At 37.0% G+C, this 72,089-nt stretch overlaps 1 protein-coding gene across 2 annotated transcripts; it reads right to left on the reverse strand.

The window, feature by feature from the left end:
• Window positions 1–5,227: 5,227 nt before the first annotated feature.
• PRR16 (proline rich 16) lies at window positions 5,228–58,743 on the reverse strand. Of its 2 annotated transcripts, none has more exons than XR_004254383.1 (2): window positions 57,872–58,743; window positions 5,228–6,364 (listed from the first exon to the last, which is right to left on the reverse strand). XR_004254383.1 is itself a non-coding variant. In XM_032206756.1 (2 exons), the coding sequence occupies exon 1, from the start codon at window positions 58,696–58,698 to the stop codon at window positions 58,006–58,008; it is 693 nt and encodes a 230-aa protein (XP_032062647.1). In that variant the 5' UTR covers window positions 58,699–58,743; the 3' UTR covers window positions 5,228–6,364; window position 58,005. The 2 variants fall into 2 exon arrangements, 1 of the variants encoding a protein (XP_032062647.1); XM_032206756.1 differs by having other exon boundaries at window positions 58,005–58,743.
• Between the last annotated feature and the right edge of the window lie 13,346 nt (window positions 58,744–72,089).

Consider the following 72,089-nt stretch of genomic DNA (forward strand, 5'->3'; position numbering starts at 1 on the left):
TCAAGATAAGTGAAATATTACGTTAAATAAAATGTCACTTGTTATGTTTACCTTCACTTAATTTCATTTGCTATTTTAATAAACAGTCCAATCACACATATTTACCACCTTTAATAACTTAGTACGATCAGCAAATTTATGAAATAACTATTTATTACATTTCCAGCATGTTCACATGCCCACATACATTTTGAGGAACATAGATCCCAGTACATGCTCCACGAGACTTCATTGGTGGCTTCTTTCTGCTGTGAAAACTGACCGTGAAAACCACCCTTCCCTCTGATACTTTAGCTAGTTTTTTTAAGATTGCAAGAACTTTCTTAGCCACTGCTAAGACAGCCTTAAACATTCTTTTCTGAGTGTTTGGTGACTCTGATACTGTTAACCACCTTCTGATCCTTTTTTAAAGATCTGTTTTTATAGTTCCTACTAATTTGCCCATTACAGTCTTATTGGTCTATTTTCTTCTCTTAACCTCTCATAGATTCATTTTAAAGTTAGCAACATTATTTACAATCTCACATCTCAAAAAAAACATCAAAGGTTTTAAACATGAATTTCACACACCACAGCTACCATTTTAAATATTTCACCCCTGAGTACTTTTAAAAATCCTGGGTGGGTGCCATCTGTTTTTGATATTTTCTACATTTTGTTTTCTACCACCACTGAATGACTTCAGATGAGTTCCATCATGGAGAAAAAGTCCTGTGTGACAGTCTCTCCAAATCCTCCTACAGGGAAAGCAGAAGTAAAAGATTAAAACAATTTTGTTGTTATAACTCTTCTCAGTGTTTCTCTTTCCCTTGAATATCTTTTGGCATGACAGACTCTCCGCCAGACTCCCTGCTGCTTATAATTTAGAAAAAGCATTTCTTAACTTTCAAGTTTCTTGCAACTATTTTGGTTAACTCTCTTGTGTATCTTTAGGTTAATACTCTCATGTATCTTGCAATTATTTTGATATGCCTTGCTCTGGATTTTATTTTAATATTTAGTATTAACAAATTTACAGTCCTTTCTATTCTCTTCATAAGTCTTCAAGTTCCTGAAGGATGCCTTCTTGCCTTTATCAGTCTCTGATATCATGCTGCCTAGCCTTGCAGGCTCCTTCTTGCCCTTTCTCAAGCCTTTCTTACTAAGCAGGAAATATTTGTTCTCTGCCTTCAATGAAATATCTTAATTAGCATCTGTGCCATCTGCCATGACATAACTCTTAATGATTTCTTCCAGATTCTTCCTTAGCAGGAGTCCTTGTTTGTATGTAACTCTATTTTCTGAAGTTGAACACAACTACTGAGAGATTTACTGGCTTCTGCAGTCCTGCAAGGATATTGAATCTAGAGAGAACTTCAGCTAAAATATTTTGCACCACATCCACCTAGCTTTTGCTGCTTTGTTCATGGGATCCTTAACTATCCAATCCATTAAAAAAATCAATAAGATAGTCTCTGCAGCTTTCTAGGAAAACTTATATTTTCTTTAGTGTATTTGTTACTCTCTTCAGTCTAATTTTCTTTGTAAGACTCAATCTTCTCCTTACAACATGTTTCTATAATTTCTCCCCAGTAGGTGTACCCCCCACATGCCCTGCTTCACTTACTGCCTTTTTTCCACTCTTAGATTCACTTTTGATCTCAATTTAAAAGTGAACTTTTCTTTACAGCCTCCTGCATTCTTGAGGTCTCTTTTGTTTCTCTTCAGGACACACTTTCTCCTTGCAGCATTTTTGCAGTTATATGTGAAAATATTCCCCCTCAGTTACTCTATAAAACAGAAACAGTCTCTGAAGAGATCCTAGTCTGCTGCAACATTGCTGTCAAACACCTGCTGAGCACATCTGTTAAATAAGTCACTCTTAAACCCACAAAAGAGCAATGGTACTTAATACCAGACAACATAAACTGAGCTTTATCTCTCAGTCACTCCATAATTTCAGTTATGAGGTTTACACTCACAGTGTCTTTCCTGATACCTTTGAAAGTTTGCCTAGGGCTCTCCTGCCTCCTATTCTTCTGTCAGAGGCACCCAGAGGACTTCTGTCCCCTGTCTCCTCCTCACTGCTGGTATGCTTCCTGTGCAGCTGTCTCTGGTTGGCTTCTGGGTCTACCAGGTGCATGAGTAACCCATGTGTGGAAACAGACACCTACCTTCAATAGGAGCACCAGGGTAGCATCATACCTTTCCATCCCCAGACACCATAACTGGCACAGCTAAACTATCCTGTGGACAGGATTATTTGAAAAGTCATTGGAGAGCTTCAGTGTGGACTGAGAATGTATTCCCTAGTAGTAACAAATCTGTCCCTTGGGAATATTCTTGCCATGTGACACTTGGGGCAACTGCTTAAATGAGAGGGCACTTTAAAATCATCCTGATCATCAGCAGACTTATGCAGTCTTTTGCTTCAGCTTTATGAAACAGCTACTTTAACATCTCTGTTTCTCTCATGAAATTGACAATGGTCCTTGTGTATAAAAAAGTTCATTAACTGAATTTTCTGTCTTCTGGACACACCCAGAATTGTGTCAGCTTTTTGTTTCATAAGCTTCATCATTTCAAGCACATTGGTTTCTTAGCTTTTCAGATGCCAAATAAAGAAACGTCACTGTATTGTACAAGCAGTTCTGCAGATATTATATACATGATGCTAAACAAAACAAAACAAAACAAAACATAAAACAACAACAACAAAAGATCCTGGTACTTAAAATGTGTCTTTATAAAATTACCTTCATTGAAAACATTCTGCTGTTTTTGTCAAAATGTTTAGCCTAAGATAATGGGAAAAATAACATTTTTGGCTTTCATGGCATCAGTATGCAGAATTAGATAACTGTCTCCTCTGGTTTAAAAATATATGAAAAAAAAAAAATACTTCAGTTCTAATTATTTGCAAACACTGAAGAAAATCGGATAAAAAAATAATAATCTGAAATCCCACTAACATTTTATTTTCCTGTGTTGAACTGTTATCTCAGAGGAACATCTGCATAATATGTAGACATCAGCTCAATGTATATCACAATACCGAATACCTACCTCGAGACTTAAAAATTTAATTCTAAAATGTCAAGGAATCTAGGTTTACCTCAGCCCCACTGCTGGCAAAATAAGACACAATATGTGTATTCTCATGTGCATGTGTATATGCACTGAAATTTGCTGTCCAGCAGGAAACCCCCAGTTAACTTGGAGTTGTAAACTACAGTTGTAAACTACTAAAATCATGGATGTAAAACATGATTTGCAGTGTCTTCTGACAACTATATATGCTTCAGTCCACATCTCATATATTTATCATTTTTGCATTGCACACATAGTATAAAACCTGTCTGAGGTTACTATTTTTCATCTGTTGCTTTTTTCTGAAGAAAATTTTACACTGTTTCGGGTGATGTGTGTAAAAACATTTTCACACAGGAGCTGATCTAGAACTTAGCACAGCAGAAAAGTATTAGCAAGTAGTAATTAATTATTTCATGAGACTTTTATTGGGCTATTTTCAAATATAGATGAATGCATTCTGTTCACAAAAAAAAAAATAATAATAAAAATAAAAAAGAGATTTTCCAAATATTATTAGATGATAATGAAAGTGCTCAAATTATCATTCTGAAATTTTCTTACTATTTTGATAATGTCCCTTCATTAAACAACTCTGAATATTAGTCTGAAGGAGTAAGATCCCCAGTTTTAAAACACAGGCTATCCAAAGAGTGTACATAATGAAACCCATGCAAGCTGTGCATCCAAATACATGACTCTGATGACAAATAAGTAAAGTCATATTTAAATGCTTTTAAGCAAACCGTAAGATAAAATATGTGGGAAAAACAAACAAACAAACAAACAAAAAACACCAATCATCATTCTTTAGCAGATACAAAGGTTTCATTTATCAACTGCACCAGTGGAAATTGACCTCCAGCTTTCCGTGAAAAAGAGAGTCAAACCATGAGATGATTCCGAGTTTTGTCCAGTAAGGTAGACTAATATTCTCTTAATTAATTCATTTGTTTAATTCACAAAAAACTGTAAATCTATTTATGGCTTCAGAGTCACAAGCAAAGACAGCACTCAAGTCTTTTTCCAAAGTATACAACATGAGCATCTCCTGCAATAACAGGACTTGGGGCACTTACTTCAGCAGAGCTGGCATTCATCAGCAGGTAGGGATGCGCATGCGTGCACACACACAAACACACGCATACACTTGTTAGTACACTAGAGCAGAGCAATACATTTTTAAAACATCTGCCTATTACAAGGATAACCCACAGGTGAAAAATGGCTTGGATTTTCCATTTGTTGTTGTTTTTGAAAGAACGTTTTTCTCTTAGTGAGCACTTAATAGGTTTCAAAAAGCAATGGAATTAAAGAAAAAACAAAACAACAATAACAACAACAAAAAACCTCTTCAGCTTTATAAATCAGATACACAAGACTTGATTTAAGATGAATGCTTTAAGTGAATAGGGAATCACGTTTTACTTTTCTCTTAAAATTACACACAGGCTAACGGACTAAGGAAAAAGGAAAATATTTTTATTCAAAAGAGTGCTAGCATTGAAATCTTCAACAACTTGATAACAAATCACTGCAGTAGATGAATAAAAATAACTGTTCTTAACTGTAAACTGTAGACTGTTCTAAGGAACAACCTCTTATCCTATAACTTCTCATTTTTTTGTGATCAAATGGCATCATCTTCATGGCCTTTTCAGTATACTAACATATACAAACAAACAAATAAAAAAAAATCAACAACAAAAATAGTTTTTGAATAATATGAGAAAGTTGATAAAAGATTTCTGTGTAATTTGGGAAACTACTATTATTAGACTACATTCCTTTCATTTAAACATCCAAATTTTACTTGCTAAAACTTACTGATAATAAAAAATTTATCCCATTATATATTTAGATTTCTTCATGTGGATATTAAAATAAACTATGTTCTGAAATTAAGAGTTAAAATACCTCCTCTTGTTTACCATACATATTTGCCGGTATAAATATACTTCATCATTTTACAAATTACAATATTTATATTAAAGCTTTTGGTCAGCAAATCATTACAGCTTAACATGAATGAATGATTTCTGTGTTCTGGTTCTGTCTTTAAATCATATTTTGAAGATAATGAAAATCAGCCAAAATAAGTGACTGCAAATAATATAAACAAGACATTTATTTAGAAAAATAAACTGAGAATGTTGCTTGTCTGTTCAATTTCTCCATGAAGTATAGACAAATGGTTAGAAAAAAATTATGTCAAATACATATTACAAATGACTTCTTTTCTTTAACAGTAACTGGGACTATAATATCAGTGTTCAACAGGAACGGTTTGGGTGTATACTTCAATAGATTAAATTTCTTGGCTGCTAATATGATAAAAAATGGATGGTATTAAAAAAGATTATATCCCCTTTTTAAACACACCTTATAATGTTGATGCTTTTTCATATATATACATATATATATATGTATGTATATGTATGTATTTATTTAAACCTAAGAAAGGACCATAGTCCTTTCAGTGAAGAGATCCCCATAGTGAAAGCGCGCACAAATGTTTTTCTTCAGTTCTAACTTTTATATTCCTTTTGAAGCCCCAGCAAAATATAGCTTGTTGTGGTCAAAAATCTCCTGGGGCTGTCTGTGCAAACAGTGGCACACGTCATTACCCTGAATGGAGGTGACAGTGCAAATACTAGAAGTGCATTGAGATGCAATCTCTAACAGCTGAACTTCTTCAAAGTTGGATGGAGGACAGGAGACGGCATCCTTTTAAGCAATTTAACATCACTGATGCCCTGTTCCTGTATGGCTTTGAATATGTACAAGGGATGACAGAGATCTTCTTTCCCCATAGACAGTAACATTCCTCTGTTGCAGTAAATGCATTCATATCCTGCTATCACCTAAGTGCTTCATTTCTCCTTTTGGCTACATATTGAAATATTTTTGGATGCTGGCTTGACCCATGAAAAACTCATCGTTTGTTACTCTGGTTGCTCAGCACAGAACTCAAGTGTCAGGCTTGGAGAGCAGTTTCTGAAATGGGGCAAGATTTTTAGTCCTCTTTATTCTTCTTTTCCACTAACTGGAATTTAAGGCTGTGGCTTTTGCCAGGACTCAGCTTGCAGCCCTCTGATCTGAGACAGTTGACTCAATACAGATTACACTCGTGATTCATTGTGCTCTGACTTGAAGGGCTTTCCCATGCTCCATGGAAGGTCAGGCTCCTGATTACTTTTCAGATCTGGCGTGCAAGAAGTCACAATGATGAATTTGATATGCAAGAAATTAACTGACGTGCCTCCAGATAGATATTCCTTCAAGCCTGAAGGTGCTGTGAAAAAGAAAAGAAGACAAGGACGAAGTTATAAAAATGTTACTTTGAATGGATAAAGTTAGTAGTAAACAAAGCAGAAGTTTGAACAATCATTCCATTCTTCATGTAAACAAGAGTTGAAAGAATTTTGGTATTCCGAACCTTGAGCTTTTATAGTTGTACTTTATTACTGATACATGCTTTAGTTCTCTGCCAGGGCAAATGGGCTTAGTTCACTGGTATCTTTGGAATCACATTAGATTATGACACTTGAGAAACTGATCATTACTGTCCGAGCTCCTAGGTTGTATACAGGTCTTAAAGTGATGAGTTCTTAGGTGCTAATCTCCCTAAAACACCAACTCAGTTTAACAATATGCCTACAGGCATAAAATGAAATGAACTCAAGATTTTAATAAGCAAAGAGCAAAATATTGATGTATTTGAGGAACTTCTAGAATTGAAGCTTAATTGAACCTGAAAATCTGGATTATAGTCCCTGTTCTCAAATTAAATAGGAAGCACATCTCATCAGGAGCTTCTTAACCTGACAGACAAGTTTCCTAATCACTAAAATACTATGCAGTATTTTGTATTGGATCTTAAATGTTTCCTTTTGTGACACAGTTGTAATTTGCATAAAGCACTAAAATAGTCCTTGAGGCAGTATAAGAGAATAATGCTCCAACTCAGTGCTGAGATTCCCTGTCTTGTTTACTTACTTTATTTATTAGACAAGATAAAGCAGCATGTGAAAATGAGAACACGGAATACTTACCTTCTGATAGCTAGGGCATTAGCTTGGGTTACCATTATAAACTAACATTTCCTGAAAAAGAGAATAAGAACTTCCTCTTCCAGTGTTGGTAATTTACAGCTAGAGCTGCCCTACTGCAAGAAGAGAAATTACTTCTTTGCCATTAGTCTTATAAATCTAGCCCTTCATTAACATTTCCTCTTCTTCATAGTGACTGGACAGTTTCCTTTGTTCAGCATGGGAGAAAAAAAAAAAAAAAAAAGAGAGAGAGAGAAAAATGATGAGGAGAGGAGACTCGAGGAGAGGAGACTCGAGGAGAGGAGAGGAGACTCGAGGAGAGGAGACTTGAGGAGAGGAGACTCGAGGAGAGGAGACTCGAGGAGACTCGAGGAGAGGAGAGGAGACTCGAGGAGACTCGAGGAGAGGAGACTCGAGGAGAGGAGAGAAGACTCGAGGAGAGGAGAGGAGACTCGAGGAGAGGAGACTCGAGGAGAGGAGAGGAGAGGAGACTCGAGGAGAGGAGACTCGAGGAGAGGAGAGGAGACTCGAGGAGAGGAGACTCGAGGAGAGGAGAGGAGACTCGAGGAGAGGAGAGGAGACTCGAGGAGACTCGAGGAGAGGAGACTCGAGGAGAGGAGACTCGAGGAGAGGAGACTCGAGGAGACTCGAGGAGAGGAGACTCGAGGAGAGGAGACTCGAGGAGACTCGAGGAGAGGAGACTCGAGGAGAGGAGAGGAGAGGAGACTCGAGGAGAGGAGAGGAGAGGAGACTCGAGGAGAGGAGACTCGAGGAGAGGAGAGGAGAGGAGAGGAGAGGAGAGGAGAGGAGGGGAGAGGAGAGGAGAGGAGAGGAGAGGAGAGGAGAGGAGAGGAGAGGAGAGGAGAGGAGAGGAGAGGAGAGGAGAGGAGAGGAGAGGAGAGGAGAGGAGAGGAGAGGAGAGGAGAGGAGAGGAGAGGAGAGGAGAGGAGAGGAGAGGAGAGGAGAGGAGAGGAGAGGAGAGGAGAGGAGAGGAGGAGAAGGAGTGTGAAGTTGGTGTCATATGAAACTTTTTTTTTTTTTCCCAAAACTAAAGTAAAATATAATTTGTTTAGAAAAAAGTCACTTTAAAGATTGCAACAACTACCCTATTTAGCCCAACAATCTAATAGACATGGTAGAACACATTTGTGGCAAAACTGGATACAGGGGTGGAATTTTTTACTAATCAACTATTTTTGGTTTGGCTTACAGAAATCAGAAAGGTGAATATCCTATATATCTATTAGAAGTGTATTTTTTAACTGAGGACATTCTTCATATCACTGAAAACAAACAAAACATTTTCAGTTGTCACAATTTTTGTCTTCAATTACAACTCGGGAGAATGATTCATTAAAATATATATATATATATATAAATGATGGTATTGCCCTAGAATTCTGCTTAATGCTCACGGAAAAGGATAGATATTGTACAACAACTTCACAAAAGTAAAAGTAATAATAATCAAAAAAGAAATATATTCTGCAAATATTGTAATAAGTTAAACAAATATGTTCAGCAAGGACGAGTGCTGGATCCTGCACTTGGGGCACAACAACCCCATGCAATGCTGCAGGCTGGGGGAAGAGTGTCTGGAAAGAAAAAAAGGATCTGGAGGTATTGCTTGATAGCCAGCTGAATATGAGTCAGCAGTGTATTTGGGTGGCCAAGAAGCATCCTGGCTTGTATCAGATATGGTGTGGCCACCAGGACTATGGAAGTGATTATCCTGTACTCAGCACTGATGAAGTTACACCTCAAATGCCATACTCAGTTTTGGGCCCCTCACTGCAAGATGGACTTCAAAGTGCTGGAGCGTGTACAAAGAAGGGCAACAAAGCTGGTGAAGGGTCTAGAAAACTTCTTGTGAAGAGCAGCTGAGGGATCTGGGGTTGTTTAGCTTTGAGAAAAGAAGGAGACCATATTGTACTTTGCAATTACCTTAAAAGGATGCTATACAGAGATGGGGATTGGGCTCTTCTTCCAAGCACCAAGTGATAAGACAAGGGAAAACGGCATCAAGTTGTACCAGGGGAGGTTTAGGCTGGATATTAAATTTCTTCACAGAAAGTGTTGTGTGGCATTGGAATAGGCTACCCTCCCTGTAGAGTTGAGTCACCCTCCCTGTAGACCTTCAAGAAATGTGTAGATATAGGATTTAGTGTAATGGATTAATTGTGGGCTTATCAGTACCAGGTTAAAGGCTGGACTAGATGATCTTAGAGGTCTCTTCCAACCTGAATGATTCTATGTTTCTATCTATAAATAGTGCTTATTCTCTGTCAGTAAACAGTTGTTCCTCAAATTTATTCTGAATGCAGAATATTTAAAAATACAATGTTGAATAGCTACCCTCATGAAAAGCAATAAATTATTTTTATTTTTCTCTGGCTTGAATATATGTTCATATGAACATATCCAGTATCATGACTACAAAAACAGTAAATAGTGTAGCAGCTACACTTGGATTCCTCTACCATCTCTCTAATTCAATCATCAACCCACACAAAATGATTTATTCCCAGTTGTATGACCATGACATCCACCTTTATTTCATCAATGTTCTGCCAAAGAAGAAAAATCTTCCTTTTGTTTCTTAATGATATCTCTGCTAAAAAGCACAAATTGCATTGCTGTGAAAAATGTGATATACCTCTTCACATTTGCTGTTAACTGGAGAAAGTATGCTGGCAGTCAGAGCACCAGTTAATCTGTTATTTGTATATAGAGTATGAGAAATATTACTAGTAAAAAAATAATAAAAAGTCACCTGATAATAAATCCTCCTAAACTTATTGCACATATTTTCTAGATGCTATTAAATAGTAGCAGTATCTATTTCATATCTATTTCAGCTACTCAGTTACACCTGAAAGATACAGAAATACTTACATTCAGATATAGACTACTTTATTGTTTTGTTTTGTTTTGTTTTGTTTTGTTTTGTTTTGTTTTTTTTCCCCTGTGTTTTCTTAGTCCTTTCAAATCAGATGTATTACTGTGCAACTTCTGTCAATTAAAGAAGGAATTATTGAAAGGCAAGGTGATGTTTTGGAGACCTTTTTTTTGGCTGCTGATGTCCAAGAAATGTTCACCATCCCTATATTTTTAGGAATAAATTTAAACCATGGATTTCAGAAGATAAGCATTTTCTGTCAGAAGCCAGAACATTTCAGATAAAAGTGACTACAGTAATTCTGTCAAGTGCAAGAACAATGTTTTTACCAAGCATTTTACTTCTCCGACGATGTTTTGGCTACATAAAGCCATATGGAACATACATGTAAACAGCGCGGAATGTTAACAAATCCACCACAATTAGAATTCTTCTAATTCTTCCTATTTTTTTCTCAGAACCTTCAATATACCAATTTCTGTGTGATAGCCTTATCCTACTGTTTCAGTCTGTAAATACTTTATTTGCCAATGAGAAAACAAGAATTCCCAATTGCTTATTGGAGTTGTTTTTCTTTCTTAAAGATTTGAAGGAGATTGTAAATGGTGTGCAAATTTAAAATATCTAAAAATATATATTTTTAATCTTTTAGTTTACACATCACAGTTTATTTATATTTTGACAGCATGTACTAGTTTCTACAGTAATATTATTCTTATCATCTTGTTAATCTTTCCTAATGTGATTAAGTTAATCATCAAATCCTCTGTTGTTCTACCCCTAGAGCTTTCTCTAAAAGGAGTCCTATATATAGCTCTCTAAATCTACTCCTAAATAGAGGTCTTCAAATTATGTCAGAGCATATGATGAAAATATTTATGAAATGCACTTTTTGAACTGAATGCATACTGCTTAAATAACATGTTTGTAGAAGTCTGTTTCCTATGAACTAAGGACCAAATTGCTGTATTGTTTTTCTTAAAATGTCCCAAACAGTTCAGATTTGAAAGAAGAAAGTTGTAGGACTTACAACAGGAAATTAATGCTTTTTTCTTGGTACTACGTGTTACCAACACAGCTGAAATCTAGGCAACTAAAGTTACCAGTGTATCTTGACACAGTAGAAGTCAATGTTTTACATTAGGAATTATCATTCTTAAAAATATAAAAATGTTGATGCCAAAATGTTAAAAAGAAAGGAGTGGAAAACTGGTAAAACTCCTAATGACGTATTCTGGGAATATTTGGAATAAGTTTTAAATTTCCTCTGACTTTTTTTGTTTTCTGAGATATCTCTGTTCTGCATCTTTGACTATTTGAAACATTTTTATCACATCATTTTTCTATATACGACCCTTTTTATTTTCATTAAACTTTTTTGGTCACTCATCCTCTTACATGTTGGAAAATTGCAACAATATTTTAAAACATCTCTTATGATAGAATTGGTCATGCCATGGGAGAACACATGGCTGGGAAGCCTATTTCTCTTTTCATCAGTTGGATATGTTATGAAACATCTTTCATAAGGCAAGTACTCACTAAAGAATGCTGGAAGAGTGGTTTTTCTTCATTTTGGATACATATTTACTAGAAACCAGAACAGCTATCATCTCAAACCATTAGCTTTAGGACTATATTTTATCTTGCATTTGACTATCATGCTCAGAAAAAGCAAGAAATTATCCACAGAAAGGAAATCAGCTTCTCTGTGCTAGTACACAATACAAAATCTGAGCTATCTTTCTCTGCAAAGGACAAGGCATGTATCTTGATACCATATTGAGCAAGTAATTAAATAAAAATACTAAGCATGTAGTAGCTTTGTATTTGCAATATTTTGCAAGAGAATTTCAGATCCAATGTCTGCTGTTGGAAAGGTTCTGTCAATGCTGGACCTTTTACTTTATGGGTAATATAAATACTTCTCCACCACTGCCCTGCGTTCACTGAAGGTATCTTCATGCTCCCTATTTGTTGGCAGACACTCAAAGAGTTGGAAGATCTGATAGGTTAGAAAGTTCCTGCACCCCTAAACACCCCAGCATGTGTCAGGGTTTTTTTCATTCTGTAAAAAATAGTATTTAATATGGTTTACTCAGTCAATTCCTGAAGCTGAATCTATAACAGAAAACAGACACATTTATCACAAATTCATGTGAACCTACACTCACTGAATAAAAACAAACAAACAAATCAAACCAAATCAACCAACCAACCAACCAAACAAAAAACTTCTTTGAGTATATGGCATGATTTACACACCAGTGGAAGAAGTCTTTTTTTCCCTCAGCGAAAAGGATTTTATTCACAGAACAAGTGAAAGTTCACACAGAATAGTTAAATGCTTTAAATGATTTGTACCTGGTATTATTTAATACCTTCAGGGCTTTATGTTTAATTTTCAGAACTTAGATGTGTTTTTTTGTTTGCTTTTTGTTTGTTTGTTTGTTTTTGTTTGTTTTGTGTTTTTTTTGTTTGTTTGTTTGTTTGTTTGTTTTGTTTTGTTTTGTTTTGTTTTTTGTTTTTTTTTGGTTGGTTAGTTGTTTTGTTTTATTCTACATTACATGTGTTAAAGTGACACATAATAATTTGAAAACAATTCTGCCCAGAATATATCTTCCAGTTGACTGGTATAACCTTTTCTCATTCAGCCTGGAGCTAGGAAGGAAGGATGATAAGTGAACTGGCAGGTTTCCACTTGTTCATTTAGGACAAAAAAAAAAAAAAAACGGAAAGGGAAAGGGAAAGGGAAAGGGAAAGGGAAAGGGAAAGGGAAAGGGAAAGGGAAAGGGAAAGGGAAAGGGAAAGGGAAAGGGAAAGGGAAAGGGAAAGGGAAAGGGAAAGGGAAAGGGAAAGGGAAAGGGAAAGGGAAAGGGAAAGGGAAAGGGAAAGGGAAAGGGAAAGGGAAAGGGAAAGAGAAGGAGAAGAAGAAGGAGAAGGAGAAGGAGAAGGAGAAGGAGAAGGAGAAGGAGAAGGAGAAGGAGAAGGAGAAGGAGAAGGAGAAGGAGAAGGAGAAGGAGAAGGAGAAGGAGAAGGAGAAGGAGAAGGAGAAGGAGAAGGAGAAGGAGAAGGAGAAGGAGAAGGAGAAGGAGAAGGAGAAGGAGAAGGAGAAGGAGAAGGAGAAGGAGAAGGAGAAGGAGAAGGAGAAGGAGAAGGAGAAAGAAAGAGAAAGAGAAAGAGAAAGAGAAAGAGAAAGAGAAAGAGAAAGAGAAAGAGAAAGAGAAAGAGAAAGAGAAAGAGAAAGAGAAAGAGAAAGAGAAAGAGAAAGAGAAAGAGAAAGAGAAAGAAAGAGAAAGAGAAAGAGAAAGAGAAAGAGAAAGAGAAAGAGAAAGAGAAAGAGAAAGAGAAAGAGAAAGAGAAAGAGAAAGAGAAAGAGAAAGAGAAAGAGAAAGAGAAAGAGAAAGAGAAAGAGAAAGAGAAAGAGAAAGAGAAAGAGAAAGAGAAAGAGAAAGAGAAAGAGAAAGAGAAAGAGAAAGAGAAAGAGAAAGAGAAAGAGAAAGAGAAAGAGAAAGAGAAAGAGAAAGAGAAAGAGAAAGAGAAAGAGAAAGAGAAAGAGAAAGAGAAAGAGAAAGAGAAAGAGAAAGAGAAAGAGAAAGAGAAAGAGAAAAAGAGAAAGAAAAAGAAAAAGAAAGAAAAAGAAAAAGAAAAAGAAAAAGAAAAAGAAAAAGAAAAAGAAAAAGAAAAAGAAAAAGAAAAAGAAAAAGAAAAAGAAAAAGAAAAAGAAAAAGAAAAAGAAAAAGAAAAAGAAAAAGGTGAAAGAAGTCATGTAGCACATAATGCAACTATCAATACTTCTGCTTTTCCTTGACATTTATTGATCCTTCTATTTCAAATTACTCAAGCAGTCCACTAGTCCTATAGGATTAGGCCTACTTTGCAAGCCAAGAATACCTAAAAGACATCAAAAAGTATCTGTAAATGTTTTGGCACAGCCTTTCTGCAGGTTTGCCTACTGAGGGATGAAATAATTCATGATTCTAACTGACAACATGCTGTTTTCTAGCAAATGTTTGATGGGATTTACTTGTTTCTTTGTCACTTGGCACAAACATTTTGCCACAGAAGAGTAAAAACAGATTTCACTGCCAGTAGAGATGTGGAGATTACCAAAACTGTCCTTTTCTCATGAAACATGCTAATATGACTTGTAGGTCACAGCAATTCTGTGGTATACTAGTTGTCTAATATACTAATTATATATTATATATTATATATTGTATATTGTATAATGTAGAAATACACTAATATACTAAAATAACTAACTACTAATATGCTGTAATACTCACGTTTTCATTACTAAAGAAGAAGGTTTTGTGTTATGGTTCTGAAGAGTGGGAAATACAGTTTTTGTCACTAGGAATGCTTAGCTGCTAAAAATTATTGAGTAGATCACAGCTGAATCTTGGTCAGAAATCAATCAGTGAAAGAAAGGCCCAGAGGCCATACAGCAATAGGAAGGTGTGTACTGCAAGTCACTCTGCACTCCAGAAACCTCTCAGAAGACTTCTGCATCACTGGCTCAAGACCTTTTCCATCACAAGTCACAGCAGAAAGGGTAGCATCTACCATCTGAGACTTCATAGGTTGGAAAAAATAAAAATAAAAATAAAAATAAAAATAAATAAATAAAAATAAAAATAAAAATAAAAATAAAAATAAAAATAAAAATTAAAATTAAAATTGAAATTGAAATTAAAATTAAAAAAAATGAAAGTACCACACACTCATTTACCAAGATTCACCCAGCTCCTTTCTAGGGTTCCCAAAGGGAAATAAAAATAAAATAAAAATCCTCTTTACCAGGAGGAAATTAGGTGGACACAAAGTAAGATATTTAGAAAATAAAACAATATATTCTTAGATAGGAAGATGAAAAGAAAACAAAAATTAAACGTGGCTAAACATCAGTAAATTTCCTAGCACATTCATATTATTTTAACTTTCAGCAACAGTATATATGAAAGAGATCAGCCTGACATGATATTTACATTGAAGAAAGACGGAAGAACCTCCTTACGGAAAGTGCTACTTATTTTCTGGAGAAGTACAAATTCTATTACAAATTATCCTTTTTTCAACTGGGGTAGAGTTCATTTTCTTCATAGTAGCTGGTATCATGTTGTGTTCTGGATTTAGGAGGAAAATAATGTTGGTAACATACCAATGTTTTAGTTGTTACGGAGCAGTGCTTAAACAGAGTAAGAGGTTTTTCAGCTTCTCATAACACCCGTCGAGGAGGCTGGGGGTGCACAAGAAGCTTGGAGGGGATACAACAAAATACAGTGTACAAATGTAACCCTTGATACAGCACTGATTTGTGAAGAGTTACATACACTATTAGAACACACTTGCTTATAGTTTAGAAAAAGACATACAGAATACAAGAAGCTAAAATTTTTGCAAATATATAAGAAGTTTACAAGCTTGCATTTAAGCAGCCAAGGTTTTTTTTTCAGCAGTTTCTTCAAATAACTCTATATAAAGATGCTGCTCTTGTGCTTCCTCTCTTAAAGCACACTTATGGTCTGTCTTACTCCCACATATCTACCACTCCAACTGTAACAAACCATATGTGACTGATGTTTAAGAAGCAGAAATATCAGAGACAATCACAATTAATGTTTTCCTTAGGTGTTCAAAATGATGTCTTTGAATTTATTTTGAGTTGGAGTTTTATTTTTTATGTTGGTGTGACAAAACATCACATCTGAAAGAAAACAGAAAATGGGGCTTTTCTTGGAAAAAAATGAAGATCAACAGTTCAGCTTCTTGTTCTGCAGGTCCGCCACAGATCACCTTAATTCCATAGTCTGTTTAACCATTTTGAGCTGAATACCCAGAAGTCTAGACTTGGATGAAACAATATTTTTTTATAAATTTAGAGATAACGTTTTTCTCCTCATCCACCTCTAACAATTTACAATTTTATATACAACTGGATAGGACAGTCAAACATAAGCTCAGCAGAAAGGCTGAGCTTAGCCTTTAAGAAATTTTATTTCTCTCAATCATTAGCACAGATAGACTTATCAATACATGTAAAAAAAAATATAGTAAGGAATTACTTCAGGTACATAGGTAGCAGAATACAATGAGTTCCAACAGGAAAATGGAATGATTTCACAGGCAACAGACTACCCCAGTTTCAGATCTCTTTTCTTGTAACAGGAAAAATTCAAAACCAAAATACATCTCCACTTTAGATACTTCATAATGTCAATCAAATATACTCAAAGACATGGATAATAATGAACATTAGGTCATGTGATTTTTTTTCCTTTTTTTTTTTTTTTTTTTTTTTTTTTTTAATTCAACAGCATCATTTGCTAATCTTGATAGTTTTGCCAGCACAGATTGGCTTTTTGAGTGAACCTGGTTGGCCACCCCTGATTCAACACAAATATCCATGCTCATCTGGCATAACAAAATAGATACTCTGGTCAATAAAAGAAGCCCAAAATTCGAATGCATACATACCATTAAGCTCTAATGCTTATTCTTTTGAAAAAAAGTGCAAAATATGCAAGGCAGTGCTTTTGTATATTAAGCACAGACCTCATACACAGTGTTTGTCTGGCCAATAAAACACCACAAATTATTGGGCCAGCTGTTATTTGGGCAGTTCACAAAAAAAGATTAAGTCATTTTGAAGGACTTCCTCAAAGTTGAAAACAGGAATAAAACCTCTGGATATATTTATTTAACTCAGTTAATAAAACATATAAGAAAATCTGCTGCAAAACTGTGATACCAAAGTGGTGGTACATGCTCTGGGCTATGTGGATTGTAATTATGTTTGAAATGTTAAACCTACTTTGTTCCCACTGAGTTCGCTAAGGTCCTCTCCAAAGTTTTGTTGTTGTTGTTGTTGTTGTTGTTGTTTTTGTTTGTTTGTTTGTTTTGTTTTGTTTTGTTTTGTTTTTGTTTGTTTGTTTTTTTGTTTGTTTTCCAAGTCATAGTTCAAACTAAAAGAGTTTGTAGCAAAATAAGTCACAGATGGTCCTCTGTACATCTGAAACATCTCTTCAAGCATTTCCTCCTCTACACATAACAGAAGGCCAAAATCACTGTAAATTCATTTTTCAAGTAGGATGGGCTTTCAATCTGTCTTGGTACACAGCAAAGACACTTGGCTTTGCTTTCTGAAATTGATGCAGCCAAAAATGGTTTGCTCTTCCTGAGGCAGTCAAAATTATTAGAAGTAATTAATGATAAATACGGATTCCCAAATCTTGTTAAGTCTATGCTTACAAAAACAAAAACAAAAGTTATAAGAATAAATTTCAGATTTGTTTAATTTACTGTATTTAGTAGCTTTTTTTTTTTTTTTTTTAATCCTATCTTATGGTCTCTTAACATTCACTTTCTATATTTGAAACTAAGTAAATTCTCACTTGTATAATCCCCCACACAAATGGCCTAACACAGACCTGTTTGCTGCCATTACCTTACATGGAAAGGTGATCTTTTAAGAGTCACTGGAAATTATTGTTTTGACACTTCTGCAAATGCTTTGAGAGATGTCTGTGTGTCCCCAACAATTTTCAGTGTCCCTCTTACAGTATAATGAAGAGGTAAGAATGGTAAGAATCAGCAGTAATACAAGAAATAAAACTGAAAAAGATGTGAGACACCCAGAAGCTCTGTTGGTCACCTGTGGCAGAGCCCAGAAGATCCTGGAGGACATTGTCTATCTTATCTATCAGAAAGGAAAAGAAAAATCACTGAAAAGTTGATGCTTTTTGACTTCTCAGATTTATACTCTTTTCCTGCATTCATTCCTTCATTTTAATACTAAAATTTCAGAAAAAAATAGAAATAAGTATTAGTTTAGAGAGTACAATCCATCTAAGGCAATGACCAGCAGTTCAAAAGATAATCTCACTTACATTGTGTTAGCTTTCACAAGCAACAGAATCACCCAACATATATGACATTTTTGTATTAAACATGACAAAGGAACAAATTAAATGTCTTTGGTGAAAAACAGCAATTGAGTCACTACACCAAAACTAGACAAAGGAATTTACACAGTGGGTTTTCAGCTGCCCTGACAGTGCGGTAAGCCATACAGAAAGGAAAAATAAATAAATAAATAAATAAATGCAGTAACAAACAAACAAACAAAAACTAAATTCAGTGATGAGATTAATATTTTTTTAAAATTAACCCTCATTAACCCTCTGGAAGTCTTTTGTAGAGAACAGACATGATTTTAGACATAAGTGAGCCTTGTGAAGACAACATGTACTCTCTGTGTAAACACTGTTAACAAAGCAATGCATACAGGAGCAAAAAGAGGAAGTATAAACACCTGAATCCATAATTTGGATTGCAAATTCAAATAGTTGAAAATCAGCTCTACTCCAGTCACAATGCACCCTGTTTTATTTCTTTTCTGGAGTAAAGAATTCTGCTTTGGATTAACGGAGAGGTGAAGTACTTCATTCGGAATTCTTACTTAAAAAAATAATTTTTTAGAAAATAATACTGAAAAATAAAATGTATGTTATCTCACTTGCAAACCCAACAGAATATGCTGGAACTTTTGCTAGATTAAATTTTCTTCTAAAATCAATGCTGAAAAATATATTCATCCTTAATATCACTTCTATTTTTTAAAGTTATTTAAAGGCATGTTAACTCTTAATGCCTATAAGAGCCCTAATCAAGAGCAATTCAAAAGCTGTCAAATGAAGAAAACTAGAACAGCTTGCTTTTATTTCTAGTATTTATATTTCATAGCCAAAAATGTGTCCTGGGACAATAAACTGGGATAATAAACTGAATCATCTGTATCAGTAATTAGAAGTACTTACTAACCACTTACAAAGAAATACTAAACTTATAAAGTATATTCTCTAGATCAGAAACAAGGCATTGATACAACATTAAGAGTGAAGATTCACCTTTGTAAACTGTTTTACCTGTCTCATAATTATTTCGCAATTAGAAAACAAGGCTACAGAAAAACTGGAAGAAATATAAAAAGCTCCTAGTAGTGTGGGTATATACATTTTAGAAGTAATCACAAATGAAAATTAGTATGACTGAAAGTTCATTGCTGATGTAACAAAATCTTCATGTGCCATGTCAAACCTGCAAGGTATGTAATGGACAAATGACAAGGTGACAGCTCACTTCAGAAGAGGTTTTTTATACAATGCCAGAACCCATTTTGAGTGAAATCTTCCACTCCTCCCACCAACACAGCCTGTGCACTGAATGGTAAATTGCTAGCTGCATCCTCCTGAAATCTTCTATTAAATGGCTTAATATAAATGAGAATTTATTTTTCTCTGAGAACCAGATCCAAGATTATTTTAGGGAACATTTAAATATATTCCAGAAGAGAGCAAGAGGAAAGACACTCAGTTACTGTAATGAGCAGCAGGTAAACGAGTCATCACATACACTTAGGAGTATAGCTTTCCTTTGATGGATGGGGTGGCAAGAGGGAGGAAGTTGGAAAGATTCAGAAGACTTCAACCCTTTGTAGGCAGGGAAAAAACAGTTTCTGGTGAGGGTGCCAAGCAGTGAGGACAACATTTGGTCAGGTTTTTGCTGGATGAGGTTCTGGTGAGGTGCTCAAGACCTAGCACAAAGACTGACCTGGCTTGTGGACATACTTGCAGAAGCAGCAGATAAGTGCCTAGGGGAGCCCTAACATGGAAGTCTGGGCAAGCAAGAGGCTTTGGATGTGATGTCCCAAAAAGAGTGTCCATGGCAGAGTAGTCATAGTTGTCAGACTGAAGAGGATATGCACTTTGTGGAGGCTGTATAGGAGGAGTGCACTCCACCCTCCAGGATGCAGTAGATGAAATAAGAATACTTTCTTCTCAGTGCAGCACCTACTGCATTTCCAGAACAGAAATTATTAATAATAATAATAAATAATAATTTTCCCAGCACTCACTCCTCCCTTGCAGTGCCTTTCTCTACCAAGATTTTGAACTAACTAGAGGCTCAGCCATGAGCAGCTGAAGCCACACTGCTCAGTACAGAAACAGGGCTTCAGACTCAAGGGAAGGTGAGGGTTCAAAATGGCTCTGGCAGAGGAAGCAACTTAATTTGGATTTCTCTTACCTTTCGTGACAGAGGGCAAAGGAAAGCCAGTCTACAGAAACCATCTCCTCCAGCAATTTGTAAATCTAGCACATCTGTCCCATACTTTATTTATGAGTAAATGAAATAAAACAATTGGATATGTGTCAGCTAGAATAACTAGATGGTGAACAGAAGGACAGATTTCAGGTTTTCATTTCAGCCATACAGATAAGCAATCACATTTTACTTTTAGTGGGAGTCAAAACACACTGGTCTTCCTTTCAGTTACAATTAAACAAATCGATACAAATGAACACTTTGGACCCTGCTGACTTCCACTGCTTAAAATGTTATGTAATCATGACCTCAGATGGTGAGGACAGTGGTAAAGTAAAATTGCTACCTTTCCTTTTCTTTTCAGTGACTTGGACTCTTAAGACTGTGCTGTGTTAGTGAGATTTATCATGTTTTTAATTTTATTAGAAATGTAGCAATATAGCTATTGATAGCAATGAAAAAAAAATGAAGCTTCTATCTTGCCTGTTGGCTGAACTCAAACTATACCCTTTTTAATAAAGGGAATTATCTTGTGTGCAAGGATTTTCTACAGCAGAGATTAGAGGTGCATAATTCTTTCCATGTATCATTCTTCCTCCTTTATCCCATGAAAAGCTCCCTTAAATAGAAAAGTTCAAAAAGGGCAAGCTGATCAAGAGTTAGCTGAAAGATCCACTAACTGCTATGAATTCATCAATAGTATACAAAATGTGGTTTCTTTTTAAGAAGTTTAAATTGAAACACAATTCTTCTGCTGTTCTGTTAGGAATTCCTTAATTCCTTCTATGTGTAGAAGCAATTAGCAAGTTTCATCTTATCGCAGCTGTCAAATAGTAGTAGTACAAAAAATACATAGGAAAATGGTGCCTTTGATTTTTTTTTTTTTATTTTTTCCTTTAAAAGGAGGCAGCCAGAAAAGAGTAATGTAAAAATTGGGTCATACTCTTCAAGATCATACTCTTGAACTTGTTCAAGGTAATACCACAAACATATGTATTATACATATAAGGCTAAATAGAATTGGAAAAAAAAAAAAAAAAACACATACCTTTTTGTTCAATAGTATTTTAAAATAATGCCCTGTTAATGAGAAGGAATTATAAAGAATATCCAATGAAGTTATTTATTTTATCTGTATTAAGTAAAATGGAATGCCTAATGCTGGATTAGCCAATGCACTAATCACTATTAGAAATATTTAAATTTCTCATTTATTTTTTTAGCAATTCAGAAACCTATTTTCAAAAGCCCTCTAACTTTACAAGGTTTCATTAAATTTAAAATTGACCTTATATTCAGAAGTTATGCTTATTCATTAGTATCCAAATTTGGCTGCCTTTGGGTACTTATAAAAATGCCTGGGAACTTAGAAAATCTACTTCCAAACAAAAATTAATATAAATAGTCACTGCTTGATTTAACACTCTTAAGGTAAACTTTTCATTTCATTTCTACTGTGACACCTTACTAGTGTTGAATTGAGCAGTTGTGATGGAACCCATAGAAATAAAAGATACATTTAATCACACTTACTGCTGACTCAGTTCTGCTCCATGTGGTATATTTCTTAAGGTTCATTTGCACCTTTCAACAGAAACTGTAACACAGAAGCTTTGTGAAAGGCCATTGCACATATATTTTCTTCACTCTACCATAGTACAAGTGGTTATGCCTCACACTAGGTGGATGCTCAGCTGCAGATAAGCCCTGCAACTTGGCTGGGAGCATAGTCTGCACCACAAGTGGGCTATCTGCAGCAGCACCAAACCAAACCAAACCAACTGTAAACCTGTGGCAGAGGCAGTGACAGCTCGAGTCCTTTCAACCAGCAGTCTGAGAGCACCAAAGGATAAAACTCCTTTCTCTTAGAACATACCCTAGCACACATCTACACCCACCACTGCTGATTACACACATGACAGGAATATAGTGTCCCTAACCCAACAGTATCTTGTGTCTTCCTAGTGAGTATCAGTTTCTCCAAGGCCTGGGGGACCAACAGACAGTGTAGAGCACAGACTACAGTACATGCATTTCCTAGGGAAAATTATTGTCTGTAAAATTCCAACATATAAAAATGAATTCTGGTTTGCCATTTTATTTCTACTGGTATTTACTGAAGTACTTTTGTCAGGACACTGTTTTCAACACAGATAAAATATGTTCTTGCTACATTATGCTTCCTATTTTGCTTTGTGATAAATGGAAATTTTCTCTCCATAGAAATGGATGGTGATATTCTTAAAACCCTGCTTACCTGATGATATTTTCTTCCTCTGTTCCAATATTTTTTATAATTTCCTAAAGAAAAAGTGATTCAAACACTGCTAATGAACATTTGCATGTGGATGATCCTATGAGATTTCTTCATTTCTATTCTCTTAATCTCTCTGCTTACTTCCATAGGCATTTACTATGCTAGCATTAGAAGGAATTAATCTAAAGTTATGTATTATATGTCTATTGACATATATTATGTGTAAACTTATCACAGACTAGTAGTGATCGTACAAGTGATAACCTCAGAGTATGGAGGTAAAAACCAGAACATTAGGTAATGTAAAAAGTAAACCAGATTTATTAAAACAAACGGGAATTCTCCCATTTTCTTTTTGCTTGTTATCCAGTTTTCTAGCATTCATATCAATCACTAAACAGTGTTCTTCTTTAATTTCTTAATCATGCTATTCATGTATTTTCCATTCCTTCTCATTCTCTACTCTTACATTGTTCAATGCCCATTGACTGTTCCAACAAAGCTTCAGAGAGAAGGGTATGTTCCTGTATCTATTACAGACATGCACCTTCTCCTACAGTTCCACTTACTAATGACTTACAAAATGAAAACAACAGTCACCACTTAAAAAAAAAAAAAAAAAAAAAAAAAAAAAAAAGTAACATTTTGTACCCACTGCACAAATCAAATAGAGGGTGAGAACTTGTTAAATAACATATTTTAAAATTTATTTATACAATTTCTGAATACAATTAACTGCAAATGAATGAAATATATGGTTTGATATTTAACCCAACGTTTAGTGAAGGATTGATTTGTAACAAGCTTTACAGTACTTTCAAGAGGTGTATCTTATTTATCCACTATTTATATTTCATTATATTTATATTTCATTATATCTTCAGTAAAACCTGTTCAGTGCAGAACTCATTATTACAGTGATGCATTTTGAACATAATATGAAGATCATATAAGACTTTTTCAAATCAAATAATAAAATGATTGTGTTTGCTTAAGCCCTCTTCCTGGACTGAGTATCAAAGTAGCTACTGGCCACCTTGAAAGTTCCTATTAATTGTACTTATATTTAGACACTATGCCTTTCATTTTAACTGATGAGATTTCTGTGAATTTCAACTAGCCAAAGTGCAACATGTCTGAAGATAAGAATTTGTAGATCATAAATGATAGATCATAAAGATTATAGATCATAGATCATAAAGATTATATGGACATATTAACGTGCTTCTGGTCCACTCTAAATTTTATAAATTATGGCATAGAAAAAACAACAAAAATTCTATGTTATCCTATATTTGACCATTTAAAAAAGAGGTATTTCAACACCAAAAAAAATATATATTTTTTTTAATTTTACGATTCTGATCATATTTTGTACATCGTAACCTATTAGGATAAAAAAATATAATGATCATACATATTAACATATAAGTTTGGGAAGAAGAATAATTTTAGGGAACATAAAATTAATATCTAGGATGAGAATTCCTAATGTTTAATTTCTAAAGAAAGAAAATTATTTACACACTCTCAACTTAAGAGATGCAAGAAAGTCTATGAATATAAGTTGCTAAGATGCAAGAAAGTATATGAATATAAAATATTGCATTATGGCCTCAGTGTAACTTTTATAGGCAGGGATAAATTGCCAGTCAATTGATGGTGTAATCTCTACAATTTATGTTCCTTTTTTTTTTTTTTTTTTTTTTTTTTTAATTTATATAAAAACCTGAATTTCCCCAAAGCTTGTCAAGATTTCTGGTAGTGATGAGACCCAAATCTACTAGTTTATCTTAGAAGGGTTCTTCAAAGTTCATCTAGTTCTGTCCAATGGGCTACAAGAAAGATCTAGTGGCAAAGATGCCTAGAATGCAACACAAGTACAGGATTCAACATTACTATCCTGAAAATCCCAAATCCCTGTGTTTAGTGGGTAGTGGAGATGCCCTTACTTAACAAAAGCTGCAAGTTGCAACCTTACTTTTACACACACACACACATACGTGTATATATATATATATATATAAGTATATATATATATTATATATATATATATGCGCAAAAGCATTTTGAGTGACTTGGCCCATCTGACATTCTTAATTAACTGGGATCCAAAAAATATTCCTCCATTGGATTTCCTTGTGAGCACACTTTCTACTAGTAAAAACTGACCAGGTCAGGTCCACTCAAAGGTTATTCTTTTTTCCTGTTGAAAAGCATTCAGGGCAGTAGGCAGATAGAAGAGAGTGGGAGAGAAGAGAAGAGAGGATGTAATAGATAGAAACAGATTTTAAAGTATTAATCTAGTAGTGAGAAATGCAATTTTCATTTCCCTTGCGCAACTGGATTTTAACACCCGTCATCTATTTACAAGAGCAAAAGGATCACCAATTACAAATTACTCTTTAGTGTGGGATTTTCCCCATTCCTTTTGCTGACACTATGCAATTTTTGCAGAAAATAATGCATGAGTCATTGAGGAAGAGAGCATGAATGCAACTAATGACTCACTGCAGGTGATGGAAGGTTTCCGATGAAAGTGGATTATAAACAAAGAAATAAATTTTGTACTAAAAACAGACTTGCTCCCTTCTCATTTCTATTCTGATACTGTGCTATGCAAAAGAATTTTGACAGCTACCCTAGGGCACTAAGCAGAGAAATTATAAACAAAAATGCTCCCTCAGGACCTGAAATAGGATAAAGTTTTCGGGTGGATCTGAAAGACTCTTCCTTAAAACTGAGAATGCTTCAAATACCACAGGCCTTTGAATTTTTAATATTAAGTTTCAGTAGGGCTCCTGAAATGAGGTAGCATATAGAAAAAAGGCATAGTGTGAGATTGGATAAAAATGAAAATGGATTTTAACAAATCTCTCCTTGCATATCCTTCCAGACTTGCTCTATATTCAGCCTTTCTGGTGACTTCATAGTATTCAACAACTCTTAAAGAGTCTCTTTTTTTTTTTTTTTTTTTTTTTAATAAATGGTTCTTCCTTGGAGACCACCAGTGCAATAGCACTATATGTATGTTTTCTGCCCATTCCAAAATTTCTACTCCACATTGCCCAAATGTTTCATTTTGCAGCACCCTTCCCTCTTGTCCCTGCAGGCACAATCTTTCCTCATTCTCTGCTGTACCTACAGTACCTGCACAGTGCCCCAAAAGCAAAATAAAAACAGACAGACAGATTTCACGAAAAATTATCCCACAGGATATGCCTATGGCATCTGCTATTACTTTAGAAATGAAATTAATATAATTTCAACCTGTAAAAAGAACACATAGAATCTCCATTTTGTTTTTTTCTTTGCGATATTCAAGACAACAATATTTGTTGGTGCTACTGGAAAGCAGTGGCAATATTTGGAAAGGATTTATGAGTGTCCAAAATTTTTGAAAAATGTTTAATTGCTACTGAAACAAATGAACTCAGAAGTCACCAACCACAATGTGACTTTATTTGCTCCACAAGTTTCCAACATTGGAAGATACAAAAGGTCTGTTGTTTTTGTTTGTTTCCTTGCTTATTTGTTTTTAATTGGACACATGACATTTTACTCTAAACTTGACTGCTGATATGACAAAAATATAATCAGTCCAACTTTTATTAATTATCTCAGAAAAGGAAATGTTTCTTATTGGCAAAAATGTAATTCAGAAGAAAAAAAAAAAAAAAAAAAAAAAAAAAAAAAAAAAAAAGCTTTTAGAGTAAGTTACTTCCTAAGTAGTACCCATATCCCAGTCACTAACTCGCTACATTACTGATGCTCTGAATTCAATGGGACAGTACACTGTAAACATCTACCAATACTGGAGTAACAGAATGCACATTTTTATGCCTATGTGTTAAGGAATGGAAAGAAAGGCACGATTATGCTTGAAGATATTATTGTGTGGTAAAACTTAAGGAAATAAACAAATGTTAAATTATAATACCATTGATAATGTAATTAACTAAAACTAATGAAAATTCTGATGGTTATACTCTCTGCTCAAACTGTAAACAACAGCACATATATTGCAAATGATATAGCAGTACAGTGTTTTTCATTTCAATTGACAAAACAATAAAATTAAGAATATACTTAGTGATGGGAGGATTGAATCAACTAAGGAAAGAATTCAGTGAACTGCCTGAAGGAACAGACATAGACTGATGTCCTTGGAGTAGGAAAAAGAACTGTGCTAAACTTGACTTCAGATAACACTCAGCATTAAGAAAGACTAAAACATAGTTTGCAATGAGGGAAATTCCTAGAATCACAGAATGGTTGGATTGGAAGGGTCCTTAAAGACCATGCAGCTCCAATCCACCCTGCCACAGGCCAAGACACCTCCCACTAGACCAGCTTGCCCAAACCACCATCCACCCTGGCCTTGAAGACCCCCCTGGATGGGGCATCTACAGCTTCTCTGGCAAACCTGTTCCAGTGCCTCACCACCCTCTGAGTATGGATTTTTTTTCATAATACGTAATCTAAATCTACCCTTTTTCAGTTTAAAAACATTACTTCTTGTCCTGTCACTACTTTACCATGAATTCTGACAAATTCAGACTCACAGAAACATAATACCTGTCACTTTTCAAGTAACTCAAGAAAGTGAAAATCAAACCATCCAGAACCACTACATGCATGAGAGAATTCTAATACAGATTTCTCCAGATTGATAAATCTGAACTAGCTCAAGGCCTAAATATGCATTAATACCTACCTTCCACTGTACACTAATCTCTGAGCACAATCAGGCTTAACAAATGGTTTAGAAATTAACAACAATCTCAACCTTATGTCTTCTGTAGACAATTTCGTGATTAAGCTACATATTTTTATCAATATTTGTCCATTAGTAAAACTCTACATGTTGATGGATGCTGTATAAGCAGTAACCTTCTAAGCCAATTCCTTCAGATTATTTTAGTTACATGCAGCCAACAATTTGAGATACTAAAATCACAGAAAACCATAACTGGAAAAAGTCCAGTGGATTCTAACCCAAAGCAAATTGGACTTTACGCTTAGACCAGGTTGCTCTGGGCCTTGTCCCAAAGAGGCTTTTTTTTTTTTTTTTTTTTTTTTTCCAGGGATCTATAACACACAGTACTCTGAGCATCTACCTCTACTGCTTACTCAGCTTACTCAGCAGAAGAAATATTAATAAATACTTATGTTTTCTGATGCTTGAATAAATATCTTTTTTTTAAGTGGTTTACTTCCACTTAGTAAGTCATTTTATTTTGGAGAAGAATCCATCACAGAATTGCCAAAATAATTTTTGTCAGGAAAAAGCAGCAGGTCACCTCATGCATTTGCTGTTAGATGCCAGATCCCAGGAAGAGCTCATTGCCCAATGAATGTATAGTGAAGTACAGAGTGCAGAACCCTTAATGGAGTTTCATGAGATACTTGCAAACTTCTGTGCTTGAAATTTAGGAACAATACTGCAGGTTTGAGGTTTTCTTTAAACAGAAGAAGATTTTTCACTTTGACAACTCTGTTTAGGAAATCTTTCCATTAAAACAGACAGCACAGTAAAAACTTTAACATTCACACTTCAAATGCATTGTCACAAATATTTTTAAATATGGTATGTGAAGGTAGCTAGTTTCAATAAATAATTTATTATGTAAAATATTAAAAAAAAAACTTACTACCACATTCCTCAACAGTAAAATTTGGTCCCCTTTTCCTAATTATTATGCAAGCTTTTCCACACAGAGCCTTAAATTAATGTATGCATTTTCAAAATATAATTGAATAATTGCCCTTGAGAAACACTAGGTTTTAAAAACTGTACACTGAGACTTCTGTCACAAACAGAATGGAATAATGAGTTTATTTATGTTCTGATGTTGTCATTCATCTTCACTGTAACTGTAAAAATGCAAATTTTGTAGTATTTTTCTCTACTGAAGATTAAATATTGCCCAACAGTACAATTTTGAATAAGATTCACTGTCATTTCTAGAGCTGGCAGAGGAAAGTTTTATATTAAGCCTCTGAAATTAAAAAAAAATATATATATATATATATATTTAAAAGCAAAACCTTTTTTAAAACAGTTTTAGTGAACAACTGATATGATGTGAAATAAATTGAGGAAAAATGCAGTAATTAATATTTGAGTGCTCAAAGATTAACTTTTCCATCATATAGTAAGAGAGCTATGGAACTTGGTTTTTTGGGGAAGCTGATGGTCTCATGGACCAAATTTTAATGGACCAAAACCACCATTCATATAAATGGTCATGCTTACTCTTGTGAATTTTTTTTGCCTCTGACAATGATAAATTTGTTTACAGGTTTATAATAAACAGGTTGCCTTGAACTACAGCCTGAGCTATCTAACATAAAGTCAACTGCTTGAAACTTATGGCAGACTCTATAGTGGAAAGGACCTTCATGATGAAAGACAGTCATTAACCTCTCTGTCCAAAGTGTTATTAAAAATAGCAGGGCACAGTTATTTGAAGCTTCAAACCTTGGGCAACATTTGTTTCTGAGCAGAGTGAATATAAAATATTACTTATGGCACATAGACTAGCATGTAGATTTGAAATTGCAATTATTATAGAATTAAATTATATTTTTAGTATGATTCATAGTGGGTCAACTGCAATTCCATTATGGTTGCACATTTAAGTGTGTAATATCTTAGAAAACAAAAACAAAACCATCACCAGCAACAACAACAAAATTATGAATTAATTTATCAGCTTCCAAACTGGCACATTGTTTTTATATATTGCTACACATCAATTTCCAGGAAAAATAAAAATTTAAAAAAGAAATAATAAAACAAAACAAACAACTTCCCTTCAATCAATTACACTTAATAATAATAATAATAACAATAATGATAATAATAATAATAATTATTATTATTATTATCATTATTGTTATTATTATTATTATTATGTCATTTTTGTAAAATATTCATCTGATTTATTTAACATAAGGTTTCAGCTACGTCTAAAACATAGAATCTGTGTACTTACTGTACATACTTTAATAGTATGAATCCATTCTAAAAAAGGATATATTATTACTCTTCACAGTCCTTTCTTGAGAGGTATTTTTGGGGAAAACAAATAAAGCAGCAAACAGCAGTCCCATAATAAACTTCCAGAATAAGTTTATCTTTCTGGGAAGAAAACCAAACAATGGTAACAGTAAATGCCTAAAGTTTCATAGGTAAGAAGGGCCAGTTTTCTTCAGTATCATCAAAGCTGGGATAGCATGTTGGAAAAGTGACACAAATATAAACACAGAACATCTGGCATTTTTGGCCTTATTTCCTCTTGAGGTGTAAAAAGCAGCAGGATTTACTCCCAGCATATTTACAGCTTTGAAAAATTCAAATCATGCATGCTATTTCACTGAATGTTGTCAGTTGTGCTATTTTAATGATCGAAATGTAATTTTCTCTGTCTAATGAAAAGTAGAAATCTCAGCTCAGCCAAATTGCGTTCTTGGTTATCTGATATATATTTTGTGCTTACATCAGTCTTGCAAGTAGCTTTCAAATGTTAAGTCCAACCAGCTAAGCAGAGAAGCAGCTGCTGTTAAGTTTATATGTTTGCCTATTAATAAGAAGTTTTTAAAAATACCATGGAAATGTCTAAGTTTCAATTTCCCAGGGATTTGTGCTCCTAATTTTTACACAGACAGACCTGCCACTAAATACATGATATAAATACCTGAGAATACATGTGATACATTCATACATCTGGTCACTGGCACTACAAAAGAACCCTATGGTCAATAAATCATTCTGAAGTTTTTTTTTCCCTGTAGAAAATGCCTACTGAATTTTTGTGATTGCTTACCTTTCTACTAGATTATTATAAAATTATTTAAATGGCATAAGATTTGGATACAGCTAATGTGATTTTAAGTTTAGAGTTAGGCGCAATCAAAAGCATTATATAAAAAATATATTTAAAAAATCAATTCATGTCTTCTCACCATAGACAGTACATAGCCTCATATATACATGGAGTCTTATCCCTATTTTGGACAATCTGGGTCATCTTGAAAAAATGATTATTTATCCAGAATGGCCCAACCTTGAAAGTCAGAGAATAAAGTAATAAAATAAAAATAAAAATAGAAAATAGAAAGGAGCATTTATGATGGCTTAGCTGGTGATTAACTGGTAAGAAACCACTGCAAGAAGTGGAGCGTAATGTTTACAGGCAGTATAGCCTATACAGGTTAGTATGAAAGAAAGCAGTAAAACCAGTGTGAAAATGAGAAATAACTGAACAAGTCCCTGTGTCTTACCATTAGACCCTCAAAATAGAGCAGTAGTTGAACAGATAGTAATGTCACTTAGCCTTGCTTCTATCAGATCTCTAGAAATACAGGTATAAAATGCATGTAACCATTCTGCAGAATCTGCTACATATCACTGCGACATCTGAGCACATGGTGCAGAGGTTCTCTCAATAAAATCCTCCTTTGCCTTTCAAGGTACACCTATGCTTTATACATGTGTGCCGTGTGTGTAAATTAAAACCTACTCTTTCCACATCTATAATTTCCCAAGGAATATAAAATCTTCACACATATGCAGATGTGTGTTTGTGGTGTAAATGCCTGAAGCAACTAGGAAAATAAAACTAACATTCACATTTTTAAGGAAAAGGTACAGCATTGAAGAGGCTTTCAGGGTAGGGCATAACTGCATTACCTGAGCGTTCCCTAGGCTCACAACCTTAGATGCTATCGCACTGGGGAAACTTGGTGTGCTAGCTCTAAGGAACAGCACGGAGTGTAGAGTGGAGTGGAGACACCACGGCTAGGCTCTGTAATAAGGTGGGGCCTCGATTGTTCTTGTGCACAAAGCTGCACTTTTTGCCACCCAGAGCCAAAGACCTGTCATGTTTTGACAAATGCTGTACCCTAGTGTACTTTTTGCTCATTATAATATCATTATAATACCAAAACACACCTCCATCCCAAAAGCTACCCGCCTCCAAGGTGCGACCACCCCTCACTGAGCATGCGCCCTGAATGTCTCGGAGCCTATTACTTTAAACGGAGACGGGAAAACTTTACACCAATCATAACTAAGATATGCTTGACTAGAGCCACTCAAGCTCCACCTAAAAGATAGAAAATAATATAAATTGCCCCAGGAGAGAGGGGATGTTAGGGAAGATACCACCATCAGGGGAGATACCATCCCGAGGAAATACAACATCCTTAGGACTTCCTGACTCCTGGGATCAGTCGACGGGCTGAGCCTCTCTTCTCCCCCCATTGGGACGCCTTTGGGTGAGATCTGAATACTTGCTTATAAATCTCTATAGAGTCTTTGATCCTTTTAACGTGTTTATTTCTAGGCTGCGCACCTGTAACACCTGTAACACCTGTAACATCTGTAACACCTATAACACCTGTGTATTTCATGCATACTAGCTTGCTTTTGCAGACAGCCAGCAATCCAAAAGAACCTGATTATCTGTTGCTGTAAGAAACCATACTTGATTGCATTGTGATAGCTCTCATTAAGTGCAACTAGGGTGAGGGTGGTTATCCATGATAGTTCAGTGTTCTGAATCCAACCAGACCCCCAGACGGTTAACGTGTTTTTGGTGAATGTCTGACTGGTTCAGTACTCTGAATCCGACCGGGCCCGTAACGGTTAATTAGCTACACCCTTTAACGCGACAGTGTTCTACAGATTCACATGCTCAGGAAGGCACATATGCTGTACAGACTGTCTTCCATGAAGGTAAGGAGGATCTGAGGCTCCTCCTGTTGTTTTTTTGTTGTTGTTGTTTGTTTGTTTGTTTGTTTTTCACAGTTTGCCTGTGGAAAGTTCCATACTACAGAGTTGAATGTTCAATTCATACCTATGACTCAAAAGCTGGATACCCATTTATACCACTCTTCTGATGACCGTGTGTTAGGAAGTATCAATATGAGATGCATTATTGACCATAGTCATTGGTAAATGCACCTTAGATGTAATTCTACAACCTGTCTCCTGGCATTACAAGCTTGCTTTGGCCTGGTACACTAGGTAAGCAGTTAGTTTCCCTGAAGTCCTCTGAGCACAGTCCTCCTCAAACTGCAGTTACAATAAGTGGTTATGAAATGACTTCCATAATCTTAATAACCTGGCACATGCTCAATTTTGTAAGTAATTGCTGTAATTTGACTGATACACAAAGCAAGACTTTAAGAGAAATTATTAAATGGGTTTCAATATTGCCAATTTACACCTCAACATGGCAGTGATTAGAAGGAAATATTAGGGATATCAGACTGCACCTGCATATATTTTTTTTTCATCTGAAGAAGCTACTGAGAGATATCAAATTACTCCTCCCCCCCTCCAGCCCCCCTGCTTCTTGTTCCCTTGTGTTTTCCATCAACTGCTTTGCCCAGTAGCTATTTCATAAATGCATGATTCTAAAAATGTTTTCTGACATCTGTTTCCAATCCATCTTTTTTCATGCCCTTTTCAAGCTGCATATCCTACCATCAGTACAGTGGACCAGATTTATCCCTGATGCAACTAATATAGCTACTGGCTCTATGGATGGTTTTGGCCTTGTCTGTTCAGAGGGTTAATTTCTGTCTAAACTATTTAAATTGACATTTCAATGCCATTTCCTCTTAACTACCATGTTCTGTAAGACACAACTGTAGTTCTCCTATAATTTCCATTTTCTCCCAGGACCACATCTATGGCTTTTTACAAAGGTTACCTATTCTATGCAACACTTCTTTCATTTGAAATTCCAGCAATGGATTATTACCAGTATTACCAGAAATATAGCAACATAACCACAGGTTTCCTTTTTCCAGGGAAAAGGAAACCTTTGGTTCTGCTTGTCACAAAAACTCAGAAGAAAAATTTCCCAGTCACACACATGGACTTACAGGTATTGTAGGCATACAAACAAACAAACATAAAACAACAGCAAACATATGAAGTTGTTCTTCATTTGCTAAAGCAAATGTTCTCTGCCCATTCCTTATGTGTTCAAAAGAAAAACAATAAATAATACTTTGTCATCCCATATACAAAGTGGCCTTCAGGAAAGAAATTTTGTGAAGAAGCCACTTGCATATCACCTGTAAAACTAATCTAAACTGGGATGTCAGACATTGATGAAGCTATCAGAATACTCTATAGCTGGGCTTTCTCCTTCTGAATACTTCGTTCTCCTACTGTTCTTCACCTCTACCCCTCCCTATACCTCCCACTTCACTGGGAGTCATTCTTCTCCTGGCCTCTTTATCTTATTCATCCTGTCCAAAGGAGGACTTTTCAACCCTGAAAAGTCATGGCTTGATTTTAGCAATGGTCATTCAGCAATTTGGTTTCTTTAGTTCTAGTGGACTAAAGATGTTTCTGTGCTGTACATCAAGTTTTGGAGCTTTTGGGAGGGCTAGAAAACAACTTTCTGTTGTTTTGGTATGGCACTATGTTGCTAAGAACATCCCCCTCAACAACTGTAACTCTCAGCAATGCCTTACGTCCAGACAATGGGCCCTTAAGAACTTTTGACAGGTATTAAAGAAACTCATATCACAATTACCCATTAAATTGTAGTTCTTTACAAAATCAAAAAATAATAGAGAAATTTGTACTTTCTACTTACAACAATGTTGTGTACAGTCATACACAAAACAAAGTGCCTACAAATTAGATTATTTTAAATTGTTCATATTTGAAACAATAGCAAGTTCTTCTATTCAAGCTGAAGCTTTGGCTTTTGTAAATTAATTATTAAAGCAGTATTCTAAAATGATGAGCTTCATTTCATTTCATGATGAGAAGTCTCTCATTTTGAAACCTTGACCAATAAAATATTTTCCCTACTTTTCTAATATTTTGCTAGCTGCATTTAAATATTTGCTCAAATATAAACACAGGCATGCAATAGCTGGGGAAAAGAAAACACGTTTAAAATTTCACTATTACACCAAAATGCCTGCTACTGTACATGTTGAAAAAACCTTCTAATGTAAAATGAATGTAGCTCCTGTACATTTCAGGCTGCCAAATCACTCTCTGACAGTAAGAAAAAATGATGAAAAGTGAGTAGGCAAAAAAAAATTTTTTTTTTTTTTGATAACTCAAGTCTTTGGCACACTGTATGCTCTTGGGTTTAGAAAGGTATGAATAAATAATGAGAAATAGCCAAAAAGTTCTCCAAAGAGGACAAACAAACTTTTCATTGTTGTATATAACATGAAACAGATGGTTAGTGATAAGCAAGTTACTGCAATAAATTGGATCCAAACCAAGAAACCAAGCAGTAAAATGTACCACTAAATCCCAGTTCCAGCCTTTGGTATATAAGCTGTTCTGTACAGCAAATGGATGAGATATTGCCTTTGTCAAACTCTGTTGGGAAAAAGGACAGGAAAATTGCGCTTCTCCTCACGCATCTCTTGGACTCTTACTCACCATTCCTTCAGCTCTCACTGCTACTTACACTCTTTTTCTATGTGGTTGCAGGTTGGATCCAGGTGTTCACACTCTCATTTGCTACCAGCCTTTGAAAAAGCAGTGAGGAATACTATATTTATTATTAGTTTCTCCACCCACATATTACATCTACACTGATAAACTACAGCAGCATTACAATACCATTTATAAACTTAGTTTCTACTGTAGAATCTTCTCCAGAACTTAACTGCATTTAACTGAAACCCAGTATCACAAGTTTTGTTTTGCTCATACTTAGGAGATTTGTATCACTTGGTGATGATCACTCTGCCCCACAGTGAGAAATTTTAAAGCAAATTTGATGTTAGATCCCTTCTTTATAAAGGGAAGAAGCAGATGTAGTTTTGAAGGTCCTTTGTTGCTGCACCACAAATAAGAGTGTATCGGATATGAGATATATTACATAATTTCATAAACAAACTAAAAGAAGGCTGAGTTTCTGAGAAAATCTTATTTATTTTGCTTTATATTCTTTCATCTTAGTTTTTTAAATATTAAGTAACATTAAGTTAAAAATATAACTACATGAAATTAATACATGAATAAACCGCTTGCTTGATTTTGCTCATGTGATATATTTTGAAAACAGATCCAGAATAAACTGTTTATCTGATAAGCAGAAAACGTCTATCAGTATTATGGCTTGATTTTAGTTTCTCTCAATCTTAATGAAGTAATACAAGATTCATTCCCTAGCTACTCCCCACCCCCCCCATCACTTCCCCTCTCCCCCCCTCCCCAAAAAAAAAAATAAATTAAAAATTAAAAAATGGCTTGACAACACTATTAAGTACAGAATCTAGGCTTCTGGAGTGGTACATAATTTACATTTCAAGCATTACAAGTGCTTATGAGATTTCACTCATGTTTCTATTTCATTTTTTCTAATTACCACTCAAAATTTATTCCTTGGAACAGGTTCTGAAACCTCTCTTTACTTAGATTCTATGGTATTTAAAGAATAAAATATTATGTACACAAGCTTGTGAAGTGGGACCATGTGAACCTACCGAGGTTCAAGTGCATGTGTAAGGTGCTGCAGCTGGGTTGGGACAATCCTGGACATGAGCACAGACTGGGAGAAGAACTCAGAGCAGTCCTGCAGAGAAGGACTTGGGGGTTCTGGAGGACAAAAAGCTCAGCACAACCTAGCAGGGTGTGCTTGCAGCCCGGAAGGTCAACTGCATCCTGGGCTACATCAACAGAGAAGAGGCCAGCAGGTCAAGGGATGTGATTCTCCCCTCTCTCCTTTGACCTTGTGAGGCCCCACATGGAGTGCAGCTTCCAAGCCTAGTGCCCTCAGAACAAGAAGGATGTGGATCTGTTAGAGTGGGTAGTGAGGAGGGACACAAAGATGATCAAAGGTCTGGAGCACTTCCCCTCTGAAGAAAGGCTGAGAGAGCAGGGGAAGTTCAGCCAGGTGAAGAGAAGGCTTGGAGATGCCTTAAAACAGCCTTCTAGTCTTCTTCACTCAGAGATTGGTAAGGCATTGGAACAGGTTACCCAGAGAAGCTGTGGATGCCCCATCCTTGTAAGTGTTCAGCGCCAGGTTGGATGGGGCTTTGAGTAACCTGGTCTGGTAGGTGACACCCCTGCCCAAACAGGGGGATTGGAACTAGGTGTTCCTTAAGGTCCTTTCCAACTCAAGCCATTCTATGATTACATAATCCAAGAACAGCAAAAGCTAGTCCAGCATAGGTTCTACTGTGGTTACTCAGTTTATCTAAATATGGGACTCTAGGAGCACTCAGGGTTCTCTAGGCCAAGACTGTGTCCCAGGTATGCCCAATCTGGGTAAAGGCCAAAAGTGGAGCAGTATCACTCCTCTGCCTCCCGTTCTTGTTCACCAGTTTCTACACAATGCAAATGTAGGGCACATGGGTAACAGCTGACCACCAAGCCACAAACCCACAGGTCAAATCAGGTGAGGGATGAAATTACGCATAGGCAGTAGAATCAGAACAGGTCAGACTTTTTCTAGTAAGTAAGAGAAGAAGAGTGGTACAATCTAATGGGCAATTCTCTATCGAACACAAACCAGAGTGCAACAGTACAACACCTTCCTACACATAATATGTTCTAATTTTTAATTTTGTATTGCAGAATCTTCTGTCACTATTAAATAAATAAATAATTTCTGCTTTTTATTTCAGACATTTTAGGGCTTCTATACTAGCCCAAATTTTCTTTGAAAACATGCCATAAAAAATGCAGTTGCCGAAAGCTCAAGTATTCACTTGAACAAGATTTAAGACTCACTGCATGTCTGAGAGAGAAATAATTAATCCCCTACATGTATGGTTAATGAATGATAGTGATACAAACCTGTTAAAAGCGGTAATAGTATGTACAAATGCTTTTCTACTAGTTTCCCTGCCTCAGCTTGTGAGTTCAAATTGTTAGACCACCACTGAAGCTTGTTATGTTGGAATTATTCTTTCCAGAAATAAGTCATTTGTAATTTTTTTACAACTTTATTTCCTGTTCCCACAGCCATAAAAGAAGTGACTGAAAAATATGTCTTTGTACAGCTGGAGCAATCATCAGGATAAAGAGGAAGAAAATGAACAATGCTTGTAAAATGCATTAACACTACAAAATTTATTTGTTGAGCCTTAATTTTATATGAAGTTTTGCTTATCAAATTTATTGTGCTGCTTCAACTTTTTCCTTAATACTACTTCTGCCTCAGCAGTGCAATTCAGAATCTATCAGCTGTTTATGAGAAAACTACAGAGCAGGTTTTTCAAAATAGTGTATAAAAACACATATATGTCTCCCACATGAAGGAATGGGAAACAGTTTTAGTAGATTTACTCTCAAGCGTGAACATGATCAGAATTGACCTCAGATTGTTCTGGACTATACCTACCTACTATAACAGAATCTGACACATTGTGTGCTTTTGCAGTGAACACTGTTGTAATTGGCTTGTATACCACAGTGAAAAAATCAAATATAAATGATAATAAAACAAAATGTAAATATATGTGCTTTAAGATGAAGCCAATGTTAACTATTGGCATTCAGATGAAGGCTGCATTCTTATTTTTCTAATAGTATCTCATCCTGCCACTAAGATAATAATATCCTTCTCCTCATATTTTCATGAAAATACATGTTATTCACCATATTCTATTAAAAGATTTTTCTAATTAGAACGGTGTTTTGCAATATTGTAAGAAAATGGTCCTTTCAGCAAGACTGTTTTTCCAGTTTCTGGAAAACACAGTTTCAAATAGTACAGCTAGTCTCCAAATAGTGTATAATTATTACATGTTTGCATGTTAGACATACTCTTGAAATACTACTCCTGTATTTAAAAATCAGGTCACCACAAACATAAAAATAAACAATCATCCTCTGAGGTATTCAGGATGATATTCATTTTGTTTTAATTTCCCAGTAACATATTATCAATGAGGTTGCAAAAATTTCAAGTATGACAATGAACACATCGTCACAATTTGGCTTATGTAGGCCTGGGGACATAAACAAGTTTTTCTGCATGGACTGGTAACCAATAACTCCAATCAGTTATCACTGCAATGCAGGTAAGCACACAAGGCATCACATATCAGTTCTTGGAGGAGCCTCACAATTTCTGAGGGGCTGTGTGCCAGTGAGGTCCTTCGGTCAGATCCACAAGGTGCTGAGTGTAAGGAGACGCACCTGAAGTGCTTCTACACGAACGCACGCAGTATGAGGAATAAAATGGATGAGCTAGAAGTCCTGGCCCAGTCCCGCAACTACGACATCATCGGCACAAGCAAAACCTGGTGGGATGAGTCCTGTGACTGGGGTGTTGCGATAGATGGTTACAGGCTCTTCAGGAGGGACAGGCAGGGTAGGCGAGGTGGTGGGGTGGCAATGTATGTGAAGCAGGGGCTGGACTGTGTGGAACTTCAGGTCGGCGATGGCAAAGTTGAGAGCCTCTGGGTAAGGATCAAGGGACGAACGAATAAAGGGGATGTCGTTGTGGGAGTCTATTACAGACCGCCTGGCCAGGACGATAGCGCCGATAAATTATTCTTTACAGAACTAAGAGAGGCCTCGAGATTAACTCCCCTTGTCCTTATGGGGGACTTCAACTTGCCGGACGTTAACTGGGAGTGCCACACGGCTGACACGAGCAAGTCCAGGAGGTTCATGAAGCACCTGGATGATAACTTCTTGGTGCAGGTGCTAACGGAGCCAACTAGGAAAGGAGCCCTCCTAGACCTGTTGCTAGAAAACAGAGAGGGTCTGGTGGGAGATGTGGTGATTGGTGGCCGCCTTGGTCATAGTGACCATGAAGTGGTTGAGTTCAAAATTTACGGTGACAGAAGGAAAAGTGCCACCAAAACCTCATCCCTAGATATGGGGAAAGCGGACTTCAGGCTGCTCAGGGAACTAGTCAGCAAGGTCCCCTGGGAAACTGCTCTTGAAGGCCTCGATGTCCACCAGTGCTGGTCACTCTTTAAGCGATGCCTCCTAGAAGCACAAGATCAGGCAATTCCTAAATATCGCAAGTCAGGCAGGCGGGGCAGGAGGCCAGCGTGGCTGACCAGGAACATTCTAGTGGAGATTAGGCGGAAACAGAGAGTGTTTCGCTACTGGAAGGAGGGACAGGTGTCATGGAAAGAATACAGGGATGCTGTTTGTGTTTGTAGGGAGAAAGTTCGTGTGGCCAAAGCACAGCTAGAGTTGAAGCTGGCTGTGTCTGTGAGAGAAAATAAAAAGAGTTTTTTTAGATATGTGAATGGAAAAAGGAGAACTAAAGAATACATAGGGCCGCTCCTTGATAGGGAAGGTCTCCTCACAGACAATGACATAGGCAAAGCAGAGACGCTTAACGCCTTCTTTGCCTCTGTCTTCAATGCCGATGATGGGCTTCGGGACCCAGGGTGCCCTGAGCTGGAGGACCGGGACGGTGGGGATGACAAACTCCCAACTGACCCTGAACGTGTGCGGGATTTGCTACTCCATCTGGATCCCTACAAGTCCATGGGTCCGGATGGGATTCATCCCCGGGTGCTGAAAGAGCTGGCGGACATCATCGCGGAACCTCTTTCAATTATTTTTCAACGATCCTGGGAATTTGGAGAGGTCCCGGTAGACTGGAAGCTGGCAAATGTTGTGCCGATTTTCAAGAAGGGTCAGAAAGAAGACCCTAGCAATTACAGGCCTGTCAGTCTCACGTCAGTGCCTGGTAAAATCATGGAGAAGATGGTTCTCGAACTTATTGAGGCGCACCTGGGGGACAAAGCAGTCATTGGTCCCAGCCAGCATGGGTTTGTGAAGGGTAGGTCCTGCCTAACTAACCTGATTTCCTTTTACGATAAGATCACCCGTATGGTGGACCAAGGGAAACCAGCTGATGTGATTTTTTTGGACTTCAGCAAGGCTTTTGACACCGTTTCCCATAGGATCCTACTGGACAAAATGTCCACCATACAGCTAAATAAAAACATCATACGATGGGTGAGCAATTGGCTAACGGGCAGGGCCCAAAGGGTTATGGTAAATGGGGCTGCGTCAGGCTGGCGGGCGGTCACCAGTGGGGTCCCTCAAGGCTCCATTTTAGGGCCGGTACTTTTCAATATTTTTATAAACGATCTGGATGTAGGAATAGAAGGTATTTTGAGGAAGTTTGCTGATGACACCAAACTTGGAGGAGTTGTGGACTCAAATGAGGGCGTAAAGGCCTTGCAGAGGGATCTGGACAGGTTGGAGAGCTGGGCGATCACCAACCGCATGAAGTTCAATAAGAGCAAGTGCCGGGTCCTGCACCTGGGACGGGGAAACCCTGGCTGCATGTACAGACTGGGCAATGAGACGCTGGAGAGCAGCCTAGAAGAGAGGGATCTGGGGGTCGTGGTAGACAGCAAGTTGAATATGAGCCAGCAGTGTGCCCTGGCAGCCAGGAGGGCCAACCGTGTCCTGGGGTGCATCAAGCACGGCATCGCTAGTAGGTCAAGGGAGGTGATTGTCCCGCTCTACTCTGCGCTGGTGCGGCCTCACCTCGAGTACTGTGTGCAGTTCTGGGCACCACAGTATAAAAAGGACATGAAACTGTTGGAGAGTGTCCAGAGGAGGGCTACAAAGATGGTGAAAGGCCTGGAGGGGAAGACGTACGAAGAACGGCTGAGGTCACTGGGCCTGTTCAGCCTGGAGAAGAGGAGGCTGAGGGGAGACCTCATCACAGTCTACAACTTCCTCGTAAGGGGGTGTCGAGAGGCAGGAGACCTTTTCTCCATTAACACTAGTGACAGGACCCGCGGGAACGGGGTTAAGCTGAGGCAGGGGAAATTTAGGCTTGACGTCAGGAGGGGGTTCTTCACAGAGAGGGTGGTTGCACACTGGAACAGGCTCCCCAAGGAAGTGGTCACTGCACCGAGCCTGTCTGAATTTAAGAAGAGATTGGACAGTGCACTTAGTCACATGGTCTGAACTTTTGGGTAGACCTGTGCGGTGTCAAGAGTTGGACTTGATGATCCTTAAGGGTCCCTTCCAACTCAGGATATTCTATGATTCTATGATTCTATGACATCAAACTGAACTTGAGCCAGCAGTGTGCCTTGGCAGGCAAGTGAGCCAACCATACCCTGGGGTGCATCAGGGACAGCATTGCCAGCCAGGTGAGGGAAGGAATTGTCCCACTCTGCTCTGTGCTGGTGCAGCTCCACCTTGAGCGTGTGCAGTTTTGGGCACTGTGTGCAGTTTTGAGTACCACAGTATAAGACGGATATAAAAATATTAGAGAGTGAACAAATGAAGGGCAACAAAGATGGTGAAGGGTCTAGAGGGGAAGATGTATGAGGAGTGGCTAAAGTCACTTGGTTTGTTTAACCTGGAAGAGACAGGGAAGAGCTCATTGTGGTCTACAACTTCCTCATGAGGGAGAGCAGAGTGGCAGGCACTGAGCTCTGCTCTCAGGACAGTGGCAGGTTCTGAGGGAATGGTTTGAAGCTGTGATAGGGGAGGTTCAGGCTGGATTATCAGGAAAAGGTTTTTCACCAAGAGAGTGGCTGGGCACTAAAACAGGCTCCCCAGGTCACAGCACCAAGCTTGCCAGAGTTCAAGAAGCATTTGGACAATGCTCTCAAACACCTGATTTTTTTTTTCTTTTTTTTTTTAGTGGTCCTTTAGGGATCTAGGAGTTGGACTTGAAGATCCTTGTGGGTCCCTTACAAATCAGATGTTCTATGATTCTATGATGTGTTTAACTAAATATCAGTCAAATAATTACTCGTTTGATAGTTATTCCCATTTTTTGGGAGGTTACTTTTTTGCTAGTAATTCAATTGTCTGAATCTATAAGGGGATGACAAGGTGGCAAGTACTGAAGCATTTTAAACAGTCTAAAACACACTAAATCCACTTAATATATCACACCAAAAAAAAAAAAAAAAAAAAAAAAAAAAAAAAAAGTCCTGGATATTCTTATGTTTTGTTTTGGTTTGGTTTTTTTGTTTGTTTGTTTGTTTGTTTGTTTTCTGTTTGGTTTTAGACAGAAAGAACACAAACTGAAAGTTAAAGAACAATTAAAAGAGATAAAACCACCTTCTATTTATTCTTGGTAGGAGAATAAAATATAAGTAAATTAAAAAAAGAAATCCACCAACAAGCCCTTAGCAGGAAAAAAAATTAAAGCTTGACCACTACCTTATTAATGCAAAGATGACTATTTTTTTTCCTGCTGTTATTCACTACTTTATTGGCATTATGACAAACTGGTACAGAAATACATTATACATTTCTTAGAAGTTGCAAACTAGTTTCCCTTAATTTTAATGAAGAAGTACATTTTATTAGAAGGATTGCTCAAATCACATCGTAACTCAAATTCATTTTTTGATTATATCTTCTCCTCAGCTATACTGACTAAGGCATACCATTTGCAATAAACCATGGTATGTATATATCAAAACATTTCTCCTGCATCCTTACATGCTTTTTAGATACTAGCAATGCCAAGACAGAAACCTACATCCATGTGACTGATGCGCATTCTTTTTCATCATTGTATAGTAAAATCAAAAGAAGCACATAGCCTTAGATGTTCACTTTTAATAAAGCAGTCATTAGGTCTGTTTTTGATTTAGTATAAATATAAACCCAATGTCCAAAAGGAAAGAAAAAGAAAATATTTCTCCTATTTCACTGACAATCTCATGCGTGTCCATAGATCACTTCCTACTTCGCATCAACACCAGTTTTGAGGATAAAAAAAATAAAAATAATAAAAAAAAATCAGACAGCTTTGATTTCCCATATGGTTCACTGCTTCATCACAGAAAAAAATGTCTGTGGTTGACTCATTGTAGGGGCTGGCACAAGAATGAGCAGCTAAAATGGGTTAGGATTGTTTTTCAGAAACAATGCTGGATAAAGTGCATACTAAATAACATCAGCACTGGGAATTGAGGAGCATTTGTCTATGGCCACATCCACAGGCTGATTCTGAGGCTGATTCCTAGACAGCCAAATAGCACTTTGGCTGCCAAAAGGATTTGTCACTACAGATGATCTCTGTTGTGGATTTCATACTGATACCAGAAATATGTCTGATTCTGAAATAATCATTCTAAAAGGTAGAGAGGCACATCCAAGTACATCCATAAAAGTCATCCAACCCCTTAATTTCAAGCCACCACATAAGTAGAAGCATTTTATTAATACTGTGCACTGAGTTGTGTCTGTTCATTAAATCCAAAGTTTTAATTTTCCATTTCTTCTGGCATGCTTAACTGCTATTCTCATCTCTTTTCTTTGTCAAGTACAAAATTTCCCCTGCTGGAAACATCAGAAAATTATATATTTCGTCTGTCTTTTAATGAAAGGTGCAACTGCTCATCTAATGGCTAACAGGAAGTGTTAGAGTAAATTACTTTGCCCTCTTGCTTATCACTGTAGATCTTCAAAGTGATTTCCTCAGAATTTGTATGTCCGTTTTTAAGACATGTTCAATTTTAATTTACAAATTTTGTCATGTGGATCACTGACTACATTTCTTAGTAAGTTGCTTCATAGCTACATGCCTCACTGCATAGATTATTTCTAGCCTGATTGTATTAACTTGGACAAGAGCACCTTGTGTTTTTACTATATGCATGGGCCCTCTGTTATTGGAAACCTTATTTCTATTGAGTTCATGAGTGAGCCTCTTTCTAATCCTTTAAACTCACACCTACAAATTTTAACATCCAGTAAGCTTTTAAGAATATGAAATCACAAATTAATGAAGACAGTTTTCCAGTAACAGTATCACTAGGTCTTCATGGAACCATAGCATCATAGAATGGCTCAGATTGGAAGTGACTTTAAAGATAACCCAGTTCCAACTCCCTTGCCATGGGTAGGGGCACCTTCCACTAGACCAGGTTGCTCAGGGCTTTGTCCAACCTGGTCTTGAACACATCCAGGGATGGGGCATCCACCACCTCTCTGGGCAACCTGTTACAATGCCTCAACACCCTCTGAGTGAATAATTTCCTCATAACCTCTAATCTTGGCACTCTTAGACACCACTTTTGCTGCTCAACCTGCTCATCAAGGTTAGTAATGCTAGGAATCAATGCTTCAATGTACAGCCACTAAAGTGAGCATGTCTAAGCCAAGTAGCCAAGATATAGTATTTTACCATATTAAAATCCTGTCAGAACAGCTCTGTGTTAAATATTTCTCCAAAGGCCAGTAACAGGGTATATTTGCCATCTGTTTTTAGTATCTGGTGTAGTAACCACTCATCATATTTTTTTCCTAGTACCACATATTTTTACTTCAAAGCTCACAGAGTTTTTTAGCCCACAGATTAAACATTCCTATCCTTATTTTTGCCTGTTGACTTTAGTATTGCAATGGTTGTGATCTATGAATAAACCTCTCTTTGAAAGATGTCTTCTGGACTAGTAAATACAATAAAAAATTGGAGATGTTCACTTACTCAAAGAAGTAATTCTTTGCCTATCAAACAAGACAGCAACACTACTAGCTGACATACTACCACTGTATAAATACATTACTATAGACATATTATGACTTAGGTAAAATTGCATCAACATATCTTTGGGTGATCTTCTAAAAGTTCCTGAAGAGGAACCATTTACCTCTATCCTAGGAAATGAGCCAGGACAACATTTATATTATGCCCACAGAAGCTCAGTACTGCACATCTTTGCACCAAAGTGATCCTGCAATCCACTATTTTTCATGATTCTTAATCACAATTTAACCACCTCCCCTGTCATCACAAATCAAGTAGAAGTGCTGATGTGATCAAATTACTTTTACCAGTCCCGTATCAAGCCCCTGCTTTCCAAAGCATGAGAACCACCCACCATTAAAGATGAGCAAGAGCCAAAATGGGGACAAGAACAAGAATAATGCTTTGAAGTGCACCTGCAGCAAGACCAGGATTAATAATGGACTCTGAAGCAGTTTGGTTGAGAAGTTTGGTTGTGTCCATGCAGACATGAAGACAACATACGCAGTCCGGTAGTGCCTGAGATGCTATTCCAGCCACCTCAGTTTGAGAAGAATGGGCAGTGGGTGGCACCCAGTGCACCCAGCAGTGGCAACCTGACAGAGACACACAGGAACACACTGTTCTCTCAGGATAATTCAACTGAAGTGTCACCAGATTCACACACCTACCTCAGATCCAGGCTGCACTGAAAAGCTGCCTGATAGATGTACACCAAAGACACATGATCACGGAATGACAGCCATACAAATAACATCCATCCCATCAAACAAAGGGAAGTCAAAACCCACCACCCACTTCCAAAGTCTCAACCTAGTCTAGCTGCATAGGGTTGATATCAGTAAGGTTTTCTCTGTCCTGTATCCTGCAGTACAACATAAACCTTTGTATTTTTAACAGATTGCTGTCGTGAAGCTAAAATAGAATGTATATGCTATTATGTCCTTTTACTGCTTCCCACTTTTGACACCTATTCAGCACCTTTTCCATAATGAATAGAATGAAATTGCCTAAAAAACAATGTTAAAAATAAACCCAGGGCACAGGATGGGAGGTGCAGGGCAGTCCCTGTGGCCTAGGGACAGTCTTTCCCTCTGGCAAGCCAAATGGCCCAGGGGAGTCAGCCCCAGAAAAGGGGCCCTCAGCCCCCCCAACCCTCATCCTTGTCCATGTGAGGGCAACTTCCAGGCCACTCCCAACATAGCCACCTTTGGCCATGTGTGGGCCACTCCATCAGAGAGGCTTGCTGAGGTCACAGTGGCCACCACTGCCCAGCTTTTGCTGCAGGCCCTATAAAACAGGACCCCTGCAGCTGGCCCACCATTCGCTGAGCATCTAGGCCCTCTGACTGCCAGCTTGTGTGGCAGGAAGAAGACTAGAAACAGCAAAGCAAGCAGCAGGCCTCCTTGGTGTGCAAGGACAGTGATGTAGTCCAGTGAAGCACCAAGAAGGAATGCATCTGACCAGAATACCAGCAGTACCATTGGCATCACAACGATGCGAGGAACAGGACAGCCCCTCAAACACACAGTGACAGGGGGCATGGGCCTTACCATAGGAGCAGCAGTGATGTGGAGTGAAGGCAGGAGCATCAGGCAGACAGCCACAGGGAGCAGGGGCACACCCATAGTCCAGAGCACAGTGCAGGACTCAGTAATGGCCGTAAACCAGATGGTACCATCGGACCCATGCATTAAAAGCAAGCCAACAGTGGCATGGGACTGAGGTGTGGAACTGGACAACCGCCTGGTTCAACACCCTGGCCTGAAAACATTCCTGATGGAAGGCATCCTGTTTGGGCAGTCCCAGGCAAGGACTGCCTAACACCGTGGAGCCCATGGAGCTGGATCCACCAGATGTGGAGGAACGGATGGAAGTGGATCCACCTCTGCCAGAACAGATCTGGGACTCCTGTGGCATGTCTTTGTGCTCTGCCATCCAAGAGCACCTACAGCATCACAGGAGTTCCCAACAAGCCCCCTACTTGTTGCTCAGGCTCCATTGCAAGCATTAGCTTGGAGCCACCAAACACCACAGACATCCTGCAGGCTTGCCTTCAAGGTGTCCAGGCAATAAACAGCTCTGTTACTGATTCTCTGGGGTTGTGTGATTGCTTTTTTTTTTTTTTTTTTTTTTTGAAGGGAAGGGGGTGGCAGGGGAGAGAGAGAAATGGGCTAAAGTTGCACCAGGGGAGGTTTAAGTTGGATAAGAAGAAAAACTTCTTTTCCAAAAAGGTTGCAAGGTATTGGAATCAGCTGCCCAAGGAAGTGGTTGAGTCACCATCCCTCGAGGTCTTTAAAAGACGTTTAGATGTAGAGCTTAGTGATATGGTTTAGTGGAGGACTTGTTAGTGTTAGGCCAGAGGTTGGACTAGGTGATCTTGAAGATCTCTTCCAACCTAGCTGATTCTGTGATTCTGTGATTCTTTAAACTCTTTGTCCACCAAAACACTTGATTGTGCCCCAATACTGATGAAAACTGAGCTTTAAAAATGTTACACACAGCTAAATGTAAGAACTTTCTATTTTATCTCTTTAGATATCCTTTTATTCCTTTAGATCTTCAAATTAAAAATGTATTATATTAGAGGACAATATAGTCCTTACAGTTTTAATACTTTCTTTTTCTTAAGTCAGCTAGTGTAAATTAACTTTGGGGATTTCCTGAATCTACACTAGTAAATTAGCTAGAGTCAGAGACTGTCATTATCCTTTTCTATCAGGAGTATTACACACTTGGAGCTTAAAACTTAGACAACTGGAGACTTTATTTAAATGAAATAAATTAAGCACTTTTTTCTTTGCATTTTAAAATACCAGAGCTATGTCATTTTAAACACCTGATTCCTTGTTTCCTTCCCTTCAATGAAATTTCTAAGCATATTTAAATCCTATCAATGAATATATTTTAAGACATATTTGGTAATCATGTATTGGGATATTTGGAGTACACAAAGCTTTCTTTCCCACATTTTGCTGCTTGGCACTAGACACACATCAAATATTACTGGTTTTTAGAAAAGGGTGAAAAAATAATGAAGGGTTGATTTCCAGTACAAAATAAAACTAGAATTACAAGTTTGTATACCACATCCTGTTAACATACATTCGGGAAATAAGGACTGATGTGAGAACAGCAAAGAATCCTGTGCCTCACTAAACAAACACACAAGGCAATTTTTAGATTTGCAAAAAGTCCCTCTGTAAAATTTTCTTGCCCACGATATATGCTGCCTAGAAAACTTCACTGAACAAGAACTAGGATTACTTGTATTGGTATGGAATTATAACATTTTAAATGTTTTCTTTCACTGTAGAACAATGGAGAATTATTACAAAATTCATGGAAACAAAAGTAACTTTAAAATTGTTTCAGAAAAGAAGTGTTTTGTTTCAATCTTTTCAAAAATTTACTACTATTAACAATAACAACAGACCTCTTGAACTAGCAATACTTTGGTTGGAATTTTAGAGTCCCTGGAAATCTAGGTTCTTTAGTTTTCAGGCTAAAATCAGACTCCAGAAAGCCAGGCCTATTCTGACAAGGATCTACATAGGTTTCTGATGGAAAGCTTTTTATTTTCCAGTAAGAGGTCATAAAAGATGCCCTTTATCACCCCCTCCTCCAGCATTCAAGTGTGAGGGACAGTGTCAGAAAATTAATTCTGAATATTTAGGATGAAAAGCACTGACCACAAAGATGTGAATGTTTTCATGTGACAGATACATCAAGCAGAACTTCAATCTGTGAAATATAACACTTCAATTTGTGATAACCAGAAAGACCTAGTTTCAATCACCTACTCAGAATTAAATTCAGTGATAGCTTTTAGAGTGAAATTGGAAGCCCATTACTAGTCAAGGCATGCTAAAGGATTGAAGGTAATTTGTTCACTCCCTTTGTTCAGTTTATGTCACTGACTGTTGATGATAGGTATGTTTCCAGCTAGAAGTGAGCAAAGAGCATCTGAATATCCTTTGTAAACATTCTTACTGACAAACCTAATAAACTTAATAATATTGATCAACATTAAATTAAGCTAAACAGAGGTGAACTTTATGCCATTCTCTCACTCTTACACATTTATGGAGAAAGAAAGGGGAAAGCAGGAAAGAAAAAATTATGAAGGGTACAAAAAGCTAAACTTTCAGACTAACCTAAACACTTTATAATTCTGATATAATTAAACCCTGTGTTGAGCAAATTACAGGGTTTGTGTCTTCTGTAGTGCACTTGGGCAGTGCTATCATATTATACTGACCTGCAGACCTGTCTGGCAAGAGATACTGAGACATAATGTCCCTTATAAATCTGATTTAGCTTCAGGCCCAGAAATGCCACAAGGCTAGGAACAGTCAGTCCAATAAGAAGTTTGTTGTTGCCTGCCAGTGCTCCTCATGGGCATTGCCACTATGCATCATACCTAGTTTCATGTTGTACCTTAAAGGCAAGTCCCAGCGATATGAAACTCTTACTATAATATTAGTATCTTCTTTTCCATTTATCCTCTTCCTCTTCCACTGGACAGCATTTAAAACACTTACCCATATTTTTCTTTTATTTACTATGTGCAATTAAATTTCTTGTTTTCTATGCATTCATTACTGGGCTCCATATTCAATCCACAATACAGCTAATTGTGAAAGTTCTATTTTAGGCCACTTTGCTTTTTGGGTTATTTCTCTACCTTCAGTTCTAGCACAGAAACAGGCTTTTAATGACGGTATCACCATTATTGCTCAGCTATATCCTAAATAGCAAAAGTGACTTTTAATCATTTCTTTAGTCATTGAGGTAAAAAGTGATAAGCATCTCAAACACTTTCTAGGTAATGCAGTACAAGTTAAGGTATCAGCAGATTTATTTATGAACAATTCTTAAAAACAATGAACTTCAAAACTTCTGGAATAAAATGAACCAGGTTTCAAGTAAAAGTCGACTTTAATGTTTCCAGCCTGCACTGGACAGTTTGGCTCTTTCATTTCCAATTCTGCCTGGACTACACACAGAGCTCCTTGTGCTCTAGAGACATTCCACAAACATGTGCATGTCTTCACTTTAAATAAATAAATAGATCGGTAGATTAGATAGATAGATAGATAGATAGATAAAGGTTCACAATGGCTTAAAATCAAATTAAAAAAAAAAAAAAGAAAAAAAAAAAGAAAAAAAAAAAAAAAGAATGTAAAGGAAAATCATTTTATCTGTTTTGTTGTTGTTCTTGTTGTTTTTCGTACTGATTCAGCTGGACTAGTTGAACAACATGGTATGAGGAAGCTAGTCCACAAAGATAGGGATAAGCTGAGAAGATATATCCAGTTAATTTCCTTCATGCATTTCATCAATATGGACTGATGTATTGCAATATTTCCTCATATGTGTGTTTTTATATACTATTTTGAAAGACCTGTTCTGTAGTTTTCAAGAGTAAATACTTGAAATTGTGAAGATCAGTGAGGTTTTTCTTTTACTTTACATTACCTTCAGCTAATCATTATCTCCTTATATTTGATTTGAAAATATTTGAAAATCTAATATTTACCAATTTAGATGTCACTTGGAGAGTTTTTTTTTCTTATAAAGTAGGATGAAACTAGAATGTACTTACAGTGTGCAAGTGTACAAAAAAAACTTTTTTATGTAGTAACAGAAGATTCTGCAACCTTTTTTTATTCCATTTTTTTTTCTTCTTTTTACAAAGAATGTGCAAAGACAAATAGGTTTGCTTCAGAAGTGAACATACATTGTTGTCAGTTTTAGTTGTTCTCAATGACCACTGAACACAGTGTTTTGTCTCATGTGTGTCAGAGGCCCAAAATTAACTTTACAAATTTGAATTACATAATCATGTTGTAACCTGGTGGTCTTCTATGGTAGGCTTACAGTATTAATAGATAGGGGGAGAACAACCAACATCATCTACCTGGTCTTGTGCATTTGACACTATCCCACATTATATCCTTGTCTTTAAATTAGAGAGACATGGATTTGAAGGATGGACCTCTCAGTGGGTAAGAAATTGGGTGGTTGCACTCAAAGAGTTGTGGTCAATGTCCAGGTGCAGATCAGTAATGAATGGTGTTCCTTGGTGGTCAGTATCGGGACCAGAGCTATTTAACTTCCTTGTCAGTGACATGGATAGTGGAACTGAGTGCACCCTCAGCAAGGTTGCCGATGACACCAAGATATGTGGTACAGTCAATGCACTGGAGGGAAGGGATGCCATTCAGAGGGGCCTTAACAGGCTGGAAAGGTGGGCCTGTGCAAATCTCATGAGGTTCAACAAGGCCAAGCACCTTACACCTGGACTGGGGCAATCCCAAGCACAAATACAGGCTGGATGGATTGAGAGCAGCTCTGAGGAGGGTTATTGGTTGATGAGAAGCTCAACATGAGCCATCAATGTGCACTTGCAGCCCAGAAAGCCAACCATATCCTGTGCTGCACCAAAAGCAGGGTGAGGGAGGGGATTCTCCACATTTATTCTTCTCTTGTGAGACCCCACCTGGAGAACTGTATTCAGCTCTGGGGACCCCAGCACAAGAAAGATGTCCAGCTATTAGAACGAGCCCAAAGGAGGGCCACAAAGATGATCAGAGGGATAGAGCACCTCTCCTATGAAGACAGGCTGAGGGAGTAAGGGTTGTTCAGCCTGGAAAAGAGAAGGCTCTGGGGAGACCTCATAGCAGCCTACCAGTACCTACAGAGGTCCAACAGGAAAGTTGGAGAGGGACACTTTGTCAAGGAGTCCAGTGATAGGAGAAAAAGCAATGGCTTTAAACGAAAAAAGGCTAGATTTAGATTAGATATTGAGAAGAAATTCTTTACTCAAAAGGTTTAGAGGCACTGGAATAGGTTGCCCAGAGAAGCTGTGGACGCCTTATCCATGAAAGTGTTCAATGTCAGGCTGGATGGGGGTTTGGGCAAACTGGTCTAGTCAGACATGTCCCTGCCCATGGCAGAGGAGTTGGAACTAGATGGTCTTTATGGTCCCTTCCAATCATATTCTATGATTTTGTGGTTCTAAATTGTGAAACCAAGGGAAAACAATCATCCATTACAATTACAGCATATGATAGTTACTCCTTGGTGACAGAAAACAATGTAATTTGGCATTCCTTTATATATTCATACACTGTACCTACAAAAATAAAATAGAGCTAAAAATAAAAATTTTATATTAATAGAGATTTATAAATATATTATCATCACAATGACATTTATAAAGAAGATACTACCATCAAAAGGAGACTAACATGAGTTAATAACTCATACATGGCAACACTGAACTGGAAAGGAAATAAACACTTCTATGAAAAGCTCTGTCACTGACTGACTTTATTCTTGCTCTCTCATGATTAAAATGATTCAAGTTTCAGTTTCAAGCAATTGTAATAACCCCACTTAAAGACAAACTTTGGGATTGGTTTAGTCAGAATCATGGAGACAATGCTGAAGAATTTACTTAAACATATTTTCTCAAAGTTCTTTTTTCATATATTTTTTTTCCTTCATATGTAAATGACATTTTTCCTTTTATTGCTTGCAAGACTGTAAAAGAGGTCAGTCAAAAAAATCAGGCAAACAGCATCAAGGGACAGATCTGAGATAAGAAAAATCTTATAAAAATATAATTTCATATTATGAACATAATTTACAGCCAACTGTGAAATAGATTGTGCTCTGTTCCTTCAAGAGTCTTAGCACATAAATATTACAGGATAAAATAAAAAAAATCTCTTTCTCTACAGAGGAGAAGAGACAGCAATTTCTGGAGTCCCCGTACTGCAAGCTCCTCTCATTATTTTCCCAAGTGAAGCAGCAAAATGGGCCTGATCTTGCTCATTGTTTATAACACTGATGTTGACAGGCTGTTGGGTGCAGTTCATGTTGTATTTTTTAGTGGGCCAGACCTGACTTATTTCCACATCTTGCTACCTAAATATATATATTTATATATATACATGCATATAATAAAAAAAAAAAAAAAAAAAATCACACCACAAAAGATGCATAGTTATGCAAAAGAAAAACAGCCCTGCAAAAAATGAAAGGTTCTAGTTCCACTTGGCCATGCCTGCATATGAGACTCTTGCCTTATAACCTGACATAAAAATGGTCATCTCAGCAGTAAGAAAACTGACTTAAAATTTCCAAAGATGAAACACATAGCAAGCCAGGCACAGCCACGGCTTCACCTTCTTATGCTGCTGGAATAATGCAGCTTAGCTGACAGGCACTGCTACTTCTTAACCAAACCTCCCATGCCACATAGCACCAGGACTTTGCCATTCATGAACAAATGTGAAAACACAGAGATCAGCAGCAGATTTGCAGAGATTGACATGAGCATGGGCCACCCTCCTGCAGCAAGATACATAGTCAAGCCCATTTATCCCAGCTGCACCTGTGTCAACTAATGAGAGCTCTTTGACATCCAATGATGCCAGACATCAAACAATGCCAGATGTCAAATTGTTGATGATCAGGAATGTCAGTAACTTGCACATGTTTCCCAGAGGTATCCCAAGATGGACTACCACACTTTGTCAAAATTACATATGGGGGAAAAACTTGCTCTCCACTTTTGGGCTCCTTTCCACCACAAAACAACCCAGTGAGATAAAAACCCTGCTATTTTTTTTTTTTCCCCATTAAAAGAACAAACAAGCAAACAGAAACTGAACAAAATAAACCATTACCCCACAACTGTTCCCCAGCAAAGACAAGGCTGAACTGCGGCTTGCACGCAGTGCGCTGCTGCAAGCTGAGCCAGCAGCACCAGCACTGCTGCTGCCACTGCAGCTGTGAGCAGCATGGTCTGTGCCAACACAGTCTGAATCGCTAGGATGATTTTACTGTGTGCTATATGCCACACACTGACCTACAATGTACTACACAGAAGGCACCAAGTATTTTTCAGAGCCAAGTGTTCTAAACACTGTGCGTACCACTGCTGACCATTGCACTTCTTCCACTGCATGCCTTTGTGCCTGTCTCACTTTTCCAATCTTACATCATTCTAAACAAGATGATTTTATTACTAGTTTGAAACACAACTGTAAACTTGATCAATGTTTTAGCAGTGGATAAGTATTTTTCATACATACGTACACCCACCCCTTGAAAAAGCGTGGGGTGGGTGTACGTATACACAGCATATACGCAAGAATGCTGCCTCTGTAAATATATGCCCAATACTCAAGGACTAACTTAAGAATACATCAGCAGAGAGAGGTAGCAATCATAGCATGACTTTATCTCCACATGTAAATTCACCATTCGCAGTTTCACTGAAAGGAAAGCCATAATTAGAACATGGAAATATGGAGATATGGGCAGGTCCAGACAGCTTGCACAGCTCCCTCTGGTAATTAATGAATTCGCACTATACTCACTTCAAAACTAATAATCAAGTTATCTTTAAGAAGTTAACAAAAGCTGTATTCTACACTACCTACTGCATATAAAATTTTAAATAAAATATTGACATCATCATAAAAAAAGGAGGCTGAAGATTTGAAATCTGCTTCTGTGATCAATGAAAGCTGTGTTGAAAGGAGTAACAACTCAGGAAGACAAGAGAGAAGGAAGAACAGTGATTTTTATGAAGTGATAAAAAGATCAGCAATCTTTTTGAAGAGTCCTACCATAGATCCTTAAGATGGATTGTTACTCAATTTTGCAGTCCTGGTGTTCCTTTCTTACTAAGCACTCATATGCTAGCTGCTTTTTAATCACTGCCATTATTACAAAATAAGACATTTACACTGTTTGTTTCCATCCTCCTAAGCTTGCCACATTCATTAAATTGATAGAAAATACTTTGTCTTTCTATTTACCTCTGAGATGTCCAGATCCGGACAATTCAAACTTTAAAATAATATTGGGGAATCAAAGCTGAGCAGCACTCTGAAATTATGGTAAATATTGCATTAAAGCTCTGAATACTGTTAATGGCCTTTCAGTTCTTCAGTATATAATACGTAAAGTTCAGTACAGAAATACAGCATATTAACATCTGTGCAGAACATTAAATACAATCTCAATGAAATTATACTTAAGTTTCAAGGGCACTGCTGTCTGATTCTGGTTAGATTATTGCGTTCTGCTCAGGAGTGAAACATCCTATGTTACAGGTGTTCAGAAATGCTTCACAGAGATTACATTCCTAATTTAAATGTAAAAATCACCGTTGGTTGAATGTAGTATTGCATTCTTTCTTATGCCATTTTAATTAATTTTCTAGACAGTACTGCAAAGCTCAAAGTTAATTGTTTCAAATGCCTTTCAAGCATACCTGTTTTAAACTGGATTTTATTCTGCCATGTTAATACTGTGAAGCTATTCTACTGATAAAACTACCTCCCAGTATGACACACAGGTCACGGAGGTTCTCATTAAAACAGAAGAATTGGTTCATCTCTGGTAGCATGATGAACAGAAAACCTGGAACACTTTGGTTCATTAAAGATAGCCTGGATTAGCAAACCACCTGGAAAAAAAAAAAAAAAAAAAAAAAAAAAAAAAAAAAAAAGCTTCACACTTCTAAGTTGTTATTTTTGTTTCTTTGTTTTGTTGTTGTTTTGTTTTGTTTATGGCCAAAAGCAGCATTACATTTGAAAAGGTGCATACTTGGCACAGTACTTTTCCACCCATCAAAATGCATAAATCATTTTTTCCACAGTTTGTGAAATGGTATTAAAGTGGCATGGTGAAATAGACAAGAAAACATTCTGAAAGAGGAGAGCAAGTGAGAGATGGAACATGTAGGAGAACAAAACTGAACATGAAATACCTAGGTTTAATTAGCAGAATACAAAAGCCAATCCTGAGTTAGCTGCCACTTTCCAGAGCTGAGAACTATAAACAAAACATTGCAATGAAACTGTAACTTGGATGCATATCAAAGCATATCCACAGAGTACAGTATCTTAATTTGGAGATACTAATACATTCATGAGTTTCCGACAAGCCCAGGACAGAACACAGAGGAGAAATTCTGTGCACTGCTATCACAGATTAGTTTATATTGTAAAACACTGAGCCAAGTGAGGTAAGATACATGCAGCGTACCCTCTCGCTTACAATTATTCACTGTTATTTTCCTAAATTTAAGATGACAGAGAAATATTTTATATTATATATGGAAGGTTTGACTTGCATTATCCAACAATTTCTTGTACACAACAGCTCTTTTAAGAAGGAAAAAAATATTAAACCATTTAAAAGGATTGATATATGTTCCCCGCTGATAAAATCATCATGATGGTCAGTTTTGTCAGATATATGTTCCCATCATGATAAAATCATCATGATGGTCAGTTTTCTCGAAAAACCAAAGCTATACAATACAGATATGTAGATACATCCCCACACTGTTTCAATGAATTTAGAAGAAATTTTCCGTGTAAAAGGCAGGGCATGAGCTTAATCCATGCAACAGAAGCTTAACTCAGGCAGCACAGATCTCGTGCATACATAGAACAACTTACTGCCTTCTCCTACAGGTGCTAAGACTTCACTTGGCAATAACCCCCATAAAATTAAATGTAGTCAAACAATGCAAAACTTGCGGTGCATCATGAAAAGCATGTGGGGAGCACTTAGGGAAAGCATGAATATTTGCACAATATATAATCTTTGCTCACTGTAGAAGTTTTCAAAGGTAATTATCTGTTAAAATTTTTGTTATGATTATTATTATTTTGGTTTAAATACTCTAAATGTGCTACAGTGTGTATATAGGGAAACTGCATGTACAGCTTGATGATTTTTTTTTTTCCAGTTAAATTCCTATTACTGCATTTAAGTGGAAATTCAGATTTAAAAAATCTGTTTTCTGTCATAATACCCTAGAGAAGCCAACCTGGATCAAACCATAGAGTGTGTTTTACATTTCAACTGAAAATAATATTAATAAATAAATAAAAAAAATAAAAATAAAAAAATAAATAAATAACACTGCTTTTATATAGCATCTGCTGTTGGGCCATTTGAGATCCTAATTAGGCACAACTTTGTAAATAACAGACTCATCATCATATTTTCTTCACTGATTGGATGGGTTTTAACTTTAGGTACCAACAATTCTCTCTGTGAGAATAAAAGAAGGTTCTTTCAAAATATAATTAAAAACACTGAGGACTTTTTTCATCTAGTAAGAATATTAATTGGGTTCACCATCAAAATGTGATAACATGAACAATATCTTGTTTTGCATGTTAATGCTTCATAATTGCACAGAGCTTTTCAACTCCAAAATTCTTTACAAGAATTAAGTGGATGTCCCTGGAGGCCTTAGGCAAAACTTTCTTTGCCTTCAAAAATAGATTTGCACCAGACAAAAAGCTTTGTAAAAAATGCAGGAGTGTGCTGTGTTGCTTTAATCTACAGTGGACATACATGTAAGTGAGATAAAATATTACCACCAGTCTTCATGTGGAAGTAGTGGAAATAGAGGGGAACTGAATGAGACAGTCCCTGCTCCCATAAAAGCTCTGTCCTTGGTTACAGCACATTGAACAAGTGAGAAATAAAATGTGAGATAACTTCCAAAGAAATGTCAACATACCTTTCAATTACTTCTTCACTCCCCTACCAAAGATCAAGCTGCATGTAAGTCTGATGATTGCCTACTATTGCACAGCTCCACACACAATGCCTTTGCTCAAGCGATCAGGTAGAGAGAAATGCTTTTGCTAGAATTCAGTCAAAAGTCATTATCCAGCACTCCACTTTGTTTTATCAAAATAACATTTTAAAACATAGTAGCTAGAAACAGAAAGTTTCCCCAAACCCAGAAGTTATTCCACTTATTTATTCCACTAAGTCCAGTGAAAATCTATCACAAATCACCACTCCGTATTTTCAAACTGAACTTTCTTTTCAGTTTTTTAAACCATGCCACAGATATGAAACTGCAATAGAAGTTTACAACCCATGCACTGAATCCTGTGCATTTTTCAGTACCCTTTGCCATAATGATATTTTACAGTGACTACAAGTAAAATCAAGAAGCACTCCTCTCAGTACTTACCATGTGATTTTTATGCCACTTCACTGGACACAGGGAGTAATACATAGGGTCTTTTTATTGCTCAAGTAGAAAGTGCTCATTACCTATTTATTTTTATATATAGGAAAAAACAAAGTTTTTTCAAGTGGCATACATCACACTGTTGTAGTGGTTGATTTTCTCAAGATGGTCTTCTGGGGTTTTGGCGCAGTTTGTGGAGGCACAGTCGTGGGTCTTGGAGGAGGAAAGCTATTACTGGAACTTATCCCCAACCCTCCATTTTCTAAGGGAAATGGAGGCAGTGGAGGCGGTGGAGGTGGCAGAGGAGGACACTGATGCGGCAGCTTTCCCACAAGATGGGCAGGCTCACTGTGCAAGTGCACCTCCCTGTTTTTAATGTTATACCGAACATCACAGTCTGGGCAATAACCGTGGTACTGCACTTTTTCATTAAATCGCACCCGTTCCCTTGCTCCTGGCTGAGGACACCGCTCTTTCTCAGGTCTATGCATTAGAGGCTGCATTGCAACTTTGTCCAAATTACTGTTCGGTATATAGCATGTATCTCCATTTGGGATGCGGTTGGGCCCATTTCTCAGCAGGGTACCATTAGTCTTGACAGGGTTGGTCGAAGGAGGCAGCCTTGAAGGCTCGTCACACTTGACAGGCGTCAGTCGTGGTGGAGGTGGGGGAGGATTTGGCTTCCGCAGCACGGTGAGGATAGCAGAGGGGTGCGCAGGGGGCTTGATGAGCGGAGCACTGCCCCGCACCTTGACCTTCTCCAAGCTGGAAGCTGTTGTGCTGCTGGAGCTGCTGTTAAGTGTGTCTGTTTTGGAGCTGTCCGTCATCTCATCCTCCAGCTGCAGGTCAGATGTCAGCGTGTCGATCTGGTCAACCACCTGCACAATGGCCAGAGAGAACACAGTGAGAAAAGCTTGTCCCTGCAAAGGCACAGAACAGAAGCACCCTCTGCAAACAGTTTTTTCCTTCCCGGATCTGAAGTACACAATTTTTTAAACCACTTTTATTATTATTATTATTACTTTGCCAACTTAACAATGGGATGGGTAGTTGGCTAGCTCAACAAGTGAATACAGAAGAAATGCAACTTGAACCACTCCGGAATGAAATTCCATTTCTTTCCCTCTAGGGTTTACTTGGCAATATCATTGTACATGAACAGTAATCCTTCAGTAATATGTTTTGCCTTCCAGTGCAGGAGGAGACTGAATTATTTAACTTTAGCTTATATGTGACAGTTTCTGAATCTAAATCTGCTGCAGAGTATATTTCAGCTCTGATCTTTCACACAATCTAGATTTGCATACACGTCACTGTATCAGTGGTATTACACACCTACAATCTTAAGTTTGGTACACACTTTGCTGTCTATTTTTTAACATAATTAAAGTAATGAGGAGCATCTACCCTCCTGTTTCAGACTGCCTTATCTGCTGTTATGAATTTTCCTTAAGGTTGTTATCCTCTGAAGTAATCATGAAATAGCACTTGCTGCAGAGAAAAGGAAAAATAGCTTTATTTTTGAAGTTATAACCATTCGTTCACTTATGTATTTTACTTAATGATCTCGTCTACCACCTGTAATTCTGTTTTGTTCATTTTTATAAAGCCTCATATCTTCTAGTCTTCCAGATTCCTTTTTTAGTCACTTTTATGTAGGCCATGCAACTGATAGTGTCTACTAGGTGACCAAAACTTGTAATATAAAAGTCATAAGGCCTTCCTGAAAACTGCCTTTCACACTATTTGTAGTTGAATGACTAGTTTTAAACTACAGATAACCACAACACAGGAACTAAGTATTTTCTCACATACATAAACTAATCACTGGAGCTGAAGTGCTACTAGTTAACTTAATTTCACTAACAAAAAGTTCACACCATTGTTTGGGGGACCATGTGTGATGTTCTGGAAGGAGAGCATGAGGCTGGGTGCCTCCAGTTTTGCCACAATCATCCTTACCCCTTTCAGTTTTTCATCTTTACTTTTTTTTTTTTTTTTTTTTTTTTTTTCCCCGAGTACAGCCACATGTTAATCACAAAAAAATAAAAATAAAAAAAAAATCTGAAGGCAGCAATTCTATCTGGTCAACTCACTCCTGTGCCCACAGGTAAAAGTAAACAAAAACTCAATAGCATGAAAGAGCTTCCTAGATTCCACTCTTCATACTGTAACTACAAGTTGTGTATTTGTAAAACCATAAAAATTCACATGCAATACTTTAGTTTACTTTATAGAGATCAGTGCCCTCTTTCTTCTTATAAAAAGTAAACATGTAGATAACCATGGTTCAGAAAGAAATCTGACAAAATATCTTTGAAAAAAAAAAAATCTGATTCCTCTCCAAGACCAAAACAACTATTCATTTATTCGTAGTTCAAAGCCAAAGACCTTGTTTCATTTAATTTTCTATTTTAGCATTTTGGTTTCTCTACAAAAATAATAATAATAATAACATAAAATTATACCCATACAAGATTTACTCCCCCCAAATAATTAGGATTTAAATGTTAGATACAGTTGAATTCTATCAGTATCTTCGGATAGCAGGAAAGCCAGCTTACAGGAGAAAGAATTCATATTTTCACTTCACTTTACATATGTAAGCAAGATGTAGAAAACTTCTCAAAATGAAAGGAACAAGGACAGCACATTTGAGATATGTGCACTAAGCATGAAATTCAAACATATCTCTGCAAGTTTAGTGTGGATTTGTGTCAGTATTAGGGTCTGTATATGGCTAAATATACTATTGGATCCTCTCCTGAAATCCAATATATGTTTGTTTGTTTGTTTTAACTATCAGTTAGAGCTATGGAATAGGTTGGTGCAATCACAAGAAACTCCTTGGAAAGTAACGAAATTAAAAAGAGACATTAAATAGCTGCAGGGAAGACTGGAATGCAAGACATAACTGTAAGGCTGCTCAACACAGAAACGTTTGAAAGCTTGTACAGCAGATTGGCCTATATTACAGTATCTAATAATGCAAAATCTGATATTTTGTTGACTAACATTTGGTTTGTTTCTATTGCAATTGGATTATTTCAGCAAAAACGCTGTTTACTTTCCTTTATTTTCTACCATGGTACTCCCCTCAAAGTATCTATAACCATTTAAGACCATGGAAATCAACACTGCATATGTGAGGAAAAAGCCAATAGATTGCTGATGTTGTTATTGTAATATTATCTATAGGTATATCTCATGGAGATTAGCTGAACAATATACTAAGTGTACATTAGCTTAATAAAATTAATTCACAATTTCCAACACAAAATTTCCAAGAAGAAAAGTATTTAAATGTTATTTTAGCACAAGGACAAAATTCTAATAATTTTGTTTCCTTTATTTATGTAGCACCAGTCACAAATAACAGCCTATTTGCTTAGGCCTCATGTGTGCAACAAAAAGATTGTTTCTGTTCCACACAGTACAATATGCAATGTAATTCTAGAGAAACAGAAATGAGTATTTATTATTTTGAAATGGAGACATTAAAATTGATATTCCACTCCTGATACGAGGTCATAGCTGTAATTATGCATCCCATGTGTCACGAAATGGCAGATCCTGGTGATGAGAAAATTTGTGTCCATTCAAACTGCCCTTCTGGCAATGCAAAGATCTTCTCAGGAGTAACATGAGTCTGGCCCTATGAACCATGCTTGAATTTAAATCACTGTAGAGTTTATCTCCTGCCCTCTGGGCAACTGTGTAGTACACAATGGAAATTTTCTGTCACCTGTCCATTTGTAAAACATAGAAATAGTATATAATGGCTCTGACATGACAACAAAGTTTATCTGTCCAAATTAATTGCCAACACAGTTCATGATTCTATTTACTGTTACGTTTTTTTGTTTTGTTTCAATTTCATCCCAGAAAGAAAAATTCAAATGAGATGGAAAAATAACAATTACTGACCAAGACATTAACACTGATGCTGTAAAAAAACTGCAAGTCAAAAGAAAAATAGACTCCATTTCACAACACACTTCCTATGGAGTCGTACAGACAATATTTAGAAACAAAAAAGCTGCTCTAGTTCTGCAGAATCTGTTCAGTGATAAAACAGGATTTGATTCACAAGTGCAAGTACAGAGAGTCATCCTCTTATACCCTGAGGAGCTCCTCAGCCATTAACCAGATTTGATGCCCCCTTCTCCCCTGCTCGCTCTGCGGGATCTTGTGTGACACTCCCGAATAAACAAGGATGTCAGCTCAGTCTGACCCACTTTATGGATTTTATATTACACTACTTAGACTCATAGAAATTCTGCACTGCAACCAGCATTGTATGGAGGATATGTTGGGATATGTTGGTACTATGTATGTAATTTTTACTGGGTGGTCAAAAAGATATAATAACTCCCCAAAACAAAGAGAGAGAGAGAAAGAGAAAGAGAGAGAGAGAAAGAGAAAAAGAGAGAGAGAGAGAAAGAAGAGAGAGAGAGAGAAAGAAGGAGAGAAGGAGAGAAAGAGAGAAAGAAAGAGAGAAAGAAAGAGAGAAAGAGAGAACGAGAGAACGAGAGAAAGAAGGAAGGAAGGAAGGAAGGAAGGAAGGAAGGAAGGAAGGAAGGAAGGAAGGAAGGAAGGAAGGAAGGAAGGAAGGAAGGAAGGAAGGAAGGAAGGAAAGGAGGGAGAGAAGGAGGGAGGGAGAAAGGAAGGAATAACATACTAACTTTACAAGCAATATGTAGTGCATCAATATATTATTATTTTTTTTTAATAAATTTCTTAAAATATATAGAGAGAGTATAACATATTGATTTCTCACTGAAGTTAAACTGCAGCCTCTGTTTAATGTAACTGAGAATGTCATCAAATATAATGTCTTGTGATTCTCAAACGCTGCACAGACTGGCGTAACATTTTCATTTTTCAGTTTTAACTTACAAATTTTGTCTGGTTGTTAACTCCGCTAAGTGGTAAGGAACTTTTCTGGGTGAATATCCTAACTTGCCTAGATCAACACTCAAAACTTCCAATTTCTTACTGGGTGCCAGGATATTGTTATAAGAAAATAACTAGTAAAACATGACATTAGAAGTAACAATTTCTTTTATTTTTTAACCCTATCTTTGAAAAGAGTGTCTTCAGTTAGCTACAATCACTTTTTGGAGTACTTGTCTTTGTGTAATTCTGCAATACACATCCAAAAATGTATACTTGATCTACTAGATATAGTAGATTTTATAATCTATTTACATTAAATGTTCCACCAGTTTTTCTTCTGTTTTAAAGGCAGTGGAAGAACTTCTTCACTGAAAGGGTTGTGAGGCATTGGAACAGGCTGCCCAGGGAAGTGGTGGAGTCACCATCCCTGGAAGTCTTCAAAAGACGTTTAGATGTAGAGCTTAGGGATATGGTTTAGTGGGGACTGTTAGCGTTAGGTCAGAGGTTGGACTCGATGATCTTGAGGTCTCTTCCAACCTAGAAATTCTGTGATTCTGTGTGATTCTGTGAAAACAAGACAGTAAGGTATTGATGTTCAATGAATATATAAACCACCAGCTGCATGCAATTCACCATAAAAAAAAAAAAAAAAAAAAAAAAAGTTTTGTTTTGTTTTCAAATCTTCAAATCTTGAATAAAGAAGTGAATTACTTTTCAGAAAACAAAGTAATATACCCTTAAAAACTCATAAGATTTTAAGTTCACAGAACTCAAAATTATTATTTTTTTTTTCCGAGGCAACCATCCATTTTCACTGCTTTGTATGTTCTTTAATGTTTCATGTGATTTTATGAGTAAGATTTTATTTCTGAAAAGACTTGCAGCTCTACAAGCTAGCACTTCTGAAAAAAGCTGCATACGCAAAATGGAAACGGTACTTAGCTCTGATATTACTTCTGAGATATAATAGTTATAATCCATATATTGCTATTTAATACTACAATTCAGCAGTGTAAAGCTATGAGATTTGATATGACATTTTGGTGGAAGTTTTGAGAAAATTACAGACAGATATGGATCTTGATCTTAAATCAACAAAAGACACATTAGGTCATGAGCCTAGCACAAGTTTTTGTTTGCTTTCTTTGAACTAAACAGTATACTGGCAAAATGAACAAAATGTAGTGATATTTTTTAATGAAAAGAAGTAAAATAAAGAAGTCTTAATTCTGGTATTTTTGTATCAATTCCAAAAACTTGCAAAGTTTGACATGGATAATTTTTCACTGTATGTACAAAAATTAAGTACAAGACAAACTATTAGAACTCCTAATTAATAGAACTGCAATCCAGTCCACCAGAAAGAAGACATTCTTGCCTATATGTAAAGAATTGGAAACATGCTATATCAGTAGCTCCTAGTATCTTCTGACTCCCTCTCTAGTCTTCCAAAAAGAAATCAGTCACTTGCTATAATTACTACAGGAATCTCTAAGACAAGTTGTCATACCTAACCTTCCCATCATCTTAGGTCATTATATCTTGCAGAATAGTTAATCCTTTGTTGACAAAAATCAATGTTCAATGTAACTAAGTACACATACAAAACATTTATTTTTTATTTTTTTTTTTTCCAAAATGAGTCTTTACCTGGAAGTCCTGAACCATCACGGAGCTAAGTGCAAACCAAAAGCAAGTCCCTCATAACACTGAGAGTGCCAGTATTTCTTTGCTAGCTGCATAACATCACAAGAATACCCTGCTCTCAGGTGCTTATAATTCCATCTTCAGTCGTCCATACGTTTTGCATTTCTCACAACTAACTTCTCACTCATTCCCAGTGATTGCAGCTTCCAGGCCAAGGGGAAATTGAACCAAATTTAGCTTAGAAGTAGGTTTATAAAGTTGTGTTGTGTGAGCCAAATAATTCCAAACAGAAAGAAAAGTAGAGCCATACAAGGAGAGACAAATGATCTACTTAGTACAATAGTTTGAAAAAAATGATAAAAAGCAGATGTCTAGGCAAAACCACAGGAATAGAAAAGTCATACAGAAATATTTCTGTGTAATTTTATCCCAGCCTCAAATAATTTCTATCTCAAGGACGTCTTAACAGATTTTGCATTTAATAGATGCAAATAGAAACCTATTTCTCTACCATCAACATGCCTCTCTCATCTTGAATCCATATATCTTTTTACCATCCACAACATACTGCTGTTTGTCACTGTAATTACAGAGATATACCACCTACTCCCCTTTCTGCTTGAGAAAAATCACAGGAGCTTTTACAGACAAAATGTCTCATGGACCGGCATGATGCTTAAATACATAAACTGTAGCTATTTTGCAAAAGAAAACAAAACAAAAATAGCTATGAAAGGTATCTCAGTGTTGGAAGCTTCTCATCATATAAAAAATATTTGATAAAAATGTATCAAATTCCAAAAACCATGGCAAATGTCTGTAGAACAAAGAGCTCTTAGACATAGAAAAACGAAGAATCAAACAGCTGCCTACACCCAGCAGTCCTTCTTCAACCACTAGTAAGTTATAATATTTTTTTTCCAGTATATCATCCAGCTTCTTCACATCTGAAGCTGTAAAGAATTAAGTAAAGAATTGTGTCTGTTTATACTATGCTATTCTAGCATAGTGCTAGGAATGAGCCTGATATGTTCATTCATATGTTCATGTATGTGTGTGTTAATACACACTTTGGGGAAGATTCTGAGTTCAGGTTTTGGGGGATGACGCTTACAGTAGCATCCCAGGCTGAGTCACCCACAGTGCAGCACCAGATAAGTGCACATCAAACTTGTCAGCATTACAGTATCTGAAAGATCAATACCCTCAAAAACAAGCTTACACACATCTCAACTCTATTAAAATAAGTAAATAAATAAACCAGACATTCAGTTGTTAATTGTCACGAGAAAGGTTTTGCTAAAGAATACATTAGTAACTTCAGCAAAATAGTATTACCCTTTGAAATGCATTACACCCTCATCATTTTCAGTTACAGACCTTACTCAATCATCCCCTGAGATTTGGAAATAGTTTGAGGATCAAATTAGGCTGTGTGTAAGTTTACAAATGGAGAATTATGAATATGTTGGAATCTTGGGAACCTAATAGGGCCATGAAAACTCATTATCATCATCCTCACTTAGCATTTCAGGGAAAGCAAACTGGGAAATCCATATTCAAAATCTTAAAAGGAAAAAGCTTCCTTCCCAAGAAAGAATAAGAAGGAAATAATGAGAGCAGTGACCTGCTCCCCAAGTGCCTCTTTAAGATCTTTCATAGCAATCGTAATTTCTCTCTTTAGCCTTTGGGATGGAGTCTACTAAGGAAGCTGCTTGGAAGATCTTGGAAGAGATAAAGGTAGGTTTGTGGCACATACGTGTAGCATGAAGGACAGTACAGCTATAGTTTCTGTCATATACAAATAAACTCTAATAAAATGATGATAAATAAATAAAAACCCTAAGAAAATACAGTAAAAAAAAAAAAAAAAAAAAAAAGCTTTCAAGAAAATCAACTTCAAAGAATATTTATAGCAACAACAACAAAGTTGTTTTAAAATGTTAGCTGAAACATCAGTGTGGAGGAATGGTTAAGTGAAGTAGGTCATGTGAATGTTGAGCAACTAGGAGGTTGCGAGCTAACAAAGTATCGAACGCAGCTCATATGAGTCTGAGAAAGTACGTAAAATCTGGGAGGTTTCAGGGAGGTTTCAGCGAGGTTTCAGGTACAAGAACATGATATCTGTTGGTATGCTGGGAAAGTACTAACTGTTATTTTGGTGGGAAACTAGCTGATAGAATAGAGAAATGCACTAACCAATCATGAGCTTAGCTTTTGCAATATGTATGAGCTAATTATATTGAATTAGATAAAAGACGACTGAGCTATCCAATAAATCGAAGTTCACTGATCACTCATATTGAGCGTCTGTGTCTTCCTTCCGTCGACAACAAATGTCCTCGCAACAAATGGCGCCCGAACAGGGACAAATCTGAATGGGAACAGGGACCTTCTGAACGGGAACAGGAACTTCGCTGGAGTTGAACCTGCGAGCCACGGTTGGACGGAATACGAGGACCGGTCCTGCAACGCAGCTCAGGAGGTGAAAAGGATTATAAATTGCTGAATCCCTGCATCCGAGGTCTGAAAGGTGAATGGACAAGAAACCTGGAATCCCCACACCCGCAGCTCGGAAAGGGAGTCCTCGCACCCGGGATGAGCCTATAGAGGGTCCCGCCGGAAAGCGTCGCCGAGGTCTTTGCAAAGGCTGCAACGGTACCGACGTATATAAAGGTATGGAGAGACAAGCGGCGTATGATTTGCTCAAATGCTTTTTAGAAAAGCGGAGCATGCAGCTTATAGACTGCAAAAAGAATTTACCAGGATTATTAGCATATGGGGTAGCTAAGGGTTGTTTTATCAATCCTGATACAGTTTTTGAACAAACAGAGTGGCGTAAATTTGGGGACAAATTGTTTGATGAAAATAAGACTGCTAAAAAATTATTGAAGCCTTGGAGAGCAGTCACTAACGCCTTAGTTATACATCAGGCTGAGCAGAGAGTTGCTGCTACCGCTACAGAGCGACTGGGATTGCCGGGAAGTGCTGGAGCTGGGGATTGCCCACTGCTGCCTTCAGTGAGAACGATAACGCTGCCTTGGGGCTACGGGGCAATGGGAGCCTCCCCCCCCTCAGTCACCGCCACGAGCAGCGCTGCACTCGGAGTTCCGCGGAATCGAACGACAGCCGACCCTCACCGTGTGGCGAGTCGGCACAGAGCAGAGGGACGGACATCAGGACCCTGCAGCCTGTCTGACGTAACCATGGAAGCAGCGGCGGCTGTGCTGCTTCTCTCTGGTATTCTTTTTATAAGAGGTTTACCTTGCAATGCAAAAGGGATACTAACTGGAGTGTTAATAATTGTATGTGTTATTCTTAAATGTCCAGGTATTTTGTGTTGAAAGTATTTGTGTAAGGGTAAGGTTTTAAAACAAAGTGTTGCAAGTCACTTCAGGAGGAACACAATGAGAGGCAATACTTGTTTGTTTGCTTATCATTCTAAATTATATTCTTGTGGTATGATTGAGGTTGTGGTATGATTGAGAGTGAGATGTGCAAGAGGCCTCTGAGTGTACAATTGTGTTCTGGGTGTACAAGTGTGCTCTGAGTGTGCAAGTGTGCTCTGGGTGTGCAAGTGTGGTCTGCGGGTGTGAGTGTGCTGTGTACTGTGTTAGTGAGAGCCCATTTATTGCCATAGTACAGGCTGAAATCATAGGAAATTAGTACTGGTTGAGCTCTTAATAACTCACTGCCATGGGACCCTCAAGAACTGGACCTCCTGGGGTCTGTGGTAGTAGGGAATAGCAGTAGTAACTGGACACAAACATGCTTTGTACTCCATGAAGGGAAACAAAATAAAACGCACTGGACCAACATAACATCGAGGACCCTTGGATTTGAGGCCAATGGACATTACTGTGGATGGAACAACACCGGGAACATTAGTGTACCATTTGGGGCATATGGAATAGGTGACACCAATTCGATCTGGTTTCAAAGTCAGGCCAAAGCTTTGCCACCTGGCATGTTTTTAATCTGTGGGGACCGTGCATGGCAAGGAATACCAGCTAGTGCTTTTGGGGGTCCGTGTTACCTAGGACGACTTACACTTTTCGCTCCAGATTTGCACTCGTGGCAGAACTCGACAGGGAGCAGAAGAATTAAACGAGAATTAAAAACTTTGGGTTCTGACTGTAATGATGCTGTAGAACTGTGGGGTCCAGCAGAAAGATTCTTTGCTTCTTTGGTGCCTGGTGTGGGAACTGCACATGCTTTGACTAACATTAATAAGCTTGCTTGTTGGGCTGTTAAACAATCAAATGTAACAACACAAGTTCTTTCTGAAATGTCGCAAGATATGGAGAGCATAAGACATGCTGTATTACAAAATAGGGCCACTATTGATTTCTTGTTATTAGCTCAAGGACATGGGTGTGAAGATGTAGAAGGAATGTGTTGCTTTAATCTCTCTGATCATGGGCAATCAATTCACAATCAATTAAAATGGTTAATGGATCATACACAAAAAATTACGATACAGAATAATTGGTTTGATGATTGGCTTAAATCTGTCTTTGGAAATGTAGGGGGATGGGTTTTTAACTTAATCAAAGAGGGACTTCGCTTTTTGCTTATAATTGTATTGATTATAATTGCTGCGCGCGTAGTCTTTAGCTGCTTATCTAGGAAACTAGAACAACTCACAGAGAAGGTGTTTATAGCCCAAAATAAAAACGGGGGAATTGTGGAGGAATGGTTAAGTGAAGTAGGTCATGTGAATGTTGAGCAACTAGGAGGTCGCGAGCTAACAAAGTATCGAACGCAGCTCATATGAGTCTGAGAAAGTACGTAAAATCTGGGAGGTTTCAGGGAGGTTTCAGGGAGGTTTCAGGTACAAGAACATGATATCTGTTGGTATGCTGGGAAAGTACTAACTGTTATTTTGGTGGGAAACTAGCTGATAGAATAGAGAAATGCACTAACCAATCATGAGCTTAGCTTTTGCAATATGTATGAGCTAATTATATTGAATTAGATAAAAGACGACTGAGCTATCCAATAAATCGAAGTTCACTGATCACTCATATTGAGCGTCTGTGTCTTCCTTCCGTCGACAACAAATGTCCTCGCAACACATCAGCAGTCTCTTATCTGTCCTAGGTAACAGAACTTTATGCCTCCAGCAAAATATTCACATCTTCTACTGTTTGCCAATATAGGATGGTAATTAATTTCAAGAAAGTAAAGTTTATTAAATCTGTTTATATGTCACATCTAAAGACACAGAAACAACACTTGTATAAACTTTGGAAAGGGAATGCAATGATTTTTCACATAGCTCATTTCCCAGGCTGAAAGCCAGACCACACCTCAGACAACACTAAAAAACAATTCTCACTCTGCATTATCAGCTACAACCTCCCTTTGCTCCCTTATCTTACCCATGATGAAGCATTTGCCCAGACTGTTTAAGCAAAGCAAATCAGTCCACATATCTGAAACAACAGATAGGATATGCAATCTCTATGGGCAGCAGTGTTTAGCGGTCTTTCAAGAACAGATTCCAAAAGCAGCAAGTTAATCATCAGTTAATCTGGTACAGTTTGCCCTGAACATCTACTAAAAAAAAAAAAAAAAAAAAAAAAAGTATTTTAAGTACCAGAGAAAGGAATGTCAACTACATAACAAAATAAATGTTAAAAAATAATAATAATTCATATGACTCACAATGAAAGCCACAAGTTAATGGGAAATCAGTAATTTTTTCTTTATCATCAAACTGATGTTAAGTTTTTTTATCTGCTCTTCAAATTTCAGTTTTACAGCATAGATACAGTTTCTGTGACTATTTAAGCTCATGCAAGTAATGCAGTAATGCTCACTTTCACTTTGAGAACATAATAATCTACAGCATATCCTATCTCTCAAAATGGCTAGAATAAGACTATGATAAGCAGACTGTACAACTACTTTATTATTTGGTTTCAGTCTATTTTATTCTGCATTCATGGAATTATAAATTGTATTTTTAGAAACATAAAGATTGAAGACCATAATTTTTAATCTATTGGGTGAGAAAATAAAAGAAAAAAATAAATAAAAAGGATGACTCTGGACATGGCAAATGTACATTTGATCCATGATTTCTGTATACACATTTTTTTAAATTCATCATCACAAAACAGAAAATTTAAAAGACAAATTGCTAATCAGCATTCAATGTTTACATGTGCACATAAGTGCAAAGGCCTCTGTGTAAAAGAGACAAGAGAATTGAAGTGTAACCCCTGAGTACGTGCTTCAGTGAACTTCACTCCTTCACAGTGAACCTCTTTTGTTTAATATACACCATCCACAGAACACCGGAGCTGCGAGACTTTGGTGTGTCCTCTGAATAACACATACATTCTAAAATAACAGTTTAGAAGCTACTGCTTACTGCTGTTTTTCTCTCTAAAAGCAGAAAATAAAATTGAACAATGGCTGAATACTGACAAAAACTAAGGAATGGCTAATCTGTGCATTCTCATTACTTCCAATGCTTTCTAAATGAAAGTTTTTAAAACAGCTAAAAATGCAGCACCGTATAATATTTGAGATTTTCATCCCTGTGTAACAATCTTTTTCTATAAATATTGATTCATAATGATTACAAATCCAGTAACTTGTCTAATACCTAATGCTAATTTAAATGAATGCTAAATATTTCTCTAAGCTCATAACTGTTAATGTAAGCAGCATGAAGAAGATCCTTAAAGTACAAGCATCCCCAAGCTATTAATGCTCACCATGGAGACTGTATATACCCCTGTAGGATTAGAAAAAAGCATACAACTAAACACATAAACAGTTTCCTAGGTATACTATTCAGATACACTAATAACTACTAAAACCAAACCAAACTAAGACAAACTTGTAATATTACAGCACTGGGAAAATAAATAGATAGATAGATAGATAGATAGATAGATAGATAGATAGATAGATAGATAGATGAATAAATTCAAACTCCTCTAATCAAGAGGAAAAACAAACAAACAAAACCCACTACTACCACCACAATAGGCAGAGAATTAACCACTATTTTTTATTTTCCTCTGGCACTCCCACAGAGGCTTCGGAAACACATGCTGAATATCCTTTTGTTAAAAAAAAAAAAAAAAAAAAAAAAAAAAAAAAGATCCCCAAGAACAGCCTGTATATCTTTTTGGAGACCATGTGTTAGACTGTTGTATTTTTTTGGTTAAAAAGATTTTATTAGTAAAAAACCGCTCTGAGCCTATATGGCTTCCATATTTTAAGATTTCACCACCATTTATGTGACAATTTAAACCACATTTAAGCACAAATGCAATGTGTGATGAATTTGCATTAATCTGGAAGCAGTAATTCTAAGAGTGTTGGACGTTGACTACACAATTCCAACAGATCTGAAGAGAACTGACATATTTAGCTTAATAGACACATTTCCCACTTGTCCGCTGGTTTCAAAACACTACCCACAATCCATTAAGTTTCATTCTAATTCAAAGCCTGGACAAATCCAAAGGTCAAAGCAAAGTTTTGAAGAAGTGACAGTATCCTCCACTTTTTGCAGTGAAAAACAAAACAACCCCCTGAATCAAAATGCTTTTTCTCTTCAGATATTTCTGAAATACTCTTTCTGAAATACTCTTTAACATAATATGGCTACATTAAAAGAAACAACTTTTGCTTAAGCAGGAGGTTG

The sequence above is a fragment of the Aythya fuligula genome, chromosome Z (assembly GCF_009819795.1).
Source record: "Aythya fuligula isolate bAytFul2 chromosome Z, bAytFul2.pri, whole genome shotgun sequence".
Lineage (NCBI taxonomy): Eukaryota > Metazoa > Chordata > Aves > Anseriformes > Anatidae > Aythya > Aythya fuligula.

What these genes read in the sequence shown, in the direction of transcription:
- PRR16 (XM_032206756.1), bottom strand. Translation starts at nt 58,698, where the DNA reads ATGACGGACAGCTCCAAAACAGACACACTTAACAGCAGCTCCAGCAGC.